Source organism: Paramisgurnus dabryanus, chromosome 15, assembly GCF_030506205.2.
Source record: "Paramisgurnus dabryanus chromosome 15, PD_genome_1.1, whole genome shotgun sequence".
Taxonomy (NCBI): Eukaryota; Metazoa; Chordata; class Actinopteri; order Cypriniformes; family Cobitidae; genus Paramisgurnus; species Paramisgurnus dabryanus.
Window position 1 is genome coordinate 32,708,635 of NC_133351.1, and position 72,089 is coordinate 32,780,723.

The following is a 72,089-nucleotide window of genomic DNA, read 5'->3' on the forward strand; positions in this document are numbered from 1 at the left end:
TTATCAATCCGATAGACCTCTCTAGAGCTTGTGGTAATCGCCTAGTTTCCAGTTTAGCGGACAACCAGATGACGTCGGTTCGAGCGGCCGGTATTCCGCTCGTTTCCTCGAGCAAATCGTCCAAGATAATCGAGTCGTTGAACCCTAACGAACTAAGTGAATTGTTCGGTTCAAAGGAACCGATTCAGACAAGTTACTCAGTGAATCTTCCAGAATCTTTTGAATCGGCGGAAAGATTTGACTCTTTCGAATCATCCAATTTGACTGAGTCTTTAGAACTATTTAAACCTCCTGTGACCACACCTGTGTCCATACCTGTGTCTACTGTTGGTACTGTGTTTTGCTCTTCCGTTCAACAGGAACTCTTACAGGTTTTTGAACCCAAGTCGTCTGATCTGTCTGTTGGGTCTGGAGGAGTCGAACCTGAAACACCTGAACTCCCTAACTCAACTGGATGGCCCGAACTTAAACAACAGGTACTCTCTGAGTCAAGTGAGATTTTTGAGTCAAGTGAGATTTTTGAGTCAAGTGAGATTTTTGAGTCACCTCACCTGATGGCTTTGAAGGAGTCCCAACCCTTGAATCTGAGCCCAGTGAGTCATCTAAGGAATTGCCAGATGAACTGCCAAATGAATCGCACAGTGAATCAAATGATTCAGAAAACTTACCTGAACCCCACAAAGAGGTGGAAAAATTTGATTCTTTTGAATTCTCTGAGACTCTTGACTTAAACAATTCTATTGAACTTTTTGAATCTTCTGTATTTGCACTGGCTGTGTGTTGTGTTTGGGCTGTTTTTTGTTCCTCTGATTCACAGAAGATCTCTCAGACTCATGTGCTCGAGTTCCCTGAACACCCTGTCACGGCTGAGGAGTTCGAACCCCTGTCATCTATTTTCATGACTAGAAGGTCTGAACCGGAATTATTTGCACTACTTGTCACAGTTAAATCACCAGAAGTACAGAGCTCACGAGATTCTTCTGCGCTGTCTGTTTATGCTGGAGAGTATGAACCTGAATCCTCAAGATCTGTTTTGGCTAGGAGGTATGATATTGAATCCCTTGAGCTTTTTGTGTCGACCGGGTTGGCTGGACGTAAGTTTCCTGAGGTTCCTGCCCTAACTATAAAGCCTGTATCTGAACTGTCCGAGATCTCTATTGATGCTGAGATGGTTATTTCCGAGTATCAGATCTCCAGTGTGTTGGCTGACATGGTCCCTTCCGAGCCTCACAGACTCTTTGCCCTGCCTAGTGTGGCTGCTTTTGAACTTTCTGCCTTGTCCACATTGACCACTTATGAACTCTGTGCCTTGTCTATTTTGGCCAATGAGGAACACTCTGTCTGGTCCATGATGGAAACTTCTGGGTTCCATGAACTCTCTGCCTGGCTCAAGTTACGTATACCTGAACTAACCAGTTTTTCTGTGTTGTCTTTGGGTCAGGCTTCCCTGTCTTTGCCAGCTTCTCTCTCACCTGTCCTTGTTTCCAGGTACCGAGCTCCACCAGCACCACCATGGGTTACATCCCGGCTCTGGTCTCTGGTTTGGACTCAACCTCCGCCCGCGGCCCCGCCTTGGACTCAGCCTCCGCCCGCGGCCCCGCCTTGGACTCAGCCTCCGCCCGCGGCCCCGCCTTGGACTCAGCCTCCGCCCGCGGCCCCGCCTTGGACTCAGTTGTGGTCGCTGGCATTATGGTTTTCTTGGCCCTCCATCCCTCCCCCGTTCCGCCTCCGCTCAACCTCCCACCTGGACTATTGTCTTTGTGTCCGTCTGGTAGCCGTCCTTTAAGGGGGGGGTACTGTTAGGGTTGTGTTTTTGTTTGTTTTGTTTGATTTCTTGTATTATTTGCCCGTCTCTCTTGCCTTGTTTATATCTCCACCCCATTATTTGTTACCATGGTTTCATTTAATTGCCTCAGGTGTCTTGTATCTGTTTATTATTGTTTCCGTTCTCCCATTGGTCATCGTCATGTATTTAGTCACTTCCTGTTCACCTGTTTGTTACGGTTCATTGTTGTTGTTACGTGTCACCGTGTGTAGTGTTTTCCAGTGTTTGTTTTTGTGCTACGTCGTTTATTATTAAAAGTATTACTGCAAATGGATTCACTCTTACCTGGGGCCCGTTCTTCGTACGTCGCTTAATACATCCGAGATCAAATGAGACATCCGAGAAGTTTAGATCTGGCTAATTATAATCTCGCTTATTTGGTTCTTTGAACACCACTGCTGTTGATGATTATTATGGCAGGATTGAATTATCTGAGATCACTGCGCGTTCGTGCACTGCAAGAAAAGTCAATACATATCGATAGTAGAAACACTGATCAGCCACGCTGTGATTGGCCAGTTGTTACAATGGCCAAGAACACGCCCAATTTTAACCCCTGCAGTCTGAGAGCTATTGATGGAAGGTTGTGAACTTTTTATGTGACTGAATTTAAAAACCCAGTTAAAGCTACTTTAGTACATAAATCACCATAAATAATGTAAAATTTTCTGTAAAAATATAATCTTGATATCTTTACTATGCTTGTCAAAGATTGAAATTAATGATTGTAATTAAAATTTGATGCTCCTAAAGTACTTTAAGTCTCTTTTAAAAACAGTTAAATGCTATTTTGTCTGTTTGTAACAGCAACTTAAAAAGCAGAATAAAAAACACAGTTGGTGGCCCTCCATCTTCATGTGATGTGCTGGCAGGAGTGATGTCTCTAAACTGGCTGATTGTACAGATCATCTCTGGAGCAGTTGCTCTTTCTTAAACCGACAGCCAATGCAACAATTTAATTCCTGATAAATAAAATTTTAATTGTAGTGTATTATAAGATAGTGTTTTCCTCTCTTTTGTGCAGTTGTAGATAATACACCAACACTTTTAGCATTTTCCAATAATGTGGTTAATAAAGTATGATGTGCAGTATAAGGTAATGGTAATGTTATTCTACATCAAAAGATTATAAAATACAACCGTTTCTGATAGCAATGCACATGACAGTAAAGAAATCCTCTCAGATGGTAGTCCTTTTAGAGAAACTATATGCAAGTGGTTAAATAAGTTTACTTCAATTGCATTATTCTTAACTGATTTCTGACTATATTAGCATAGCAGTATTCCACGTTAACTGAAAGTCCTGCATCTGCTTAGTCTGCACAGAAAAGTGTAGTAAAGAAGATAAAGATATGTGAAAATATGTGCAAAAAACTTATTTGGTTATTTTGGTCATTTTTGTCACAGAACAGGGACAGGGTAACATATTTGTAGACAACGTTTTAAAGATAGAACAGATAGAAATTACTAAACCCTTTCATGCATGACATTGTAAGCTACTTGACAATCTAAAGACAAAACTAAAATAGGAGATTAGTTAATTCAAATGAAAATTATTTCACACTGAGTAATAGTCTTAATTGTACATAACGTCTATTAGTGCCGGGTATGATTAATTGCTGTTTTTATTAAGGAAAATTCAAACAAATTTAAAATGAATGTGATCAGCATGTCATTCGTTTAAGAATAATAATCAAACAACTGTTACACAAAAACAAGTCGCACAAGTACAGAAAAAATATATTTGTTATATTATATATTTTTTAAATAACATCGCTAAAAGATTTAATTAATATATTATTTTTTTATTACGTGTTGAATTTGAAAAGCTCTTTATATTAGTCATGCATCTTACGCAGATTGCGCTCGTATAATGAAGAATACGCGACTGCGTCAGACTTTCCGTATCACATCCGCTTAAAAAGGTACAAACTAATCTTGTTTATATGAAATAAGCCTGCTCCCGAGCAGGTTTGAGCTTACGGACCTGTTGCTATGACACCAAGTTTAGAATGAGCTTCGAAGAACCAAATAATCCAAGATCATGCCAAATCATCAACAATCAAATCCAGCTAACTGAGTTAGCGACGTACGAAGAACGGGCCCCTGGTCTTCACTCCTCTGTCCGCGGTCGTAACAGAGGTGGCCAAGGCTACTTTACGGGGTCATAGTCCATGAAAGAAAACGATGTGCAACCTTTATCAAAAAGCATGTATGAATCTAATGATTGCTGATTACTTCATATTAGCCCACATTAGATAAATTTCTACTGCACTGACTGCATGGATTACTGGCACAGATGTAGCCTAAACATAATGTAAGGCTGAATTTTAAACTTTCTATTTCTCACATCTGGTTTTATGATCCAACTTAAACTTTTGGCAAAAACGATATTTAGCATATTTAAGATAAATATGTATTAATCTTTGTTACAAAGTTACAGTTAGCTAGTCATAGCAGTAAGTGATTTTCTCTTCTTCTTTGCTTATTTAGTTAACTTTAAAGGCACACTGTGGAACTAGGGGCGCTAGAGATGTATTTTTCACGTCAAGTGCCCCTAGAGGCCACAACCGCCGGATCACTGACGCAAAGGAAAAGAAGACATCCACTGAATAAATACATTTCACATAGACCAGGCAACGCTGAAGACGTTAATTGGTTGCTTCAGGTATGTTTGATTAGGGTTGGAGATAAACTGTGAATGAGGTGGTTGTGAATAAAAATACTTTTTGTACTTAAGAAACTCTTGCCCAGCACACAAGTGTTAATTACTTCAGCTATAATGAATGTTGGGTACTAATAAAGCAATGAGCATATTTCTCTCAGTGGACGTCTCTCTCATTATTATGTCTGTCACCAACTGCATCATTTATTTATTAGTGTGGCCTCTTCAGGGGACCTCACCCTTAATCCACCTTTACTTTACCTATGAGTCCCTCAGCTAATGAGGAGCCAGACAGACAGAGAGATAGAGACGGGTCACCGGAGGAAACAGGAGCCGGAAAACCCCTATGAATGACAATTATCATTCAATTCTGAAGAAAGAAGGATCAAGAGAAGAAGTTATTGAGAGAGATGTAGAAGTGTTAGCATTTTAAGTAATTTAGACTAAATTGGAAGTATTTTTTATATTTATTTTTCATTTCTAAAATAGCAAAGAATACATGTTTAGATGTCATGTTTTGGTGTCAGTGAATATATCAACAGTGAATACTGTACACCTGAGACACACTTTGATAGAAATACATTTATTCATTTATCAGATACATTTATCCAACACATTTAACACATAGTCTTAAAGGAATAGTCTACCCTTTGGCCATATTAAACTATGTTATTACCTCAACTTAGAGACAAATTAATATATATCTATTTTTTTCAATGCGTGCACTGTACAGCGCATTGTGAATGTGTTAGCATTTAGCCTAGCCCCATTCATTCCTATGGTACCAAACAGGGAAGCCACCAAACACTTCCGTGTTTTCCCTATTTAAAGACTGTTACATGAGGAGTTATACCAGTAAGTATGGTGCCACAAAATAAAACTTTTTTTGGTACCATAGGAATGAATGGGGCTAGGCTAAATGCTAACACTTTCACAACGCGCTCTACAGTGCACGCATTGAAAAAAGATAGGTATGTATTAATTCGTCTAGGTTGAGGTAATAACATAGTTTAATATGGCAAAAGGGTAGACTATTCCTTTATGAGCCAAATGGAAGGGTGTTTATTGTCATTTTAAACATCACATTGATGGGAGTTGGCTATGTTAAGCCATTATTTAAATCAAATGAGATTTAGGAGTGTTATCCAAACATTACACTGCAAAAATTACTTTTTTCTTAGTATTTTTGTCTTGTTTTCAGTACAAATATAAATAAATCAAGATGTATTTTCTTGATGAGAAAAATGACCTGAGAGAATAATAAAAAAATTTTAGACAACAAATGTAACATAGTGAATTTGTGCTTAAAACAAGCAAAAAAATCTGCAAACGGTGTAAGATACTTTTTTCCCAAAATGTTCTTGAATTGAGTGTAAATTTCAAGATTTTTTCTTACCCCATTGGCAGATTTGTTTGGTTGTTCTAAGCATGGTTTTAATACATATCACGCCATCTTCAAATAATGTTTATATGATTAAAATAAATACACCAGTTGACCTGAAAATGTGAATAAACTGTTTTCATTGCAGTTGTGAAATATACGCTTTCCTTTTTAGCCTGAAAAAACACCTCACACAATCGTAAAAAGTTTTGTACAAATTTACGCAATTTGTAGCGTAATAAAATGCACTTAGTAATGGTTTCTGGAACCTTGCTGCATGGGGCTTTATTGGGAGTATGGGGGCTGACGTACAGGCCAAACCCAGTTGACATCATTCACCCGACACTATTTAAAGAAAAACTGAATCTCAGTTGGGTCAGTCACATTGCTTCGGGTGTGTGTGTGTGTGTTCACGACTTGCAGTGCATGTTTTTATTATTCTTAAATGCAGTGGTCCCATTTTGACCATGGGTTACCATACTTGACAAACATCTCACACACTTTCACACATATTTTCATCAATTTAATCATCACTACAATATGCCAACTTGTGTAAGTACAGGTCTAAACTAAACAAAAAGACAGAAGGAATCCATTCAGTTGCATACGTTGTTAGGATTCCCACATTGTTTTATCATGTAGGCAGAATGATGGGGAGACCCTACCACAATTTCTAAATGTGACTTTTTAGGAAGGTTTAAGGTTTAAAGTGATACACACTCAGAGATCCCACAAATCCTACTGTACCGTTACACAACTTTCAGTTTTAATGTGTTTATGTAAGCTTATTTTAAATGCTTTAAACTCAAGTGGCTACATACAGATACAACGGCTATAAAATGTATATAATGGCAACATTATTTGTTTACTTAAGCGCAGCTAATTCCTACATCCTCGCTGTGGTTACAGTTATGGTTTCCAAATCCTCCGTTTGGACAGTCAAAGATGCTGAGCTCTTGTCCGGTACATTTCAGTTCATCCAGCCAAATGCGTCCGGTTCCTGGAGCAGACACAGCAATTCAAGGTATTGAAAACTAGAATCTAAATGCCCTCAAACCATTCAGAGAAACCCCAGACACGGTATAAGCCATAGAAAGATATATCACCTCCACTGGCAGGGAACACATCGATGTTCCTCTGGAAACCCAGCATCTTGCATGCCACCAATGCATCAAAGCTGTCAAAGCTATCATCACACACTGTTCCCCAGACACTCTGATGAAGCACCTCCAGTCTTCCACGGTTGGATGCTCCCACTAAACGGATAATGGCTATGTAGAAATACAAAGACGTGACAGACGCTATTAATGCACCTCGCTAAAAAAGGAACACTGTTCACTGTTGATGCTTACTGTTGATGCAAATCACATTTGGCATAAATGTGCTCTGCCAAAACATTAAAGCCTGAAATTAAAAGGGAATATTCTAATTCTAACAAATTCTGATATAAAATTTTGTTAAAACCAGATTTAATCATGTCCACATCAATACTGTAATCAATATTCTGTACCCTATATCATCATCTATTTTTTACATTAACAGCATTCTATTTGTGTATATTATATTTTTATGAAATTTGGAGTAGTAAAAGTCAATAGTTTGCTTTCATAAGCCACGAAAGAGCAAGTTGTGAGCAATTAAGAAATTCACAATGGTTTTACTTATTATCAAACTTAACTTAAACATGAACTAAACTGACATATGATTGGCTGAAGTAACTAAAACAAATACTATTTTTTTGTGCTCACAATACATGTTTTTCTACCAAGAAACATTCCGTTACACAAACAATACAACATGTGCAGAGGTACACAAAGCTGAATCAGTTATTATGGAAACTACCTGGTTTTGGGGTTTCACCTGGTATTCCTATATTGCCCTTCTCGCCCTTAGGACCTGTTTAAAACGCAAAATCAATTTAGTTACAAAACGACAAAATAAAAAAACTTTCAAAATGTTTAGAAGATGTGCCCATATGTGCAAAAATACCTGGCTCTCCTTTTTGCCCTTTCAACCCTACAGGAAAGGAAATAAAAAATTGAAGAAATACAAATAGATTTTCTTCCCTCAGCTCCTCTATAGCTCAGTGGTAGAGCATTGTGTTAGCAGCAAAAAAGGTAATGGGTTTAAACCCAGGGAACATACCTACTGATAAAAATGTAAACATTGTAAAGTCGCTTTGGATAATTGTTAAGGTAATATGCTTAATAGCTAAAATTAAAAAGTGACATGTGAGAACAAGTGGGCTCCAAAATCATTCCAACACTTAAGCTACAGTATATAAGCCACATGCTATTCCTGTAGCTCAAATGGTAGAGCATTATGCCAGCAATGCTGCATCATGAAATGGCACTTTGGGGAAAGCTTGTGTAGCTGAATAACTTTGTGAAACTAGTCCATTTTATAGGCAATGGGAGATGACTTTACGAGTGTGACAGATACCAGATGGCATAAAAGGGAAGCGCAGACAGAGCATTACAGCTTCTGAGCACTCTTTGTGAACTTGTCTGTTAATTTTTTTCTGTCTGTCTGTGTATTAGTCAAAAAGCTAGTTTAAATTAGTTTAAATGGGTAGTGAGCAGTTAATGGGAATTATGCTGGTCTATGCTGGTTTGATGCTGGTTTAGCTGGTGTTCACTAACAAACCAGCACCAAAATACAACATATGCTGGTCTTGCTGGTATGCTGTTTTTTCAGCAGGGAAGTGCTGTGTTGTCCCCTGTCCATGTTTCATTGCAACCGGGAGCCCTAAGCAACACTCCAGCTCTGAGGTTGTAAGTTAACATGAATAGACACAGTCATACACACACAGAAAGAGACATGCACACATGGATATCAGGAATTAATAGAGGTTGTCACCCGGGCAGTAGAGATTAAATATTGAATTCCCAACTAAGAAATTAGAATCTAAATCATCCAGCAAACTAAATGAAAGATTTAAAAAAAGGGTCCAGCCTCAGCATCGGGGGCTTCCCTTTTTCCCTGATCTCCACCATGAAATCCCTAAATATTAAAAAAAGACCATTCTCTGCCCTTATTAACACAAGCTCATCATCTGTTTTCTCTAATATTCAGGGATATAAAGAAAATGAGAATGGGGTGATTCCTCAAGTAAAATACTAGCTACTTATTTGTCTCAAAACCCTGTCCTCTTTCAAACTTCCGACATGCCCCTATCACGTCCACTAGCTTATTTGAAAACACTGTCTGCACTGTCGTAGACAGATTTCAAGAAGCAGATAAACAAACAGCAGCTTAAATTTTTTTCCTGCGGCTCTTTCCTTCAGAAGGCTGCGGTGAAAGAGCAGCCTCAGCCTTTGAAATGTTTCTCATGCAGACATAAACATCTTGGTTACGTATGTAACAAGACGTTGTGTCAATGATGTGATACTAGAGGTTCAACATTGGAAGACCAATCACTCTGATACTTTCTGAAAATGGCCAATGAATGATCAATGAACATTGGCAAATGAAATTTGCATACCCTGACTCTGCCCGGGAATCCGGGTATACAGGAGGGCTGGTATGCTCAGGAGTGCTCAGGAGCAGCAACGAATTAGGCCGATTCACGGTCAGTCAGTGACGTACCAGGAGGGACACATTGTCTTGTTCCCTCCCTCAGGGAATCGAGGTAACATACATAACCCAGATGTTTCCCTTCTGTCACTCACTCAGCGTTGTGTTGATGATGTGACACTAGGGGACCGTGTCAGAAACCTTGGCCCAGGCGAAACCCATAAACAGAGTGTACAGGGGAGCCTCCTAAAGTTAATAACCTTTTTAGCACAAAAGAGAAGTTGACCATACCAGAGGGACGAGAAAGGAGATTCCTACTACAGCATAGTAAAAATACTAGGAAAGCATTGGGAAGCCCCTCTAAGAGGTAGACAGAGACCATAACCTACCAGAGAGAGGTATTTGTGAAAAGTCAGAGTATCTGGAGGAAAAATATATATCACAAGAAACGAGGCTTGACTGACCTCAAGTGAAATGGTGAAAGTCCTTCTGGGGAAGACCCAGGGTTTACCTGAGGGAAACCGTAAGAGAATTGAAGGCAGGCTTAGATAAAAGGCTCAAAGCGGGTTATACAAAAAGTAACTAATCAATTAAGATGGGCTTCTCTGCAGAAAAGGAGACAATCCACTAAAAAAAGGGTCCCAGAGAAAAGGAAGGGCACAACCCAGGCCATCAGCCTTCAACCAGGTTGGGTGTCTGGAGCTGACACCAACTGGGATGAGATTGCCTGAAGCCTAAGGTTATAGAACTTTGCAAAAGTATTAGGAGTGGCCTAGCCTGCAGCCTGAGAGATATGCCAGAAAGGTGCCATTAGCCAGCACCCATGAAGTGGCAACACTCTTAGTAGAATAAGCCTGCATCCCCAGAGGACAGGGCAAATTCTGGGACCGGTATGTCAAACAAAAGGCATCAAAGATCCAACAGGTGAGCCTTGCTTGAATAAAGCCTTCCCCTTCTACTGACCTCGAAAGCAAACGAGGAGAGCGTATACTGGACACAATAATGACAAGGCTTGATCACTACCATCAGATAGGGCCTGGAGGTTTACTACCTAGTCTCGAAAGGGAGTGGTAGAAACATTGGGCACATAAACGGGCCGAGGTCTCAGGAAAATGTAAGAGAAGGCCGGACAAAACTTTAGGCATCCACTGACGACAAAGAAAGCTTGCAAAAGGAAGCGCAAACCTCCCTGGTGGTTAATGTATGGTATTGTCATTGTGGTGTCAGAACAAACTAACACATGCTTGTACTGAATCAGAGGACGAAATCTCCTTAGGGCAAGCAAAACTTCCATCAGCTTTAGGCAACTGATATGCCAATGCAGGTGGGGTCCTGTCCAGGAACCCGCAGCCACATGCCCACTGCACACAGTCCTAGGGGCACACCAGCCCACAGGAAATTGAGGTCGACCATGGGCTGAAGAGATGTGACACACAAAGTAGATGAAAATCTGATGCGTGCCACGGCCCAATGCCAAACAGTGACTTGGTCTTGAAGTGCTCGATTGAGAACGCAAAAATCCATGAGAACTGCAGCCGAAGAACTGCAGCCTTCTCCCTACTAATGGAGGAAAAAAGAACTACAGGGACGCTTCTAAGCCCTTGGGGGGTTCCTAACGGTCTGGTGTGACGCTGGCATCCTTGGTTTCGTGAACCTGAAGGATCACCTTGGCATGGAGAGCAAACACAGTCTGTCCAGCAGCAGTTTAGGCTCTTGACACAAAAGTTGAAGAACCCTAACACTAACCCACTAAACCACATCCTACTTGGTAAAATCACGTTCACCTCCCGGGGACACAACACCTTGCAGGCATAAATCCCCTGCAATAGCACAGTCCACTGGGAGACTCTGCTCATATCCCCTGGCTGCACCACCATTAAGGGTAGCGAGGATGTACAAGCTGATAAAAGTTTATTGATCATTCATTGGCCATTTTCAAAAAGTATTATAATGATGGGTCTCCCAAGGTAGAAAACCACTAGTTTTGGGCTTTGGTCATTCTTGGATCTCAGATGTCTCAATTGGTCTCTAGGAGATACAAGTTTTAAATGTTAACTATTCCAGTTATTGTGGCTGGAATCAGTTTAGAGGACATGATTCCACCATGATAGAACTGAGAGATATATACTTTCACATCTACTTCCTTCTACAACATTAGAAGGTTCTGAGGTTTGCTTCAGGGGCAAAGTATACCAATATCGGATGCTTTTGTTTGGTCTTGCTCTTTTCCTCACATGATCACAAAATGCATAGATACAGCCCTTGCTCCACTGAGACTACAGGGGATTCACATACTATATTATACAGATGACTGGTTGGTGTTAGCAGTCTCAAAGTTTGGCAATCCTTTGTCATTGTTGGCCATAAGCAACATCTGGGGTTACTGCTCAATGCCAAAAAGAGCAACTTAACCCTCTGGGGTCTAATGGGTTTATAGAGCCCTGGAGAAGTTTTGACCTGCACTGACATTTGTGCTTTTTCAGTTGCTTAAAAACATAATAATGGAAAAAGTCTCATAACCCCAGAGAGTTAACCACTAAGCAAAGAACAACGTTTCTCTTTGTGAATTGAGATTCATTGACAATGCAGGCACATCTTTCCCCCGCGCACACCAAATCAATTCTGGCAACAATGTCTAGGATCATATTAGGCGGTGTTCTCACTGTGAAGTTTTTCAAAGAGTATTAGGTCTGATGGCGGCAACGTCCAACGGAATTCCTTCTGGGCTGCTGCACATGAGACCTTTTCGGTGGTGGGTCAAAGAGAAATGTGTTGGGAAGCAGTAGTGGAAGGCCATTCAGCCAAAGGTGTGTGGAGAGAGCATCATCTCCACTGGCACATAAACACCCTAGAGATGTTATCTGTGTAACTACCTCAGTTTGTAAAAAATCTGTTTACATTATTATTTGTATATTTACCTGAAAAGCCTCTATCTCCCTTTTGACCGTGTGGTCCTGGGCTTCCTAAAAACAATAAAGTTACAAAAGTTACAAAATGGCATATATCACACTTATTTGCATTTGTCTTAACACTCCCACCTGGTCTGCCATCACCCTGTAGTCCAGTTGAGCCTTTTGGTCCAGGTGGTCCTGGTAGTCCAGTCGGTCCTACTGGACCAGGAGGTCCTAAAAGAACCAACTAAATCATGTCTATGCTAACCAAAACACTCTAAACTATCTACTGAACTTAAAACCAAGATCTCTGGAAAGTTCTTGACAGATTCCACATGCATGCAGAATTTAGATGTTCAAACACACTGGCTGGCTTTACAAAATTCCAGAAGTCAGTTTGCTTAAAAAGAAGTTGTGTTTACATAATGCTGGGCTTAAGTGCTTTTACAAAACAGGTCACTCATTAAAGCTTAGTTAATGAGATTACAGCGTTTATACAGATATTTGTATTTAAACCACACTTCTGTACACATGCATTCTTACCTCCAGGCCCTAGAGGTCCTGGCACTCCACGCTCACCACGGGGCCCGGTGTCTCCTTTAGGCCCTAAGAGAAAGACAGATAAACTGTGTTGAAAATCTACTAAATAATGAAGCAGTGGTTTCCCTTATATTTCACATGGTTTTGTTGTGTTCCACCCATAGAATATGTGATGCAAATTTTGTCAAGAGCAGAGTCTCCTTTTAGACCTGCTCTTAGTATGTGTTAGACAAACTTTGTCTGACTGTGTGTGAGATGTTACGAGGGTTTAACAACTTTTGTAAATTGTAAATGCCAGGAAAATTGGCATAAGTGATCATAACAATAAAATAATTATTTGCATATACAGAGTTGTGGTGTTACAGTTTAAATACAATACAAATAAGATTGACATATAAAGGTGCATGCACACCGCCAGTGACTAGCAATGGCAGAGTGACGCAATCTTGTTCATTTGAATGGACTTCCAGCAGCACGAGTGACAGGAAGTGGGCATGTCAAGCTACGTCAGGAAGTGGGCATATCCAGCTATGCGACAAAGTTGGGAAAAGTTAAACTTTTTGCAAGTAATGAGCGACATTTGAAAGCGACTACCTATAAAACAGTGGAGTTTACATCACTTGTCTTTCATCAGTTCCTGAGAGGACGGTTGCACGTTCATTTATAATTGTTACTAGGACAACCAGAATTACCTCATTGAAAGAGACGAGCCACACACAAAGTAACTGGCAGTGTGCATGCAGCATTAGACACATAAAATTGTTCCACCCTGTGTCATCTAAACTTCAGTTTGACCTAGTCTAAATGTACCTTGACGTCCAGGGGGCCCTGGCATTCCCGGGACACCCGCTGTTCCATTAAATCCTGGAGAACCGTCTAAACCTTTAATGTGCAAAGATTCAACCAGATAAGATTTCATCAGTGCAGAAGTAAGCCAAGTCTTTTACATCTCTCTTATAAAGAATACATATTCTCTGTTGAATTGGGTAAGATTTACCTTGCAATCCTTGCTCCCCCGGATCCCCTTTTAAGCCTGGAATACCTGGAAAGAGAAGGAGACACAAGACAGTAATTAATGTAATGCTGTGGTAGGTTAATCATAAGTTTTGTGATGATAGTTGCAAAAGAGTAATTACCAGGTACACCCATGGTGCCAGGTGGACCCATCAGCCCTGCCGTGCCTTGTTCTCCTCTTTCTCCTTTTTGACCTGATGGTCCAGCTAGACCTACCCCCCCTGAGAGAGAGAGAGATAGAGAGAGAGAGAGAAAGAGAAAGAGAGAGAGAGAGAGAGAGAGAGAGAGAGAGAGAGAGAGAGAGAGAGAGAGAGAGAGAGAGAGAGAGAGAGAGAGAGAGAGAGAGAGAGAGAGAGAGAGAGAGAGAGAGAGAGAGAGAGAGCGATGTCAAAGAGCACTGTACTCAAATGAGTGCTAATGAATACAGATATGCTGTGCTGGTGTTCCGACCAGGCATTTTAACTAATTAAACCAGTTACCCATAAACCATGGTAATAGCATAGTTACATGTCATACACTATTCATGTCCCCGTAAATCACATTTGCAACCCCCCCCCCCCCACACACACACACACACGCACGGACGCATGCACTAACCTGGTGAGCCAGTTTTTCCCTTTTCACCTGGTCGACCTGGAGTACCTGTTAGAGAACAGACAGAGTATTACTACTGACTGTACAAAACAGCCACGCCATAAATATGTTTCTGTCTAGCATTGTGTTAGCTGTGCAATGGTCACTGGGTCCAACCCAGGGAACACACATACTGTAAATGCATAAAATACTTTGTAATGCACTGTAATGCACATTCACGGCTTAACATGTGCAACATTTCCCAGCTCTTATCTTAACCCACATCAGGCAGATGGCAAAGATCAGGATACCAAAACAAAGAAAGAAAACACTGAAAAAGATTAAATGAACATAAATGCTTACCCTGATGTTTATCAACTGAAGTTGTAACACAGTATTTCAAAGTGAGTTTGTTTTCCCATCTAATCTAAGCATTTAAGCTAGAAGCATTGGACTTCAAAAAAGATAGGAAAGCACCAAGCGACAATAACACGAATCATGTGATGTGTATTGAACAGCTTTTCATGAGGAATCCAAAACGTACTTCGTTACAGCAATTCTCTACCAATGAGCTGTGGTCAGTGGCGGATTTAGCAAATTGGGGGCCCAATGCATGTATGGGGCCCCCCTATCTGATCTTTAGAAAAGAACAATTTTTTTTAAATACAGAATGAAGATGGAAATCAGAGAACACACAAAGTGTAGCACATTACAACAGTAAATGAGGGATAACATTTTTTAATCTGATGCTGCACAAAAACTAACATGCATCAAAGCCAATATTGTTACTAATCTTTCACATGTTCAAGACTGTTATAAAAGGTTAAAAAAATCCAGTCCACAATCACTTTTATATTTAAAGTGTGTGGGTCTTCATCCATCTCTGTTCGTGTACTTTCCCAGTCCTCCTGTCACTCTGAGCCCTATTTTAACAATCTGCTAATTTAACAACAGGAAAAATTGTTTATGCGCCAAGTGCATGACCTAAAAGGGTTGTTTCTATTTTCCTAATGAGTAATGGGTGTGTTTTGGGCGTAACGTGCAAAAAACCAAAGAGAATCTCAGTTCTCATCCCTTTAAAAGCAAGTTGCGCCTGGCACCATGCCTAATCGCTATTTAGAAGGCAGAATTTGTAAAATGAAAAAAATAAACGGAGGAAGAAAACCACCAGTTTAAGAATAATGTTAAAAAATTCTGTTGTTTTTATTTGAATTGAAATTATTATTTTTTTATTTAAATTAAAACCTTTAAAAGCCTTTTTCTTTCAGTCATGGAAGTAAAAATAGCATGCTTGTAATAGCTGTAAATGTATGGATATCCTACATTATCATTGTAATCTCATAAAATAATTTGCAAATATGCAAGAAAAGGTTTGTACTCAAAAATACAAAGAAGAGATAAAGAATTTACAAACAGCCGAAGGGTTTCAGCACTCGGACAGTGCCATGGATTTTTTAAAAGCGTTACTTAAAAATGTTTCTCATCTCACCATATCCACAGGTACAAAGTCATCATATTAAATAAATCCGTGGGGAAGCATTTAAAAAACATTTAAAAACAGATGCATTTGTTTAAAGCAAAGCATTTTTTTTACTACCAGGCTACAGGTGAAGCAGCTCTTTACGCCTTCTAACGTCTTATAATCTGTCCTCATTTATGTCCAAGAGACTCAATAATAATCTTTTACAATTTTATCCTTTAATCTTTCATATTCAAAAGCTTTTTTCTGTGGCTGCGCATTCATGTATGTGATAAGCAAACCCTCGTTGTCGTTCCGTTTATAGGCGCATATTTCTAACGCGCTTATTAAATAACAAAAGCACTATTGCGCCAAAGACTTTAGAGACGGTTTTGTTGGTCAATGGCGTAGTCTATTTTAATTGCCTCAAAATAGCAATGCGCCAACAATGCGCCTGAACACACCTCATTTTCAGACCAAGGGCGCAAATGTATTTGCTATTTAAACAACGTGGCGCTAAAGTGAAAATGATAATTGTGCCGGGTTGAAACTAGCAAAAGATCCTTACATTGCGCATTGCGCGTGATGTATGATAGAGCCCGTCTGTGTTTATCTTTTTATGCTGCCCAGCGCGCACCGACTAGTCAATTTCATTGTGAAAGAAGGGGGTGTATGTGTGTAGTAAAAGATAAACATGAACTGGACATTTTAATTACTACTTCAAAGTTTCAACGTATTTCTTAAGACAGTGGTTCTCAACTCCAGTCCTCGGGCCCCCCCTCCCAGAACATTTTAGATGTCTCCATATATAAAACACCTGATTCAGTTCATCAGCTTGTTAGTGTGTTAATTAAGGAAACGTTTCAAACTTTCTTCTGTCTGTTTCTCAATATGCGTTCTTCAGCGATCTTGCGTTCTCGTGTCCTCGCTCTACGTCATCATTAACAGTCGAAGTTCAATTCCAATTCTCAAGAACGCAAGTACAGAGGACGCATGAAAATACCCGGATGTGTTCTTTATATCGAGGATGCTCGAAAATCACTTTACACCCCAAGAAGTCCTTGCGGCAAAACAATGGCGAAGGTCAGGTGACCAACAGGAAAATCGCACACATCTCAATTCTCATAAGTGCGTTCTGTGTTCTTGCGACCTTCTGAGGTACTTCTTTCAAGGTTTCCTGGCAAGTTCGATCTCCACGAGGACGCAAGTCCGTTCTTTGCGTTCTTGGAATTGAGAAACAGCCTCTGGTAGGAGCCTAATGAGTGGATTCAGGTGTTTCATATAAGGAGACATCTGAAAGTTTTCTGGGAGGGGGCCTGAGGACTGAAGTTGAGAACCACTGTCTTAAGAATATTAATACCATTTACAATGCTTTTGAAGTGTTCATGATGATAAGGGTTTTATGTGTTTATTTATTTATTAGGTTGATTGGGGGACCCCCTAATATGACCGCTGGTAGGGGGCCCCAAGCAGCCGTCTACTTTCCTCTATGTTAAGAGACTTCTGTGGTGACAGAAGTCAAATGGAAGCTTTAAAAAACTAGCTTAGTTTGTTGTTTCAATGTACTTAAGTTTTTTGTTATTAAAATGGTGTCAATGTGCAAAAAAAATAGTAAGATGCTAACATAATTAATAAAATACAGTTAATTTAATTTACAGACTGAATTACAGACAGTATATTAAATCTTATTGCGGAACTCCTGGTCTTGTCACACCAACAGAAATCACTATTTAACCTTCATGTTGATAGAAAAGACTAAGAAACAAACAAAGGTTAAAGGATTCAACTTCAGTTAAGTTTTTCTCTTTTTCAACCAGCAGGGAGAGCTGAAAACATACAGACTGTTGAGGACGGATGAGGAGACTTTTACAAGATCTCAATGATTTAGCTGTCATTGACATTACCATTCTTTCATTTGGCAGTAACTGCATTATACAGCCCATTACGTTGTTAATAATACATACAGGCTACCTGTCATATGTCTACCTAGTCAGTCATTTTATTTGCGTTGCCTTCATTTTTATTGTAGTTTTTGAAACTGGGCTGTGTCCAAAATAGCACCATGCACAATTATGTAAAGCACTTTTTGATAGGAGAGTCATTTTATAGTAGTGTCTGAAAAATTGTGGTCATTACCAAGTACACTACTTAAATTCCATGATGCACTGCAATAACAAGTGTATAACCAATGTATAATAATTGGCGAGATGCTATCCATTTACTCCGAGAGTGAAGAAGGCACCCACAGTGCCATCACAACTTTCAGTAGATTATATTAGGGAGCTTCCAGTATGGCAGTTTAGTCAAGTGCTATAATAATTTTTTAGAATTTTCTACAGTATATCTATCTCTTGACCACTATAACGTGTTTCCAATGAACCATTCCAATATTCATAGTGATGCACAACTGCGTTTGTAAAATACTGCACATAATGTCAAAATAGCTGACGTAAAAAATGGCTGACCGAAAACCATTTAGTTTGTTCAACTCAACATGCCTCAATGAATCTAACAAGACTGCTCTCAGGATTTTAATTTGCAGTAATTATAAGCAAAAGTTATATAAACCATTTTTATATCTCAAAACCACTAGGTAACACTGTGAGGAAATGGTGCATGCACCCTCAAATCATGACTGTAATGACATATTCAATTTGTAATGACAGATACGAAGTTACATGTAATTACACAAAAGTTTTATGAAGATACATGAAGATGTCTGCCCAGCGACCACTGACCGCTTCCCGTTTAATCTACTAAATATATATATATTTTTAAATGTTTTTATTCCCATAAAAGGATAAAAAAATAATTTTTCTTCCTGGCCAAGTCAGGGTTTTTTTCCTAGGAATTTTTTCCTACCCCTACACTGTTAGACTTTTTATGGTATATATGCGGTAACTCACTGGCAACAAATAAAATGTATTTCATTTCATAGAGATATTTTATTTTTTCCATTTTATATGCTTCTATAACACTGTTTTATTCAACTGCAGTAGCACTACTGCTGTTGTTTTACAGCAGTCTACCGCAAATTCAAAAAATACATTAAATCAATGTAAATTAAATGTTAATACCACTGATCTATATAAATGACTGGATTGCGCATAGAACGCTTGACGTAACTGCGTGAGGTGAAGCCAGCGCAGAGTTCGAGCCGCCATCTTGGTATACCCAACCGGCAGAGAGCGTCATTGACTTTCATTCAAAATCATGATCAAAATGTACCCCCTTTACAGCATGTCAGTTACACACGGTTAAGTTTTAGGATATGTGTACGTTAATTATTTGTTAATTCTGGTGTTATTTGCAATGTTCATCTTTTAATCGGGCAGGATAATGGATTTATAAAAAAAACGTTAAGGTGAGTGTGTCTGTTGCATTTGTTAATGACACGGGTATAAATAAAGTTTTGTTTGTCATTCAGCTACACTGTGACGGTCAGCGTTATTTCTCTAAATAAGTTTAGGTAACTTGTAAGTTTAGATAACATAATTACAAAACTAGCAAATTATTGCATGCACATACGGTACAAAGCATGATTATTTATTTAGATTTCAGAATGAGCACGTTTATTGTCATTAATACTAAATATGCTGCGGTCTGTCTGCTGATCTGATACTGTTATAGAGATGAATGTATAATAACTGTTTAAAACGCAAAATGTACAACTTTCAGTAAATAACTATTTACATGATTTGGACGTTTGTGTTGTAATAATGTACAGGGTAACTTCACATATAAAAACTAAGACGAGTAAAGTGATGTTTTATCATTAAAATCTGATAACGTCCATTGATTTAATAGAACGTTTGGGTATACCAACATGGCGGCGTGGTGGCTTCACAATTGTGACGTCATGCGCAATCCAGTCATTTATATAGATCAGTGGTTAATACCCATAATGCAATGCATATTACAGTAATGAACTGGAAAAGAAAATGATGGTATTTTACTGGACATTTTGTGGTAAGTAACTGTAGAAATTACAGTTTAGTCTAACAATGTAGGCCTAGGGAGTCAGCTGACATTGGCTTAACTTAGAGCTCTCTTCTATATATTACACCATGCTCGCTAGTATGGTTAAATCTTAGCCGCTGTACTCTACTTTTCTGTGTTGTCTCCTGCTTTTTTAATGTAAAGCTGCTTTGAAACAATTTAACAATTGTGAAAAGCGCTATATAAATAGAATTTAATTGAATACAGCCTCATATCCATTTTGGCAAATTCATTGTCGTGGTAGGCTATATGAAAATGGAATGGCCTGTAAAAAGCTTTTGATAACTTTTTATCTGGAGTGTCTTCAGGTATTTCAGAAAATTCAAGAGCTCCACACTTGCGGCGACCCGAGTTCGATTCCCGGCTCTAATGAGTTTGTCATGAGACTATTTTGTTGGGTTTTTCATTAAAAACAATAATGAACAAATTTCCACCACTTCTTAGTGATTGGATTGCATGAAGTTAGTGGGCATGGCGGAGACTCCACAGGAGAAGGTAAAAATGTACAGTTTCCATCCAGATTGAGAGGTGGAATTCCTCTTAACCTTGATGAAAGACAACTGTACTACATGTGTTGTGCCACCAAACACAAGCACTATCTAAAAGGGCCAATCTGGATTTTTACCACAATACAGTACAGCAGAAATGTAAAGACACCTACCCACCAAAAAGTGCAATCCATGCTTAGAAAGTAAAAGAGCTAAAACTGGAATGAATGTCCAGCAATCAATTTTTATGAAATCTGCTACTCAAAATAAGGCTGCTGCTACTGAAACATCATTTTGGCAGTCATGTTTCAGTTAAAAACAAAAAACATTTACAGATGGAGAATTATTAAAGGAAGCAATGTTTGTCCTGCAACATGTTAATGACACTGGTGGTGAAACTGATAAACTCAATTTGAGAAAAAGCACTTCAACCTCACCGCCAACACCAGGAGGCTAAGGGGCTGTCCACACGGAGACTCGTATCACTGTATACGTATAAATTTTTTATCGTATTGGCGTTTCGTCCACACGGATCCGGCGTTTTGGGAGACTGAAACTGCTATTTTTTTGAAACCGGGTCCTAATGTGAATAAATCTGAAATCGACACTCTTGCGGTTTGGTGTGTACAGCCAATCCATATATTTTGTGAAGCGAAAACGTCATCACATCACGTGTCAGAAGCCTCACATGTAACAGCAACAACAATAATGGCGGACTACATGATTGTGTTCGTGCTACAGAAGCTACTAAGCCTACTAGCTTTATTACAGCAAAATCTATTGCTTCTATGCAATCGTGGTGAGCAACAAGCGATAATGGACAACACCATACGCCACATGCTCTTAGATCCACCACGGAAGACAACCAGGAGAAAGACTTCGCTCTAGCTCTTGAAGTTGTTGCATTCGCCATCACTTCTTCTTCTCTTGGTTCGTATACAGCGCGCAAGGTTATGCGCATGCTCAAAGTCTTCTTCTCCGTGTATAGTGTATATATATGGCAGAATTACAGCGCCCCATACTGATCTGGCATATATACTACACCGCTTTCAGTCGGTTTCAGTGGTTTCGTGTGTGCGCAGATATTTCTTGAGACGACGCCGTGTTTACGGATTTTTTTTTAGAACGAGGAAAAAAAATGATCGTATAGGGAATGCACCGGCTTCGTGTGGACAAAGCTTAAGACACTTTCCCAACCTGGAGAAAATGTCGCAGGCAATTAAAGAAAAGGAGAAGTACTGTGCTCACCTGGACAGAGTGGCAACAGAGTTAAATCAGCGTTTTGGTGAGTTAGACATCATGGAGAAAATCGCTGCATTTGATATTGAAAAAGGTAAAAAGTATTTGCTTTGCCAAGTGGAACTGACATGGAGATGGTTGATATGCAAAATGACATTGAGCTTTACGCCAGATCAAGGGTACATTGGCTTTTGGGTACTTGTTTTGCAGAGAAAAGTTTACTCTCCTAACTGCATGTGGACAACAAGTTGAGCGTCTTCTTTGGATCCACTTACCTCTGGCATTTTCACAAATAAAAACAATCAAAGTGATGGAGAGGACAGTCACCATGCAGACTGCCTCAGACTGTCTGTCTCAATATTCAGTAACAGACAGCACAACAGCAGTTTTGACTTCTTGCATTGCAGAATGTGATTTCATAAAGAGGGAACTAGAACTGCACATAAATTGAGAATGTTGTTAGCAATAATTTATAACTGCGTTTTGTACAGTAGGTTGCATTAATGCATGATGTCAAGGCCTCAAGTTAAAGGTACAGTGTGGGCTGTTTTTGCCCAACTAGGGTTTATCTTAAGAGATAGAGATAAATCTTGCCTTGTACCAATGTCAGGGACAGAGATGTTGGGCTTAAAACCAGTCTTTTATTAAGGGTAGAACATTCTTTGTTCATTTAAACAATGTTTATAGGTTGGCTATCCAATAATTTCCTCCAGCTCAATGGCAAAAAATCTTATTACTGAGAGATCTTATTACTCTGTCCTTCTAAGACCAAAGAGAAGATGTACAACATTCTGGCTTCTTTAAATATGACAGTGAAATACAGTGTGAAAAATCTAGGTGTCATATTAGAATCATCTCTCAGTTTTGATAAACAGATAAATTCCATGGTAAAAAGCAGTTTTTATCAGCTTTAAATTATCTATAAACTTAAACCTTTTTTGAGTTTTAGAAATTTGGAGATTCTTATATTTCCTCGCGACTGGACTATTGTAACTCATGGGATTTCTTAACAGCAACTCCCTAGAATGCAGCTCGTGCAAAATGCCGCAGCTAGGCTTCTGACGAGCACAAAGAAGAGGGAATGCATTACCCCGGTATTATCTTCTCTACATTGGCTTCCAGTCAAGTATAAGATTGATATTAAGATTTTGCTTTGGTTTTTTAAAGCATTTCACAACTTATTTCCAAACTACATTAGGTCTATTAAGAAATCAGTCATTGCAGGCTCCGTTGGTAGAGGTCTTTAAAGGCCCACCGCAGAACTTTTTAGCCACTAGGGGGCGCTAGACATGTATTTTTCACGCCTAGCGCCCCTAGAGGCCACAAGCGCCGCAGCACTGTCGCAAAGGAAAAGAACTGGCCAACCTTGAAACTTAAAACTAAACTAAACCTTTAAAACGCTAAACGATCAACATTTTGAGGCATCAGGGGGAAACGCAGTCATGTTGCAACTTTCTGATGAGAAACTCGTGGCAGAAGCCATTTTTCAATCTGAAGGTTGCAGCCTCCGGATGTCGTATTTCTAAGCTGCATTTCAGAATATTAACAATTATAAAGTTGACTATTATACCTAGTTAATCGTAAATTGTTGCAGTATGCATATGATTTGCGAATGTAATGCTCATTTTACCTTAATAAACCAGGCTTGATGACGTATGCAGCCTGCATATTTGACCTCCGGAGGCTGCAGCCTTCCAATTGAGAAACGACCAGAAGTATTTCCTTTTTGAAATAAATATTGTTGCATCGTCCCTCTCTCCCTCGCCACCAGGATTTTACGCAATGGTGCTCGTTTTTCCTCTCTTTTGTGTGAAAATTGTCACTCCAAATCCAAGTAAACAGATGTGTTTAGGTCTGCCGCTTTGTAATACGTCACGCGAGTGACAGCGGAACGCAGCAAATGAGGAAGAGAGAAACGCTCGGATCTGATTGGTGAATGAATATGGTTTCGTTTTACACTATGTGAGTTTGAGCAAGTTTGACTGCTATAGCATCCTGGATTGTAATGTAAATACCATAGACAGTAAAAGAAAGGTAAATACGTGAACACGTGAATGCAGCATCTGAATACAGGGAACTATATGCAAGATAATTGCTGTCATTTATAAAGAAGATCGCATTAATGTATGAATCAAGATCGTGAGTTTATATAAAAAATTGCCTTAAAGAAGAATCAAACCCAGGTCGCCCGTGTCATATGTCCGTGACATTAACACGGTGCCACAGAGTCACATAATAGAAATTGCTCTCTCATTCCTTAAATAGCCTCTAGCAAAATGCATGTAAAAAAAATTTGTGTCGAGGAATTGGAGCAAGTGACGTATGCCGTAAAGCAGTTGAATTTTGTGCTCTGGTTACTACCCGAAACCCTAAGTTTTAAAGTACGAGTAAAATAAATACAGACCCCGTCAGGCTATGGTAGACATGTCGTTCAACCTATTTAAAGTCGATGTACTATCACAAGGGTCTTGAAAATTTATTATGAAGGTTGAAAAACTACATGGTGTCGCTTTAAGTCCCAGCTGAAGACATATTTCTTCCAACTGTCCTTCGAATTAAGGAAAGTTTGATGTGGGATTTTTTTATTATGTGGTCTTTTGTGTATGCTTGTTATTTGTATATGTTTATGGTAGGTTTTAAGTGCATCTTATTTGTGTACCTATATGGGTTCCCTTTCGAGGAACTCGAGCTGCGTCGCCATAGCAACGCTTTGGGGAACGCCTCGGCGTGACTAATCTGAAGCACGTGTAAAACATAATCAATAATTTGATGATTGGATACTGACCGTGATGCCGTGCGGACCAGGGGTATAAGGAGGCATCTCACACAAACACACTCGCTTTTAGTGCCTCAGCAAGTGACTACGTGTATGTATTTAACACACTCTGAAGTATGTCTAAGAAATTTAAGTTGTGTGTACCTCCCTGTCGGCGTTACATCACGGACACGGACACACACAACCTCTGTGTAAAATGCCTTGGAGCGCAGCATGCACAGTTTGGTCTTGAGGGATCTGACTGTGTGCATTGTGAACGGCTTCCCATGCACGTGCTGCGTTCTCGCCTCGCACTCTTCGAGGAGGGTGCTCAGGCTCGCGCCCCTCACGGCTCTGGTCCCGCTTCTGCTGAGGCAGAACGGCGACTGCACTCGTGAGGGTCGCAAATGGATCTCACCGAGGAGATGGAGTCGGTTTCTCTCCCCTCCTCGGTGGTGTCACTCCCTCCCTCTGGTGCGCCAGGAGCTGTTCCTCCTGCCCCCGAAGGTAGTCCAACGCTCTCTCTGTCTTCTGAGGATGTGGACGTCTTGAGTGTTGATGCAGGAGATATCGGAGTCTTTGACGACGCACCTACGGTCTCCCCCGCGTACGATGAGCTGGTGGAGGCGGTTACTCTTGCTGTGGCTCAGCTCGGCTTGGACTGGCCGGCTGAGCAGGAGTGCGCTCGCCCTCAGAGCCGTCTGGATGAGCGGTATCTGAAGCAACCGGCACAGCCTATTAAGCGGCGCCTCCCCTTCTTCTCCGATCTCCACGGTGAGCTGTCTAGGTCTTGGAGTCATCCCTATTCAGCCCGTACATTTACCCCTCAGTCCAACATTTATTCTAACATCTCGGGGGCAAAGGATCACGGGTATGGATCGCTACCCCAAGTGGAAACGACTCTGGCGAGTTACCTGTCTCCTCCCTCGGCTGCCTCTCTGAAGGCACCCTCGCTGCCAAATAAACCATCCCGCATCACGTCCGTGCTTGTTGGTAAAGCCTTTACATCGGCAAGCCAGGCGGGCGCCTGTCTGCACACCATCGGGCTGTTACAGGCGTCCCAGGCTGAGTCATTACAAAAGCTGGCTAAGGATAAGGAAACGAACCCAGACGTGGTCAGTTCGCTGCGTCTGGCGACAGATGTCTCCCTCCGGGCAACTCGCGAGGCGGCAAAGTCGGTCGGTTGAGAGGCATCTTTGGCTGAATTTGTCCAACATTAAATCAGCTGATAAGGTGTTTCTCATGGACGCCCCGATCGCTCCCTCGGGTCTCTTTGGCAACGCTGTTAATTCCGTGGTCGAGAGATTCCAGGAAACGCAGAGACAGGCGGCGGCTTTCAGAAGATATCTTCCTCGTCGAGATCGCTACGAGCCTGTTGGGCGTGCGCTGCCCCAACCATCTTGTAGTTACTCTCACAGAGATCGTCAGAGACAGAGTGTGGCGTCCCGTGCTCCCCCTCAGAGCTCACGGGGGACCGTACATCGCGCTCAATCACGGAAATCCGAACCGAGGTCGGATCTGAGACACGTCATCCAAGCGAGGAAGGCTTCGGCGAAGAAGAGATCCTAGTATCAGGCGTAGCGGGGGCTCCCCCTGCCGGGGCGGAGTGGTATGCACCTCAGTTTATGGTGCCCGCTGTGCCTCGGTGCCCCCTGCGCATCATGACGCCAGCTCTGCCGCACGTAGCGCGGCAGGGCAGAGCAGTCTTTATCTCACAAAGTTCACAAAGCACACAAAGCACACCAGAGGCCAGTCTCGAGCGATTGGTTCCCTTGGTAAATTACATTGCGGCGTGGGAAAAGCTGCCCAATGTATCAAAATGGGTAATACGCACAATCGAGCACAGGTATGCCATTCAGTTTCAATGTCACCCACCTCGGTTTTCCGGCGTTCTGCCCACAGCGGTGCGACCCGAGCAGGCTCTAATTCTAGAACAGGAAGTAAACTCACTCTTGTGCAAGGGGGCTGTAGAGATTATTCCTCCACACGAGAGAGACACAGGGTTCTACAGCAACTATTTTATTGTCCCAAAGAAGGACGGCGGATTACGTCCCATTCTGGATCTCAGAGAATTAAACCGCTCAGTTATGCGGTTAAAATTCAAAATGTTGACACTAAAGCACATTGTCACACAAATAAGGTCGGGCGACTGGTTTGTCACCATAGACCTCAAGGATGCGTATTTCCACATTTCCATCCTTCCCCAACACAGGAAATTCCTGAGGTTTGCGTATCAGGGCACAGCATACCAATATCGGGTTCTTCCTTTCGGACTGGCATTATCACCTCGCACATTCACGAAATGTGTGGATGCAGCGTTAACCCCTCTGCGCATGAAAGGCATTCGCATATTGAATTATATAGACGATTGGCTCGTTCTGGCGGAGTCAGAACAGATGGCGGTTCAGCATAGAGATGTTGTTCTTGCACATATGAGAGATCTGGGGTTGCGGCTGAATACCAAAAAGAGTGTGCTTTCTCCTGTCCAGAGAACCACTTATTTGGGTGTGATTTGGGATGCCACGGCCTGCACGTATCGATGCCATCATGACAGCCGCGAGAGCGTTGAAGCTGGGCCAGCTACGCACGGTGAAGCAGTTTCAGAGACTGCTAGGTCTTATGGCAGCCGCGTCCAGCGTTATTCCCGCGGGTCTGCTGCACATGAGACCTCTACAGTGGTGGCTAAAGACCAAGGGCTTTTCCCCGAAGAGGAACCCCTTTCATATGATCAAAGTCACGCACCGTTGTCTGTGTGCTCTGGTGATGTGGACAAAGCCAGTGTTTTTGTCCCAAGGTCCTGTGCTGGGAGCGCGTTGTCGGCGTGTGACGCTGACGACAGACGCGTCTCTCACAGGTTGGGGTGCGATTATGGAGGGCCGTCAGGGTCAAAATCGCTGGAAACCGCATCATCGTCTATGGCACATAAATTGCCTGGAAATGATGGCGGTATGGTTTGGACTCAGGCATTTCCTTTCAGACCTGAGGGGCCATCATGTTCTTGTCCGGATGGACAACACATCTGTGGTCTCTTACATAAATCACCAAGGAGGTCTACGGTCGCGGAAACTTTACAAGCTGGTGCGACAAATTCTGGTGAACCACATCTGGACTGTATTTGGACGCGCAGACGTAGATCTGTTTGCATCCCAGGACACCACACATTGCCCCCTGTGGTTCTCCCTGAGGCATCCGGCTCCACTGGGTTTGGATGCCATGGTGCAGACGTGGCCGAGGCTGCGTCTGTATGCCTTCCCCCCGGTCACGTTGATCCCAGGAGTTCTGGAGAGAGTTCGCCAGGACAGGGTTCGGCTCTTGTTAGTAGCCCCCTTCTGGCCAGCCCGAGTATGGTTTTCGGACCTCATGTCCCTTCTGGAAAGCCCCCCGTGGGAGATCCCTATCAGGAGGGACCTTCTGTCTCAGGTAGGGGGTGCAGTCTTCCACCCCCGCCCAGAGATGTGGAAACTGTGGGTCTGGCCACTGAGGGGGCCAGGCTCATAGACTCAGGTCTCCCAACTGAGGTTGTGGAGACCATTCTTAACTCCAGAGCCCCCTCCACAAGGAAACTTTATTCCCTTAAGTGGAAAGCTTTCACCTCTTGGTGCTCGGCTCGTCTGACAGACCCAGTCAACTGCCCCGTCGACGTGGTGCTGAGGTTTCTGCAGGAGCGTTTCTCTGATGGATTAACTCCTTCCACCCTTAAGGTTTATGTGGCAGCAGTTTCTGCCTACCATACTCCTGTGGAAGGCTCGTCAGTGGGTAGACACCCATTGGTGGCTCGCTTTCTTCGTGGGACTCGTAGATTGCGACCTGTTAGTCGCTCTAGGGTGCCCACCTGGGACCTAGCGGTCGTGCTGGAAGGGCTCTCGTTGGCTCCGTTCGAGCCACTTGAGACTTCGCCAGATAGGTTTCTGGCCTTTAAGACTGTGTTCCTTCTGGCTATAACTTCTTTAAAGCGAGTGGGGGACCTTCAGGCCCTGTCGGTATCCCCGACATGTCTTGAGTTTGCACCTGGGATGGCTAAGGCTTTTCTACACCCAAGGCCAGGTTATGTTCCTAAGGTGCTGAACAATGTGCCGAGGCCCATTGTTCTGCAGGCCCTTTGTCCTCCCCCATTCAGGAGTGCGGACCAGGAAAAGCTGAATTTGGTGTGTCCTGTGCGAGCACTGGATACATATGTTCACAGGACTGCTCAGTGGAGGAAGTCCGAGCAGCTATTTGTGTGCTTTGGTTCACCTAGAAAAGGTTTACCGGTGACCAAGCAGACTTTGAGCAGGTGGATAGTGGACGCTATCTCACTGGCTTATGAACATCAGGGTATACGCTCACCCGTCGCTGTGAGGGCCCACTCTACCCGGGGTATGGCTGCCTCTAAGGCCTTAGGGTCAGGCGCCTCACTCCAGGACGTATGTGATGCGGCCGGTTGGTCTTCGCCGCTCACCTTCGTCAGATTTTATAATTTAGACCTGGACCCCTCCTTGGGGTCTCAGGTTCTTTTGCCTTGACTGTGTTCAGTTATACACGCTACAGGCATTTGGTAGTATGGAAGCGTGGGCATCTCGTTCCCCAAAGCGTTGCTATGGCGACGCAGCTCGAGTTCCTCGAAAGGGAACGTCTCAGGTTACGTATGTAACCCTGGTTCCCTGAGAAGGGAACGAGACGCTGCGTCTCCATGCCATACTCCCTGCATCCCTACAGGCACTTGCTTCGGCACTTGGAAGCGAGTGTGTTTGTGTGGGATGCCTCCTTATACCCCTGGTCCGCACGGCATCACGGTCAGTATCCAATCATCAAATTATTGATTATGTTTTACACGTGCTTCAGATTAGTCACGCCGAGGCGTTCCCCAAAGCGTTGCTATGGCGACGCAGCGTCTCGTTCCCTTCTCAGGGAACCAGGGTTACATACGTAACCTGAGACGATTTTAATTTGTGATGCACTTTGGGCAAAATTGTTGCACTTAAATGTGATATATAAATAAATTAATTTGAAGTTAAAATGGTTAATGACCACTGCGCTAGAGGATTAACTTTAGGGACTACAATTATGATATAGTAACTTTTGAGACTGTCCTTTATCTGTGTGCCAAATGATATATGTACGTACAGTATGATTCTATGGGATGCTATAGATGTCCATGGCAGAAGAAGAAGAATATAACACTAACAGATACCATAGAAAACGAATAAAATTTTTCATATTTTACAGACTTTGGAGGATTTTTGTGTTGTGTGAGAGATCAAAGTAATTAAACCAGTGGTCATGAAAATGTTGTTCTTTTGGCACAGTTAGCAGTAAATAAATTAAAGAAACAAGAATGAAATACAGTAGAAGTTGAGTAAGAGTAAGAGATGCTTCCAATTACTGCACCTTTAAATGTGTTCATGTAAAAATATATGGAAACTCACCAGTAGGTCCAGGTGGACCAGGTATTCCAGGTGGACCAGGCGGACAAACCATGGCTATGAAATACAAAGGAATATACAGGACACACATGAGTCTACAGTGCATATGTATGCAACTTCTAACCAATCTTTTAAACCATATCATTTAAGTCAACGTAACTTAGGGTGGGTTGCACCAACAAGGATTAGGAAACAGACACCGTGAGCATGGTGGCGGGATTTAAAGATGCGTTTTTTATAATGCTTCAACAGAGTGAGTTTGGCGGCTGAGTAGCATTGTCGGCTATGAAGCATGAAGTCTTGGATAACCTCCTTATACATTACAGTAGATTTGTTTATCAGTGTTAAAATGTAAGTGGTGCAACACGACTCAAATAAAAAATTAATTGGGATCAACAAACCTACATTTCTCTAAACTCTGCTTAATATAATCCTTGTTGGTGCAACCCACCCAATGTTTTGTCCTACCAGATTGTTTTAAATGTGTGTGTGTGTTGTGTTTACCTGTTTTTGCAGTGACATTGAACTCATGTAGTTGAGTCATTATTTTATTTAAAGTCCCGTTATCTTGACACAGATTAGACAGACACTCCTATCAAACACACACAGAATAAATTATATTATTATTTCCATACTTAACTCAATCCCTGTCCCTTTAACATTCAGTTGTCATTAAAACATGATATAGTATTTCTTAGACCTCTTGAATTAAGGAACAATATTCACAATGGCAACTTTTTCTACAATGTGAAGCCATTTTCTATACATTGTGTGTGTGTGTGTGTGTGTGTGTGTGTGTGTACCTGGTAATTATCACGTTGTGGGGACCAATTGTCCCCACAAATATAGGAATACCAGTGTTTTTGTGACCTTGTGGGGACATTTTGATGTCCCCATGAGGAAACAAGCTTATAAATCAAACAAGATGATGTTTATTGAAAATCTAAGGTACAAGAAAGTTTTTTTTGATGGTTGGGGTTAGGGAATGGGGCAGGTAAGGGGAATAGAATATACAGTTTGTACAGTATAAAATGCATTACGTCTATGGAATGTCCCCAAAAAACATGGAAACCAGAGTGTGTGTGTGTGTGTGTGTGTGTGTCTGTGTGTGTGTGTACCTCATCTGAGTTCAAACTGCCCAGCTTGACTTGTTTCTCTATCTTGACATCATCAGCTGGTGTACAGTGAGTGTGAACCCAAGACTCCAGAGTAAAAACTACATACAAAACATGCACACAAATCATTGAATAATAAATACCAAGGTGATAAAGAAGCAAAACTTCAGAGTTTGCACATTTAAGAACTTCTGTAATAAACACATGAAAATCTCAGATGCAAAACCCTCTAAGTGCCAGTGGCAGCTCGTTACTGCTCTTCCGAGGGGTGCAAATTCAAAAGATGTGTTCGGATTGTCATGTGTGTTGCTCGTGTTTTGTCAAAATAAGTGCCTGCTGCACACTCGTGAAAACTGTTTAAAAAGACGCTCACGTACACAAAATACACTCAAGACACTCCCTTAACAGTAAACTCTGATTACGCATGAGATTAATGCGAGTATCTGGCAAATGCGAGCGTCTTTTTTTTTAAACCCTAGATGCATCTGCAGCAGGCACTTATTTTGACAAGACACGTGTTGCACATAGGTTCCACGAGTTGCACATAGGTTCACTCGACGCGCCGAACACATATTTTGAAATTACGAACCACACACATGACAGACTACATACATGTTGTGACGAACTTCGCATCGAGCGCCTTCGAAAAAAGAATTCTTTTATAAACATAATTTTAAAAGTATTTCAAAATATACAAAAAATAGCCAAAAAATATATGAACTAAAATTTATTTTGCAATATGTTTACAAAAATGTATTTTCACCAATATATTTTTGGCCTTTTTTGCATATTTTGAAATATATTAAAAAAATACTAGTGCTGGGCAAAGATTTTTGGGTATAAATAAATACACGTACATGCATGTATTTATTTAAGAAATATTTACATGTGTTTATATATTTTATTTTAAATATTATTTATATATTCTATATTCTATATGATTTAAAAAATATATATATAAATAATAAAATAAAAAATGAATATATGTGTCTGTGGTTAAATATACATAATAATTACACACAATACACACACATCTTATGCAAAAAATCACTTTTATTTTGTATGAGATTAATTGCGATTAATCTTTGCCCAGCACTAAAAAATATAACAGTGGGAAAGTGGAAAATGTGGGAAAGTGGAAAATGAACAATCTTGAAAGGCCCTGTTGCATTGCCTTGAAAAGAGTAATTTTTGCTTTCCAAAAATGTTCTACAGCTCATTGGAAAACAACAACATGATCTCACGGCAAGTCGTGCTATAGTCACAAAATTTTTATCAATTTATTGTTGTGTCCATGGCACAAAATTCAGCACAAATGTCTTTTTCGTGTAACTCAGCACGAATTTATATAAATTGTTTTTTCGGTCCGTTGCACGATTTTCTTTTCGTGTCATTTTATTTATTGTTTTGTCATTTTTTTCTATTTTTAAATCATTGTCGCTTGGGGTCAAATTTTAAAGGTTGGGTTAGGATGTACTTTTATGTATTGGTTTCTACATGTTTTTCTTCCGCTTTTAAAACTATTCTCGTCTGGAGTTGGGGTTTGGGTTAGGATGTCTAAAAATGTAAGAGAGAGTGACACCAAGTGACAATGGTAAGAAAATAGGAAAACACAATGAGAAAATAATAAATAAAATGAAACGAAAAGGTCGTGCCATGGATACGAAAAACTATTTATAGAAATAGACATTTGTGCTCAAGGCACGGAAAAAGCTGAATTTCATGCCATGGACACAAATAAAAGAATCCATTTGTTTTGCTGTATGGTGCATTCAAAGAAATACAGTTATAGACTAGACACAATTGTGTAGTACATTTGCACTTTCTTCAAAATTACTGGGTTTGTTTACCAGATAAACAAAAAAAGAACACAAATGCATCTACAGTTTCTGTAGCCAATGTATGTATTTTTATTCTATCTCACCTTTATAGACCAGCAGAGAGTTCAGTGCTATCAGCAGCAGTAAGATGACTATTACTACAGGAACACATCGTTGTTTTCCTGCTGGTTTATCAGACCTCACCTCTGCAACACACACACACACACAGGCGTTAAACTGCTGTCAGCTTTCACTTATTTCAATGCAGATATGTGCAGAACTGTGAAACCTCACCACCGTGCTGGAAGTCATAGCGGTCAGCGTCTAAAAGCTTCATCGAGTTGTCATAGAGAGGGTTGTACACTGTGGTCTGTCCTTGAACTTTATCCACTTCTGTCTCCATCTGCCTCCAGCAGCAAACACTGATCAATACATGGCCAACACAACAGCTAATACTTAAGAAAAAGAGGAATAAAAACAAATGCTGGCTCATCAGATCATCTGACAGAAACTCTTCAGAAGAGTTACGAAGAAAAGGAAGCTCCTAGGAGTCCGTGAATATATACTGCAAATCAGCAAGTATTGTTTTTTAAAAGTCATATTCATTTTAATATTTCACATGGTCCTTTTTAGATTTTCCAGGTGATTTCTACTTGTATAAAACTGGTACATTTAAAAGTAAACTATATGATTAAACTTGTATTTAACTATTCAACTGCTTTACACTTTTTTTACGATTGCTATGTCAGTTTTTTCAATACTTGAAACAAATTTCCCAAACTCTTAATGCACCAACATACATACAACACACAATTGGCAAATCAGTTCATTTTTATGCTCAAAATCACACATTGTAAACTAAACTCCAACACCAATTTTCAAAACACATTAAAACAATAAAATACTGCAAACATGTGTCAAAATCATCCCAAAAGTAACAACACATAAATTGAATGACCCATCTCAGAGTAGCTTCATTGAACGTACAAAGAGACAAAGACAGAATTTCTGCTTATTTGCAATGGGCCATTACTGCGGGATAACAAAAATATGCAATATACTGCAGTACCATTTACAGTATTACAGTAAAATTACTGTAACCATGTTTTTTTGGTGTATTGATTACTATCAGCAAAACCATGGTTCAGTAACCATAGTGTAACTATGGTTTTCGAAAACCGTGGTTGTCAAAACCATGGTTATTTTGTGCTAAGCATGGTTTTACTACAGTAACCATGTTTTTTTAGTTTTAACTGTAGTAAAACCATGGTTAATTTTGGGAAGGGTAAAAAAGAAGTACAGAGAAGTAAAAAAAGGAGAATAAGAAAAACAGAAGAATTAAAAAAGAAATATAATCTGCATATTCTTCTGGATTTGGCCACATTAGGCCTGGCAAACTCGATTCCTTTTAAGGATCCGGGTTATTGTGAGTCACTCACTAAAGTGATCCGGGTTGTGTGATTCACTTGAGTCATTTGAGTCAGTATTGCTAAATTGCCAAGGAAACTCAGTACAGACCCACTTGTAACCGGCTGATCCACGCGACTCGAGATTCTCAGAGCCGGAAACATTGCAGACTCGCAGACCATGGACATGAGACTCGCTCTACAGATCCCACTAACCGGCTGATTCGCGTGGATCAGCCGGAGCCGGTTAGTGGATCTATAGAGCGATTGAAGTCTCCTCAAAAGCAAATCCATAACAAAAGCCTTTCACTTCTGAAATAACATGCTTATAGGTTTTAGGTTTGGTGTGTATGGTCGACCATTTAAAAAAGAAGCCTAATAACAATAGCATAATAATAAGAGAAAATATAGAAAAGAACTGTCCTGCTTATGTAGCCCCCAGAGTCGGAGAGACAGTTCGCGCAGATCAGCCGGTTACGGATCAGCCGGCGGATTAGCTGGTTACGGATCAGTCGGTTACGGATCAGCCGTTTACGAGTTGAGAGACTCTCGAGTCAGAGCAGATTCGCATGTCTCTCGAGTCCGCATTGTTTCCGGCTCTGAGTGAGAATCTCGGGTCAGTTCGTGGCTCGCGCGGATCCACAGGTCTCTCGAGTTTGCAATGTTTCCGGCTCTGAGTAAGAATCTCTGGTCAATTCGCGGCTCGCACGGATCCGCAGGTCTCTTGAGTTTGCAATGTTTCCGGCTCTGAGTGAGAATCTCGGGTCAGTTCTCGCGCAGATCAGCCGGTTACGAGTGGATCTGTAGTGCGAGCGAAGTCTCATCAATAATGTTGAAAGAGGTTTGCGTGTGTGGTGGCGCTGTTTATGGTTTTACATTGAATTGTAGTAGGACTCAACTGATCCGGGTTAATGACACTAGAGACTCGCGACTCATGAGTTAATTTAAAGATCCGGGTTAAAGATCCGAGGGATTCGCGACTCGAACAGGTCTAGGCCACATGTTTTCCTCTTTTGGCATGCCTTATCCACCCCTGGCAATGTTCACACCACTGTAAAACAAAATGCAGCATAAAGTTAAAACAACTAGGTTTTGCAAGTCATTTCAATCCACTATTTTAAGTGTTGACCTCTGAATAGTTGGCATAACCTTTCACACAGAGATTACGGAAAATACACGGAAAATGCAAATGATTTCTGTTTTATTCACACTGCCAATGATTTTCCGGAATATGTATTCACACACATATCATAAAGATCAACAGCTCACCCGACTCTCGTGCTCTCTTTAAGACCTTCTCTACTATTTTCTGTCTGACCGCCCCTACCTTCATCTGACTTAACAGCTGACGATTCCACCGCCTCTTGCGCATGCTCAAACCCTGATGGATGCCTGCTTCCCTCCTTCTCTCTCCTATCTGAAGCAGATGTTTCCAAGGTCTTTACTTCTAACCTTCTTGACTACCTGCCCGTTAGATCCCATACCCACCCTTCTCCCTCAGGCCATCTCTCTATCGATTATCCCTGCTCAACTCATCTCTTTCCACTGATACATTCCCTGCAGCTTTTAAAGAGGCCCAGATTACCACACTGCTGAAGAAACCCACACTTAACCCTACAACATTAGAAAACTACAGACTCGTATCTCTCCTTCCCTTCATTGCCAAGACTTCTAAGCGTGTGGTTTTCGACCAGCTCTCCTCCTTCACACAAAATAACCTTCTGGATGAAAAACAGTCTGGTTTCAAGAGCAGTCACTCCACTGAGACTGCCCTGCTCTCAGTCATTGAAGCCCTAAGGCAGGCAGGAGGAGCCTCCAAATAATCTGTGCTGATCCTACTGGATCTGTCGGCTGCTTTTGATATTGTCAATCACCACACCCTCATGTCGACCCTCGAGGCTATTGGTGTCTCTGACACAGCACTTCTATGGTTCAAGTCTTACCTCTCAGGCAGGTTATTTAGTATCCTAGAGAGGTGACATCTCTCAACGTTTCAATACCGGGGTACCTCAAGGCTCAGTGCTTGGACCACTGCTCTTTTTGATATTCACAACATCCCTGGATTCTGTCATTCAAAAACATGGCTTGTCCTACCACTGCTATGCGGATGACACACAACTCCACTTGCCGTTCACCCTGATGATCTCACGGTTTCTGCCCGCATCTCAGCATGCCTGAGGAACATCTCACTTTGTATGAAGGATCACCATCTTCAACTGAATTTTACAAAGACGGAACTGCTTGTCATATTGTCTGACACTAAGATTCATCACAACCTTTCTATTCAGCTAGGTTCTTCGACAATTACACCTTCCAGGACAGCCAGAAACCTATGAGTGGTCATTGATTATCAGCTTTGCTTCTCGGAGCATGTTGCCAGCACCGCCCACTTTTGTAGATTTATCCTCAACAATATTAGAAAAATTAGACCTTTTCTAAGTGCGCATGCTATCCAAGTCCCAAGTCCTAGTCTAGGCTTTTGTCCTGTCCAGACTGGGCTACTGCAATGCATTACTCCCGCCCTGCACAACCAAACCCCTACAGATGATTCAGAATCACTCCTCTCTTTGACAAGTTACACTAGCTTCCTATAGCAGCTCGCATCAAATTCAAAGCTCTGCTCCTGCCCTTTAAAACCACCTCTGGGTCAGCACCCCCTTACTTTCACTCACTTATACAGACCTACATACCCTCTCGATCCCTGCGCTCTGTCATTGAGTGACAGCTTGTGATGCAATCTCAAAAAGGGGAAAAAATCATTATCGCATACCTTCTCAGGAGCTGTTCCACATCTGGAAATTAAAATAAATTTTTTGATCTCAGCACACAATCAGAAAATCAGAAAACCGGTCGTTATTATTTTTTTATTTTAGTACAGGAATAAAAAATTGAAAAAAATTTTAATAAAAAAAAAACAATTGAACGAATGATACACAGACCCATCATATTCCATTATTATAGGGGTATTGCGGGCGCAAACAGACACAGCAGAACAACCATCTTTTTAACAATTTTGATGCCGTCTTTCGTCTTTTAAATAGGACATAAAAACAATGTTGCTTGACAAAAGATCAGATCAAAATAAGAAAAAAAATAAGTGTGGCAACAGCAGCTGGCCCGCCATCTACTGGCTAAAAAAATATTGGCCCGCGGCCAAAGTTACTTGCCGACCCCCGTCCTTTAGGGATGTAACCAATCGCTCGCTTGTTCCTCCATCAGCCAATGACTTCATGGAAAATATTGATAGACAAAACATGTAGCCAATTAGATAACAAATTCAACGATTTCTGTGTAATTTATGTGTGTTTGTTCGACTTTGTGCTGTGCTGCAAGAACTGACAGGCGGATGACGTCAAAGTACCGCGAGAGCGAGTCGAAATTAGAGTACTCCGTAAGAATTCTTGAATAGCTCTTGTGGTATTTGACGTCATCTGACTGCGGCGCCGCATAAAGTAGAACAAGCCAGTGACGCGGTTGACGTACGATGCGGCTGACTGTTATCTGTTGCGCCCAGGGACGGACTGGGGCTAAAAAACAGCCCTGGACTTTCTCCCAAATAGGCCCATCATCCGGCCAGAATTCGCCCCTAGCCGTGCGCAACAGACACAAGGATGTCCTGATATTATGACACAATACTGTCAGACTATCAGACAAGTTTATTTAATATTTTGTGAATGTCATATTACACTTTGATGTATAATAAGTTTGTGAAATAATGAAAATGGCGAGGCCCTATACATTTTGTCTGTAAAGCTTTCACAAACAACCACCAGGTCTTTGCCAATTTCACAATACTAAACACAAATATGAAAGACAAAGAAAAACTGCACTCTGATGGAAGACAGACAGAAAGTGTAAGCTAGGATTTTTTTGTTTAAACTAAAATTTGGTCATTTATTTAGCCCTCTTTCTTATATATTAGCACGTTTAGAGTGGTAGCAATGCATGCCTGATATTTTCCCATTTAATTCAAAAGTCTTCATTGTAACAGAATATGTGAGCTCACTACAACCTCTCATATACAATAAAGTCAATGAAAGAAATGAAAACCAATGCAATACGATGAATGTCCACCCATGTTTTTAAATGGGGTTGGATAAATATTTTTTGCTTTGGTGTGTGTGATTTTGGTTAAGATGACAGTTGTAGATAATACAGTTTGACAAGAGTTTACACTTTGACAAAAGCACAATGTTTTGTTTTATTTCGACTGTATACAAATGAATGATGTCCCATATGAACAAAATGACGGAGTATGCATTGTTTTTAAGTTTCTACTGTTCAAACGCGTCCGCGCCTCTCTCTCTAACACACGCGCGCGGGCACACTCTCATCACGTCTCTCTCTAACAGTAGTTTCGCATTACGTTAATTTTCACGCGAGTTTTATTTATTTTTATATCGTGTATATTATATTATAATGTCACGTGTCCTGCTACTACTGGCACTTACTCTTGCTGATGTGAAGTTAACTCTGTCAGTCCCTCATCATGACCAGGCTGTGGATGCTCAGGCTCGCGAATTCCAAGAATCCGTGGACCAATCACGGCTAGCTAGTAGGCAGACTCTTCTTCCTCGTTTTTTTTTACACGTAGCATCATATAAGTGATCGTATTAGTGCCCCTGCTGTTGGCTGTTCATATTGTGTTATTAGACTTTTTTTGCCGACGGCCGGGCGACGGCCCTCCTTTGAACGGCCGTTCTGGACTTTTCCAAAACGCACAGATTACCAATCCGTCCCTGGTTGCGCCCCAGCTTTTTTTATGTGCGCCTGAGCTTCGTTTACAGTCTGGGGAGACGCACGCTGTAAGTTTGAAAAAAAAACGTAGCAAACATGTCTAAGGGACAGGTCAGCTGCGTCACTACAGTTGCGTAACTTCACGCGGTTCACAACAGAACCGGAAGAGAAGACATTGCTGAATAAAGTCGTAATTCTTGCTATTTTTGGACCAAAATGTATTTTCAAAGCTTCAACACAATCAAGCTGACCCACTGATGTCACATGGACTACTTTGATGATGTTTTTATTACCTTTCTGGACATGGAAAACATACATAGATTTTCAATGGAGGGACAGAAAGCTAAACATTAAAACATCTTAAACTGTGTTCCGAAGATAAACGGAGGTCTTCCGAGTTTAGAACGACATAAGGGTAAGTCATTAATGACATTGTTTTAATTTCTGGCCGAATTATCCCTTTTAAGGAGCCACGGTGTTCCCTTTGGGGGCAGGGGCAAAAACAAGGCCGCTTATCAGGTATGTAAATACACACAGACAATGACGCCCCCCCCCCACTATACGCTAGAATCTCCGGAAAAACAAGCCGATTTCAACCGCAAAATGTACGCTTTTAAATATGCAAAAACTGCTATCTCAAACACTGAGAGGCTTCTTTGGGATCTCAACTAACAGTTTCTGCAAAAAAATGAAAATCACCAAATTTTGAAAAAAACTTTGTTTCTCATTTTCTCGAAAGTTGTGCTGCCAACTTGTGTCACTGGTTTCTGTGACGGGTCACAAATAAGCTTACAGCTTCCCTGTTTTTGTTTTGTAATAGTTGTGTATGAGTCAATCTGTTGTCAGAAAGGGTTCCAATATGCAGAAGATGCTGAAAAGCAAAGAATGTGCTGAAACCTTACTTTCTAAAGACCAGTGGGCAGTTTAATGCTTCAGATAAAACAAAAGACTCATGAACAACTATCACAAAACATAATAAGAGTTGTTGGTCATCCAGGTAACAACACCAAGGTAGTCATTTACAAAGTGCACTTTTTGCCTCACTGTGAATGTTGATGTGTTCATTAAAAACATGAATTATTATAATTGTTTATTGTTAGCTTAAAGTTGCAGTGTGTAATTTTTAGAAGGATCTCTTGACAGAAATGCAAAATAATATACACAACTATATTATCAGGGGTGTATAAAGACGTTTCATAATAAACCGTTAATTGTTTTTTACCTTAGAACGAGGCCTTTTTATCTACATACACCGAGGGTCCCCTTACATGGAAGTTGCCATTTTGTGCCCCCATTTTTCTACAGAAAAGAATAATGACAATAACCCCCAGTTTAACATTGACTATGTACTTACTGTGTAACTGTGTACCAGTACTGAACCTAAACCTAACCCATGTTAGGTACATTAACACTACCGTCAAACCGTTTTTCCACATTTTAGAATAACAGTAAACTCATACAAACTATAGAATAACACAAATATATCTAGGGCAAGTATGTTGAAACCTAAAGCAATATCAATAAAAATTTCATCATCTTCAGTGTAGTCACCCTTTGTCTAGAGTTTGCAGAAATGAACTTTTGACATTTTATTAAAACTGCTTTTAGGTTTCACACAAATTTTTTTTTAAACCATATTGAAGAAGTTCAACTTTATTCTGACCTCTTAGTGGCTGTTTTTTAGTATTCAGCCCAAGTAATCCATTTTAAAACAAATCTAATGAATGAAAATGAATATGTTTTGCAAAAGTATATTTTTGTCTACAAAAGTATTTTTCAAACAAGATCATGAGAAACATTTCAGTCAAGTGTTATAAGACTGTATTGCAGTTAGCAGTATTCTGTGAATGTACTGCAAAATAAAGTGCAAACTTATTTTTTTTTAAAATAATCATATTATTGTAATGGAGTGAGATTAAAACTCCAATTTAAAGCAATGCATCTGTGTAAGGCCTCAGTTTAATGCAATCTGTCAATGTAAGAAGCTGCTGTCACATTGATTTGATCAGGTTTTCAAAACAGAAAATAAGATTAAAGAACATCGAGGAGTTAGATCACACTGTGTGTGTGTGTGTGTGTGTGTGTGTGTGTGTGTATTGTCTCCAAAAGTTATCTAAATGTTATCTTTAGGGGATGTCAATATAAAAAAATCTAATATAACAAACATAAAGTTTATTAAATTATACAGGTCTAGGGTTGAGTTTAGTCTGTATTATAAGCAATTAATTAGCTTATAATAATATTTTAATATTAAATATATTAGTCATTACTTGTTAATTAATAATTTGTTTTTATAATAACATAAAAACTAGGAATGCACAAATTCAAAACTTCTGATGGATTTTCCCCACGATTGCCAGGAAACAATCGGTCAGGGGTGGTTTCCCAAAAGCATTGTTTGCCAACTATATGGTCGCAAGTTTCATTGTTTCAGCATAGTTTAAAGATTTGAGTGCGTCACAAATTTGTGTGGCTGTGACTACAGCTGTTGAGCTGTGGTTAGAAGCATAGTTCCTTGTTATTATGACATGTAGACAGGCATGGGTCATGCTTTTGAACAAAATAAGCAAGCAACATGCAGTGCATGCTATATTAATCATTCTATATTAAAATTGTTATGTGGTGTGAAGGACGAACCCAAGTGCAGACAGCAGTAGATGAACACAACACTTTATTTGTACTATAAACAGAAAACAAAACCCACGAGGGGGCAAAACAACATAACAAGATACTAAATGAACACTTAACTAGACTAGACTATGACACTAAACACACAATAAACTAGACTTGACTTGACTTGACTTGACTTGACTTGACTTGACTTGACTTGACTTTATCAGACAGAGTACTCACAAGAATCTGGAACACAAATGCACAAGCACAGGACAACAAACACAAGGATCTTAAATAGAGGACAACTAATGAGGGCAACAGGTGGCAGGAGTTAAACAATGATGAGCAGGATGACAAGGGAGCGGGGTAAAAGAGACAAGACACTGGGAACACGTGGTCTAGTAAATCAATACTAAGACCACGTGAACCCACACAAAACATGGGTCTGTCATGATTCTGCCACAAGACTAGATTAAACAAAGGACAAGATGGCAGAACCATGACAAAAATACCTATTTAATAAAATACATTTTCTTCAACTATGCATTGTACTATGGTGTTACATCGTTACGCCGTTGTTCGGGTAACGTACTCTTGATCATTGGTTATCCAATGTCTGATAGTGGGAAAAATTGCTTTTATTGGCCAATATAGGCTGATACATTAGTGCATCTCTAATTAAATACATTTTTTTAAGTTAATGAACTACAGATAAATTTTTTGTAAATGATCGTGTGTTTAAAGTTTGAGTACAGTACGTCTTTGTCCTGCCTTTAAGAAAGATAAATAGTTCCTCTCTTGCTCTGAATAAGTTTGTATCGTTTGTGTGCAACAAACAGGTTGTGATTATACCATCTGTTTAGACAGACAGCTTTGAACAGAACTGACCTCAGATCAGCACACACTTAACCTTTGCTGACAGAATGACATTGTTTACTGTCCGGCTTGTAGTGTGTCTGTGATTTGTTTATTTGTTGTTTGACGACTTTACTACTCGCTGGCTGATGTGTCTGTTTTACCATGAATGATGACCTTGGTTTGTGTGGATTAACACACACATCCTCTCTCTCTCTTTCAGTCTCTTTCACTTCTCTCTTGTGACTTGTCCTCTTTACAGATCCATAATTATAAACTCACAAACAGATCTCTTTAATATATCAATTGTTTATTTTGTTTTTATTTCATACTGCTCTTCATGTATTCCTCATGTAAATAAAAATATCCAGTAATCTCGCAAGTGTCTTCTCTAGAGTTACAACCTACATCGCAGCAATGTCTTAAACTGTGTTCAAATTTGCCAAGATTAAAGTTCTGTGACAATACACAAAGTTATGGAGAATCTGAGAAAAAGTGGAGACGTAAAATAAATGTATAATATGTAAATCCCCTGAGCTATTAGAGCAACTTTTGGGAAGTAAATGAAACATTTAATTCCCGTCTTTAGCTCTTTATAAATTTTTAAACACTCCGTGTGTCTCATTAGTTCACTAGCTCTTGAATCAGTCTGTGAATCCCAATCGGAAGTGATTATCCCATCGAAGATCATTGCTCTTGATCAACGGCTCATACATTGAGGTGTTTACCGTGTCTGCGCGGTTCGTGACTTGTGCCAGGGCTTGCATTGCTAATCATATCTTGCGTCAACTTTTACTAGCAGTGATTTTAAATCGATTTCTCCAAATAGCATGACAAACTTTACCTGTTGAGTAGAAACTTCGCAACTGAGGCATCAGTGGGAAGCCCAACCTGTGTGAAATATTCCCCTCAAAAACACTCTGGTCTTGTTTCTTTCTTCAAGGGCCTTTTTCTTCTTGTCATACAAATCGTAAAGAATGCAAGCTTCAATGAATGGGTGAAACCGTAGCCCACCACACATATATTATACACCTGAAAGTGCGCATGCGCAGAAAGCAAACCTAGGGTCGAGCATGTACAACGGCCTTACGTAAACATATCTTCAGAATGATTGACAACTGGGATGACCAATAGTCTTGATGATCCACCCGAAAAAAAAAAAAAAATCTTCCGCTATACTGCACTTTAAGTTAATATACATATCTGATTACACATGAGATTAAACAAATATATGGCAGGCGCAGTATCTGCAGTTCTCTGTAATGAGTTGCTGTAATGAATTTCTCAGAAATGAATGTAGTGAAGCAAGAATATTTGTTTCATTTCTGTGTTTCTCTTTTCTACATTTAAATTCCGAATTTGTATGTATTTGTTGTGTTATTTTGGACTTAGTTTTGTAATGTACTGTTATGGAAAACATTATTAACATTATAAAAGGTGTACGCCACAGAATTTACCATCAGTCAACTAAATCAACAGCACTGAGTGTTATGACTCATTTGTTTATATTCAGCTTAGGATTTGTCTGTAAAGGTAAATAATCATCACACAAACACCTGGAGAAAATAAAGTTTGCCTAGAAGATAATAAAGATTAATCAGGCCTAGATACACACTGTGATCTTCAGTGTCCTCAATCTCCCACATTACCGCCTACACTAAACTAAAACAATATGCACAAAACTTCACATAGACAGTAGTGTAGCCTTGTTCAGTTTTAATGGACTTTGGGAAAACAACAATTCATTTAAACAAAACACACACACTGCTGATATGACAAAATCATACAGGAAGTTTAATTTGATGTGTAATGAATTGAGTACAGAGTTGATGGGAGGTCATACTGTGGTTTATTATCAGTGATGACTTTTAAAACCACCCGTCTTCTGTTTTAGAAGAGTTTAGAGGCAAAAGCAGTATTTCTGAATGACCTGATTTGACACAAAAGTATTTGATGAATGTTTATATCATTTTCTCATTGGCGTTTGCATCTGAACACTTCACATGATCTTACACTACATTGGTAACACTAAGATGAAAAACAGGTTTCTATGTTAGGGGAGAGCAGGGACAAAGTACCATTTTTTGAAAAACTTAATTTTAAAAGATAATGTTTAGACAGAGATATATTTTTGCTGTGGTCAGTAACTCACAATTTTGGTCTACCAGGTGGAATTTTATACTTTAGTATAATTTTAATTTGAACATAAGTAGTGCATTGTTATTTTTGACCCTGTCAGCTGGGACGAAGGTAACAAACAGGTGGGTCACAATAGAACAAGATAGATTTTTGTGTTAAACTTGTTTTTAGTAAATATACATGACTATGACCTTGTTAATATGCAACTGCAAACATATTTTGCCATTTATATTTGCAAAATACCTTTTTCAACAGAATGAAAACAATGAAAAATAAATTTAATCAAATTATACATTCTGAACATAATGCAACAGTATTACCAGTGAGACAAAAAGTAATAATTGTTACTTTCATCCCGACAGGAACTCCTGCCTAAAATCTGATCTACTTTTATTCTGATAAAAGCAAACTTCAGGATGTGTTACAGCACTTAATATCCTGAAGATTGATCAGTCACTGTAAAAAAGAGGCATGAAGTTAAAGTGACTTTTGCAAGGTTTTTGCAAGTCATTTCAACATACTATTTTAAGCTTTGACTTGTGAATAGCTGTCATAGCTTTTAAAAACAATTTTTAGTAGCATAAAAATATATATGTTGATTTGATAAAAATGCTGAATTAGTTTTACAGTGTTTAACACTAAAAATCACGACATGTTATTAGAAAATATGACCGCTTTAGGAATTTACTTACCATGGTCGAAAACAGCTTTTCAGACCCACATGTGGAAATGATAAAAATTTAAAGTGATATTTGTCAGCTCTGTCAATGGTTGGGTACAAAACATGCTATATATAGTTTGGAATGCAAATGTAGTCAAGGCTCTGAGAAAATCACTTTGTTACTTTTGTCACTTTTCACCCCGGTTCTGCCCACTTGACTACGGTCAAGAAATATTAGGATATTATTTATTTGGGATCTGGGATGGAGATATTTTGAAAATTACTGCTTTGCATTTCACCTTGCTCTTTTTTTCTGCTAGAGTGCAAGTTTGTGCCATTCAGATTGTTTCATTTATGGCCAACTTTTAAATATGAAGAATTTGGTTCCAAAATGCAATAATCCATTTTGATAAATTTCTGTAAAAAATGTGTTTTCTATACCAAGAAAGTGACAAGATGAAAACCACAATTTTTTGTTACAAACTTTCACATAGCATCTTTAGGTTATAAAACATAAAAAACTTCATTACGCTACTGCAGAGGATGGTATTACCAGGCTAAGATTAAAAATAAACATTAATGGCATTAACCAAAACACTTACCTTGTCATATAGTGATTGCTGCGGTTATACTTGGAACGTCATCGCTTAACATTTTTGATAAGATCCCCTGGGGTCAATGTGTTAGCATGAGAGAAGCTTGATGCTGTCGGGAGAAAAAGCAACCGGCTCCCGAATGCCTCTCGCATAAATGATCAGATGTTGATATCTTACGTTTATTTCCCATCACAGAAAACCACCACAGGTATTACACTAGAATTCTGTGTACTTGGAATAACTCTTTTTTTATGGCGTTTATTGCGATTTGGAACCAAACTCTTCATATTTTTATTTATTTATACCCTATACCCCAGAGAGAGAGAGAGAGAGAGAGAGAGAGAGAGAGAGAGAGAGAGAGAGAGAGAGACAGACAGACAGACAAAGCCGTCTCTGTTTGTCAAGGTAATTGGAATGACCTGTCTTACTCATGAAAAACAAATCAAACATCATCAGGGGAGAGTGTGGTTAAAAGTCTGAAAGTCAAAATCAAAAACGTAAAGCAGTGGCCCTATTTTCTTTTGTTTTTCACTCTTTAAATAAACAGCCAAAGTGTCTAGAAAGCCATTTAGTTTTGTCTCTTCAGATCAAGTTGTTCAGGTGTCAGGCAGGTGCTTACCATAGCTCAAGTGAACATGCGACATTGTTTTATTGGCTGTGGCAGCAGCCGAATGTAGCATCTGGCTCAGACATCATGCCAGACTTCAATCACAGAAATAAAAGACACAACTCTATATCACACACCGCCTTTGTCCCTCACTTCTTCACTGTCTTTGAGGTAATCTCGTGTTATTGAATGGTTATGAGGAGAGTAGGAGTAGAATGAAAGGAGAGGTGTATTCTAATATTGTCCACTTTATTCAGCTCGAAAATCTTTGGAGCCTCCTGTTGACCAAACGTCTCAGTTGAATGTGTTCAATCCAAACAGATCTGATCTGTGTGTGTGTGTATATTGGGCTCTTTACATTCTGCTTAGCTGGGACTCTGACTGTGACCTTGTCCTATATCAAGATCTTCTCCTGCTGGTCGTCTCAAATCTGACCAACGCAGCAGCATTTTTAATAATGAAGGGGGTGGGGGAGAAAGAAAACAAAGAGAATGAGATATCCTATAGGAACATAGAGAGGAAATTAAATCAGTTTAAAGCTGCATTGGCAAAAAGGTAAGAAGTGAAGTCAGTTCAGGTCGAACTCTACTGTTGAACAGTAGATGGCACAGCTTTATCCAGTTTTTTTCTTATTTCAGACATGTGTATTGATCCTAAACAATGTGATGTAGCACAATACATTATGAACATTAGGAACGAGAAGGTTTGTTGCTTGTGTATCTTGTCATTTGTAAAGTGGGTCTACAGAAAGACTTCCGCTTATGAACTTTCATAGGACACAGTTTAACATTGATTGCAGAATGTCACACCTCAACGTTTTAAACATTGTCCTCTATCTGCAGAACCTTTGCAGATGTAAATGGACAATGGGAAACTAGTCAAGGTAATATTTATTGTCTCCCTTGGGAGAAATTTTTCTAGGATAAGATAACTGCTGCAACGTCCACACACAATACAGAAACATACAACACATTACTATTCTAATAATAATACATTATCTAAGAAAAAACGCATAAGGAAAAAACAATAGATGTGTGGTGAATGCAGGAATGTTTATTGGAATATTGAAAGTCAATTTTCACCAGAAAGAAAAGCTACCTTTCTCAGAAAATATTTTTTAATATTTATTTAAAAATATTATTTGGTCTGATTTGGTAAAGAGATGAGAAACAACATTAACAGAACAAATTGCTGATTAACAATAACTGGGTTCACATATGTCTTAGATTCATTTACAGTAAATTAATATCTTATGATTTATTCTGTAATGTTGGCAGGCAAAGGCAGTGGATCCAAGTGCAGTGTTTTATTAAATACATTCTTGGTTAATACAGTAACAAAGTATAATCTTCAGATGGTGAAGACATGAAACAAACACAGGAACCAACACTTAAATCCAACAAAATCTGACAAAGGACAACTAAAAAACTATGGCTGATTATTTGTATAGCATTCTCCTGCACTGAAAAAAAATGTGTCTTTGGATTTAAATAAAATTTTTTTTACTTCAGTATAAAGTCAACTTTACTTTATATCTAACTATTTTCAATGTAAACTTTTTAAGTTGACAACATTTTAATTACAGTTTTCTTACAGCAAAATCAAACAATTCCTTCAAAATCATTTCACCTGTACTCCTTATCAAACTAAGCTTTTATATCATACACACATATACACACACACACACACAAGTCTATAATATTAAACACTACAGCTTCTACTGCTCATCCTGCTGTTCACGCTCAAACAAAACATTTCTTAGTCATCTAGAAATGTGAAAAGATGATCAGTATTGTATGGCCCCAGTGTTGCATGTGCATGGAGAATCCCATAATTGCTAATGGCTGCACAAGTATTGCCACACGTTGACCAGGGACTTCCACTATTGCACGTTGGCCAATAATGTTTCTGCCTCTCCATCTTTGCAAGATTGAATCCTGCTTCATCTACAAAAATAAATTCATGTGGCAATTCCATGGAATCCAATTCCAACACTCTCTGTAAATAGAAATAAAGGTATTTACTGTAGTAAGTGATACTGAAAGACTTTTACAATAGTGTCTTTGTATGCACTCCTGATTTACACAGTGCACTTTGCAGTACGTGTAGCTAGCAGCACATACATAAGTATGTGCATCACTGTATATACTGCATTTGTGCTGAAAACTGTCCAGTGTTCACTTACTTGTGATGTCGTACGTCTTTGACCCTTTCGGAGTTGCACTCAAAGGGTAGGGATACGCAAGGAAAAACGAATGCAGGGTTAGTTGTAACATGGACTGTTTACACTGTTGCACAAGGTTTGAGAGTTTTTTTTCGATATTGTTATGAACCAGTGTTTTGGTGGCATGTAAGTACATCATTATCATATGCTTTTTCAGTTTCTAAACTGGGTGTGTAAGATACCAAATCCAATGCTCTGTCATATTAATCAGTGTCTTGTTGACTAAAACATAGCATCATTTTGAAATATGTTTGCAGCTCTTAGCAACTTTTTTGGTGGGCTTGAAAATATTTTGACTCAGTGGCGGCGTTTCACGAAAACCTAGGGTATGGCAAAATTTCTTCGTACAAGAAGGCCATTCAAATAACGAATCTATGAAAACACATTATATCCATGTGTGTACAAAATTCCACCAACTTGTATAAAATCATACTTTGATTGCACGGATCCACTTACTGACAACAATACGGAAGCAATACAAATGAAAAACAAAAATAGCATAATAATATATGATAATAATAATAATAATAATTCTTAACTGTGCAACTCCAGTAACAGATAAACTAAAACAAGATAATATCAAAACTGTAACATCCCTTCACAAATCTTGTCATGACAGCCGCCAATAAACACTTATAAAACACAATAAAGACTTTTAATGATGTGATAGAGCACACGTAGTTAACCCAGCCAGCTAACCAACTAAGACTTAAACACTATAAAACTCTTAGTAAAACAGGGCTAAATGCAGAAACAAGTCTTACCTTTTGTCGTCGTGCAGTTTTAATTCCACAAGTCGCCATATTCAAAAACGCGCGCAAATAATACAATTCACTTCGACTGCTACAATTTCAAGAGAACATGTAAGAGAACATGTTTATTTATCCACAGAGAACAAATCATTTAACTTCTGGAATAATGTATGCAATATGCATTGCGCGAGTGTGTGGGAGAACCGTGAGTCTGTTTGAATGTTAAAACAAAAAAGGAGTTTACTTGCGAAAATAAAGATTATAACAACAGCGGTCATCATGAAACCTTCTGCACAATTCAAGCTGCGCTGCAAGAACGATAGGTTGATGACATCAAAGTACCGCGAGGGTGAGGCGAGAAATCATCGGAAGAGTTTGGTTTCAGACCGCTCTCGCGGCATGTTGATGTCATCCACATGTCGGTTCCTGTATTATAGCATGAAGTCGAGCACACGCGTAAATTATCCATATTAGTGATGTACCAATGTTCAGATATGTTCTACTGAAAATATTAAACATTATTTTTAATAAGCTTCATTATAGCCTGTTGATTTCTGGTGTTTTGTCTGAATGCAACTGCCATACCCTGCCATACGCAAACGCCGCCCTTGTTTTGACCCAGCGGGGTTAATTGTAACGCTGTGTTACAACTAATCCCTCAGCATTTACGATATGAAATCAGCTAATGTTAGGGTAATTCTTGCAGTTGTTTTAAATAGGCTACACACGAATAAGCCCATGAAACTGGTAAAGAAAATAAATGTGCTGTCTTATCAAAAATCATGGGTCAAATTTATTTTTGTTCATATCTTTAACTCTTTCACCGCCATTGACGAGATATCTCGTCAATTAAGAGAAAACGCTTTCCCCGCCAATGACGAGATTTTCCGTTTTCCGCAATACCGCTATTATCCACCAGGTGGCCACTTCCACAACTTATACAACCCGGAAGTAGCGCCTCAGGTGAAAGAGAAAGAACTCCGTGTCTGTTTTAAAGATCGCTCTGCATCTGATCTCTATCAAAAGTCCTTCAAAAAAATTGAATTATCTCAGCTTTTTGCTCAAAATTGGGTGTTTTTGAAGACACCTACCCATGTTTGAGAGGTGATTACAAGAGAACTAATGAAGGTAGGATGAAACGTTTTTTTTTTGTTTGAAAGCAGAGGGTCTGTTCTTTCATCTGATATATTGTTTGTTTATATATTTAAAGAAGAACGTTTTCTGGAAGGCATTAAACTTTTGTGAAAATCACGAAAAATGCTGGCGCTGGCTGGCAACTTTTTTTAAAAACGATGGCGGGGAAAGAGTTAATATTGATTGAATAAGGTCAGGTCAAAGATTGAAATCATAATGAAATGAATGTCTAAAATCAGACTTTGATGCTCATTATCTCAGAATTTGATTTTGAAACTGTAGTATGGTTATTACAGACTGGGTCACATATAAAAAAAGAGTTTTGTCATAATTGTGCTGCTTTTTCTCACATATTTAGACATTTGTATCCATTTATAATTTATCTATGGTTAGATGAGGGATGAATAGTTTAGATGCTTGTCTATTAAAGACAGATATATAAACAATATCCACTTCAAGTATATAGACAAAATAGTATTGAAATATTTGCCTGCAAACTTCATTTTTAGCAAGTGTTACAACTAACCCCCTGCCTGTTACAATTAACCCCACCTATGGGGTAAGTTATAAAGTTTGCACTTTTGTCACGTTTGGTGTAATTGTCCAAGAATGGTAAGTAATAGAAACAAACTTCAAATGTTCATTTGTAGCAGAGATGTGTGTGTTGCTTGTGTAAAAATATAATTAATCAAACTCAAATATTTTTTGAACGATTGAGCCCAAACCAAAAAGCGTTAGGTTGTGCCCCCCTCTCCCATACTTTGTATATTTGTTTCATCCTAACGTGGTTGCGTTGGAGGACACGATCAATGGTAGAAAGGCTAAGATTGTTGATTCCATCAACATGTACATTATCTTCAATACCTCTTTGCTGAATTTCACGGAGTCTAATGGCATTGTTTTGACAGACCATATCAACAATTATTATTACCTTCTTGCTCTTAAGAGAATATAGCAGTTTTTCCCACTGACATGGCAGTCTTGCTATTCTACAAAAATAAACATATTAAAAGATATTTTTATACTTATTTTAGGAATGTTTTTCTTTATTGTATTTTCTCAGTACAGTGTCAAAAGAAATCCTGTAAATGCCTGTTCACTTTTCTGAATGTTCTGATTATGGTGGCCACAGAGAATCTACTCAAATTTGGTTGAACTTTTTGTCCTGCCTCCCTCATTGTCATTCCATGCACAAGAACATGATCTATAACAGTAGCTCTAATTTCATCTGAAATTACTGTTCTTGTTCTTGGTCTTACTTTTCCTCATCCTCCTCTTCCTCCACCTTGTATACGCTCTCTTCATTTACATCCTATATTGTTTTCCATTGTTGATAGATGCACCTGCCTTCTGTGCACTTTGAAGTGCCTTATATTTGGTTAATTCTGATTACATGTTTAGAAACAAGTGTGATCAATTTTGAATTGTTGTGTTTAAATGGTGACAGTTGTGTTGCAGTTGTTTATCACAGTGCAAATTACGTTTTAATAGCGAGAATGTGTTTAGAGTTTTGCAAAAAGAGTGCTTGAGATTTGCGCACAGTGTCTAACTGCCTGAACTTGATTAAGGTTTTGCGAGTGATTTATTCGATAAATTGGTTTAGGCTATTGAGAATTTGGTTCAGAGAATGGGGTTTAGTGTTTAAGCAATTCAGAAAAACTGTAATTAATTAGATAGATAACAAGTTGATGCATTTTTTTTTACTTCGTGCAAGCTCACAAGCAGCAACAACTCAGAGACTTTTAGTCATGTTCTAGCAACCAACCCCCATCTACTTACATGAAAAACAATGACATGCATTACTAGACAATAAATAAGATTTTCTCTATAGTTACTAAGGAGTTTAAACACACGCACGCACGCACGCACGCACACACACGCACACACACGCACACACACTTACATGTGTGTTCATGTGTATGTACTGTCCTTGTACTGTACAGACACTTACAAACTCTCTTTGGCCACATATACGGCAGGTAAATGACACTTCTCCTCTGAAAGCTTAATTCTGTACTAAACACATGTAACCGGTCCTACTCGCACCCTCCCTGATCAAGACTCGAACCGGCAAATGGTTGAGAATGGGAGTTTTGTGCTCTTACCAGCAGGCTAAAGGCCATGATGACCTCTAGTGTCTATCTCTAGAGCACATCTTGAGGTCGGGAAGTGAGGTTGAGGTTAACTAGCTCTTACACACTAGCTGGCCTCTGTTACACACAGAAAATAAAAAAAAAAGTTTTTGATATGTACATAACAAATAAATACAAATAGTTTGTAATAGTTTACAATTAGGTATACAATTATTAATGCAATAGCTAAAATTAAATAACAATTAACCATATTTTGATAGCATTTTGTGTTGTTTTATGATCTATTTCACAATGTCTTCTTTCATTTCTGTGAAATTAGATGTGCTTTATATATAGATTTTGTGCTTTCATTGTTTCAGATCTTAAAATATCCATGTATCCCATAAATCTTTAGGAGCCATTCTAATATATTAGTAGATTGTAAAACTATGGTCATCTAAAAAAGTTTTGTCTTGTCTGCTCCCTGCAAGACCTGCGAGGGCATTACTGTGTGTACACTAGGAAGATGCCGGTCCTCGTAAATGATCCGTCCGGCCTCAATGAAGGAGAAACGCAGCATGCTGGATTTATGGCTACTGTGATGAGGTACCAAAAATGTCAGGAGCTCCTCATCATGTGCTCCCATTAGTCCTGTTTCCACGCCCAATTTTGACAATTAAACCTATCATGATCCTGGATTTGAGCTGGTTATAGGAAAGGCGGAGTGAGGATGATAGAGGAGGTAGAGACCTTGTTTCAATATGTATGAGTCAGTTAAAGTGTACACAGTAAAGATTTGTGTGTGTGTGGATGGGGGGTTGTGAAAGAGAGGTTTTCGGGGGCATGCTGTCAATCAAGATAAAGAAAGAGCTATATGAATTATACATATGAACCTTACAGACCCCTTTACATCACACACACACACACAATTTCCTTCTTTATGTGTGTGTGTGTGTGTTGGGGGGGGTTGATCTGTCTCCTGATGTCTCCTCTGTCTCTGTCATTAGCTAAAGGCCACTAACAGCTGACCTCTCTTAAAGCTTAATAAGAGTTTCATTATGGTAATTATACCCACCAGTTCTGAGAGTGTGTGTGTGTACCTGGTAATTATCACGTTGTGGGGACCAATGAGGAAACAAGCTTATAAATCAAACGAAATGATGTTTCTTGAAAATGTGAAGTTGTAGAAGGGTTTCTGTGATGGTTGGGGTTAGGGAATGGGGTAGGTAAGGGGAACAGAATATACAGTTTGTACAGTATAAAATGCAGTACGTCTATGGAATGTCCCAACAAAACATGGAAACCAGAATGTGTGTGTGTGTGTGTGTGTGTGTGTGTGTGTGTGTGTGTGTGTGTGTGTGTGTGTGTGTGTGTGTGTGTGTGTGTTTGACAGGCAGTGAGCTCAGGGAAATGCAGCTGCTACCAGAATCTCTGTCAGCCTATGGGCAACATTTATTTTTATTCTTTCCCTCACTCACACCACACACACACACACACACACACACACACACACACACACACACACACACACACACACACACACACACACACACACACACACACACACACACACACACACACACACACACACACACACACACACACACACGCACACAGTTTTGCATATCCTCAAAAATGACTTTTGACTCCTTATCCATCCAAACAATAACTGATCTGTTATATCACTTTCCTGTTCAGCTGTGTCATTCATTGGTTGTGTCTAAATTATTGGTAACGCTTTACAATAAGGTTGTATTTGTTAACAATTAGTTCATGCATTAGCTAACATGAAATAACATTGAACAATACTTCTACAGCATTTATTAATCTTAGTTGATGTTAATTTCGCATTTACTAATACATTTATAAACTAAAGCTCTGTAACTGTTTACATTACTTACAGTGGTGGATGATGACTTCTCTTCCAAGCGGCAGGAATTCGGTGCATCATTTGTGTGGCTCGTCATGTCAAAATATGTGTTCGCTCCATTATGTGAACATATGTGCATCATGCATTATGTCTGCTGCACTTGCGTCAAAAGGATTTATGATAAAAGAGACGCTCACGTTCACAAAATACTCACAAGACTTAACACTAAAATCTAATTACATGAGATTAAACAACAATCTAGGAAAAACTGTTTTATCATAAACCCCTTCAAAGCATCTGCAGCAGGCACTTATTATGGCATGATGCACATAGGTTCACAACACACCAGACACATTTTTTGACATGACGAGCCACACACAACGGGCTAAATACATGTTTTGATGAGCTTTGCATCGTGCGCCCTCAAAAAAAAAGAAATCACCGTCCCCCACTGTTAATAAAATATTATGTTATTATAATGTTTATGTGTGTACTGTATGGTCTTCACTGAACTGTTCTGTAACTAGAATCATGTTTGTATTGATCTTGATTTTGTTCAGTACAGCACTAAACGTGCAGTGTAGGAATATCCTAGGTTTATTTCTACCTGTCAAATACAATTTCGCAGACATTTTTTTTTTAAACCTCATACGTACTGTAAATTACAAAACTAAGACTCATTGGTTCCAGTCATAGGCTCCCTAGTTTTCTAAAATCAGACTAAATTTTTTGGTTTGTCATATAAATGTAAGACTACGGCTGTGGACACACTGTACAGAATCATAAATCTACAGTATATAAAGTATATACTTAGTATATATGTGAGGTCTTATGGGATTGTTTCCCACCACATAGCACCAGTGTTGTGGACAGTAAGTATCTGAATTAAAAACCACATCAGTCATCATCTGTGAACTCTTCCAGGAGATAAAACATGATGAAGATTTGTGTTGATAAGACTGATGATGATATAACACACTACACTAGAGGATATTATGTGATACACTTGCCCTGCTGAAGTGTAACATCATAGCCAAGTGTAAAGCAGTGTTTCTTCTGAATACACCTGAACACGTCCCCTACACATACTTCATGTTTTTAACTTTCTGAGCAATCAGAGGTCTTTCACTTTTATGTCCTTAAGACCTAAATCTTGTCTGTTTTACATTTAATAGCTGAGACAGAGCATCATGAAACGCTGCAGAAGAGAGCCTTCATATTTGAGAAGATCTGATGAGAAACTGACAGTTAAAGTAAGAGCTCTAACAGATTTATGCAATAAGCATCAGTTGCATTTGAAAAGACTTGGAAACACATTTGTATACTTTACATTACTCTGAAATTATTCACAGAAGCAGGTAACAGAGAAGCTTAAAAGAGAAAGAGAGTTGGTTGGAGATGGCCATGCCTTGAAATCACACACACACACTTATGCACCATGTGAAGTGTGAAGTTGTGAGTCCTGTAAGAGCCCTGCGGGTCTGTGGCTCTTGATGACGGATCGTCCTGAACTCTGTAACAGCTCTTCTGAATAGAGATGTGATGGGCAGGAGAAAGCCCGCAACACACAGAGGCAAAGAGGACAGAAGATGAGCGCCTCGATTTATTTCAGCATTATCAGCCATAATTCAGTGTCTGTGATGGCCTGTCTCAGGCTGAACCGCCTCACGCTGGACAGCAGATATTAAGCGGCACACAAATCACATGATCTACGGTTATGACCAAACAAATCATACGATGGGTGGAATTAAATACCAAGAAAGTGACAGGGATGGAAAAGACAAGATTCCCTGGAACAGTGAGGAGACTGCCCTCCCCCCAAAAAATTCAACTTGGCAGTCAAAATGATTTCAATGGGCTATTCAAATAAACAAGATAAGCAATTATTTTATATTGTAATACAATTATCTGGAATACTTGATTCTGATTGGTCAGTGGTGACATTCTGAGGTTTGTTATTTCCAGATAACAATAACTGACTGCTTATCCGTGTACTGCGAGTCATCTTGACCACTCTAGGTTAAACATATAAAGAAATATAAATACAGATACTATACCCTTAAAGCCGTAAGAGCTCTTCTAAGGGAGCCGAGCCAGAAGAGCCGAATCTATGAAAAGAGCCGAATCTATGAAAAGAGCCGGACTGCCCATCACTGGTGTAGTTTGAGTTACGGCCCTGGACACGCCTATAGGGGAATGGGGGAGTACTATCGCAATCCTCGTCTCTTCTCCAGCCCTTTCATATATTCATCCGCATCTTTACATCTTACTACAACCTACTCATCACAGAAAACATACAATTTCATAAACCATCATTCTATGTGATGAATATGCTGCTTCCCTAATGGAGACCTAAAAATGTCCACAGAAATTCATAATTTGTTGATATTACTATATTTATTTTGTGTCCTATATGTATTGAGATGTTTTGGTCCATATTAAAATAAAGGCCAATCTATATTTAATACTTTATTCAGTCCACACAAAGACAAATAATATGCCCACTCTTCCAGTCTACAATGAAATCATTAGCCTATGTAAATTTGCATTGTATTTCAATATTCTCTTAATATTTGTTTTAAACAATGCAGGTAGAAATAAACATGCTGATTAACAGGAAGTGAATTACTAGGGAGTGAAAGTATTGCATTAAATTTGGATCAGATATCAGAGAGGTCAGTGCCACACCGGACACCCAAACCGGCTCAGCCACTGCAGTAATACAATGACTGTGATTGTTTCATATCATAAAACAGCTGTATAATGACAAAGTTTGATTACTTACATCTTTCTTGCACTTTCACTAACTGAGGTATCGCGCACATGTCCTCCTTTGAGTTGCACCTCTGCATGCCTGGTTTAATTTGATTGGTCATCTCGGAATCATTTTTACCTTATCTGACTTAATGTGGCGCAGCACAGACCTGTTGGCTTGTGACGTCACACTATCACCAGATCAATTTAAAGGCATACTGAGTCATTTATTCTTAAATCGCTCTCGCAGTGCTAAGACGTCACATGCTGCTTGGTCTGTGCGGCGCTGCAAGAAGCCAAACACATGCTAAGCGTTAAAGGAATAGTCTACTCAATATTAAAATATGTTATTACCTTAACTAAGAAGAGTTGATACATCCCTCATCGTAAGCGCTGGGGCGCGCTGCGACACTTCGATAGCATTTAGCTTAGCCCCATTCATTCAATGGTACCACTCAGAGATAAAGTTAGAAGTGACCTTGGGGACCTCAATGGTAGGTATGGCAATCGACAAGGCGTTTCCTTTCAGCCATGATGCTGGAATTATTTATGTATGCACGCGCGTGTTAAATGGCACGTAACTCACGCTGCACAGTCGCAGAATGTTTGCCGTTATCCGTTGTCCTCCTCGTTTCTCGTTTCACACTAGTGTGCCGTGACAGCTTGTTTGGTGTGCCGTGAAAAAATAACACTGCAACAGTGTTTGAAAAAGTTGAGTTGAGTTGGTAACAGCTGTGTGTGTCACTGTCATCAATTCCAGCCAGGATATCATCTTTGTGTTCATTAAAACAAGATTAAGTTTCACATTAAATGTGAGTACTGAATTTAATACAGTATAATATTCCAGTTTAACAAGTGATTTTTTAGCATTGCAATACAGGTTTGTTCTGTTGATGCTTATTGTGATAGTGGTGTGCCATGACTTTTTACTTATTAAAACGCAGTGGCAGAAAAAAGGTTGGGAAACACTGATATAAGACACACACACACACACACACACACACACACACACAGAGAGAGAGAGAGAGAGAGAGAGAGAGAGAGAGAGAGAGAGAGAGAGAGAGAGAGAGACCTAAAAAGAACCTAAATACACAGAGCTGTAACTGCTCATAAAAATTACATGAGATGATTTTAAAAAGGTAAATGTCAGTCTGAACTAAAGAAACAGTCACACACACACACACACATACTTCTCAGATAAGCTCAAATGGCAGGTGGTCTCTCACAGTCTCCGGTCTTTTTTTATCTGTTTTGCTTGTTGACACTTCTGAAGATGAAGCTGGAGATGTTGGTCCTGTTGATTGACAGCTGTCATCTTCTAGCAGATAAAAGGCCTCAGCAATGTTCATTCATCACAGACCTCATTAACTCTGATAATGACATATGATCAGCTGTTTAGTGGATGAGCAGTGATATTTTTATTTTTAGCGATACTTGTGAGAGCCAGATTTTAAAATATGTGACCCTGCCTTTGAAAATCCATCTAAAGTCTTTGTTATTGTTTTCTCATCCTACATAATGAACATTCTGTAAAAAATATAATCTTGATATCTTTAATACTGATTCATATACTGCTCATATAAAAGATTAAAAAAGATGATAAACAAACTTTGATGCTCTTAAATTAATCATTGGATTATGAGACTTTAGACTGGATTTCACATATACTGAAACTGATGAAAGAGCTGTGGCTTTGGAAGAGACTAAATTTAAAATAACAAGGCAATATAGAGGGCGATTCTCTTTAGCATGCGTTAGAAGCCAGCGCTTGCTCTTTAACCTCTGATTGGCTGAGGCGTGCACAGCATTAAAGACGAATGCATAATGAGTGATGGACAGCAGGCACTTGCTTGTGTCCGTCTTTGACTGCAATGCAAATGTATTAAGTTTAGATTAATGTTTCTTTTGACATATAGTGAAAGCAGCCTGAAACAGGCACCCTTCCTAAAAATGTATTGTCTGTAGTGACCCAACAGTTACTGTAGTATTTTGGTGGAGTATTAAGAAAAGTTTCAGTAAAATGATTCAAAGTTATGTTTGTAATTAGGCTGCAGATTTCATAACAAATATTGATTTATTTTAGATGACTACTGTCAGAACAAATGGTCAGAAATACACCAAATCTGCAACGCTACCTTTTAAAAAGGTCCTAATATGTTTCATTTAGATAGAGGTACTAACATGCACTCTTTGGTACCTATACCTCTGATGTACTATTATGACCTCTTTATGTACAAATGTGTACTTTTTGAAAAAACTGCTCCAGTGACAGCAGGGCTGGACTGGGACAAAAATTCGGCCCTGGCATTTTGGCCCAAACTGGCCCACACTACATACTGTCACGGTTTATGAATACATTGTTTCCTTCTGATTCACATGGCTGTGTTGTGTAGTGGTGTCTGTGTGTGTGGGTGTGTTTGGCACTTACCTCCAGCGCACCTGATGATCATCACTCGCTCCAGCTGCAGCTCATCAACTCACCTATTTATACTCATTCAGTTCTCGTGTTCTTTGTCAGATCGTTCCGGATGTCTAGCTGTTGGTGAGGTCTCGTGCTGTGTGTTCCTGTCTTCCGTGTTCCTGCTCTCGTGTTCGTGATCGTGTTTTGGATTTGGATTTGGATATCACACTGGAGTTTCACTGTCTTCACGCTGGCCACCTCAACTGCCTGTGTCACCCGCTCAGCTGCTCGCATTATTCATTTCACTCTGTTTTCAATAAAACTCTTAACTTGCATTTGCTTCCTCTCATGTTTCGTGACAGAACGATCTGACCACATCATGGAAGCAGCGAGTTCAAATATTACATCCATGGAGGAGTTCTTCAATCGCAGCAATAGACGAATGGAGTCTCAAGAACGTAATCTTTGTGAGACTGGTCGTGCTGTTCAGGCGTTGGTGGCACAGGTATCGGAGCTCACCCAACAATTTCAACAACTTCAGATGCCCACTGCGCCGCCCACACCGCCTGTTCAACCCATACCACCGGATAACAACACGTCCTCGGAGCCCCGCCTACCGATTCCCGAATCTTACGCTGGTGAGCCGAATTTTTGTAGAGCATTTCTAACACGTTGCTCAATGCATTTCTCTTTGCAACCTAGAACCTTCAACAACGAACAGACCAAGGTGGCGTTTGTGTTAACCCTTTTGACGGGTAAGGCGGCGCTCTGGGGAACGGCGGTGTGGGAGAACCAGGATCCATGCTGCGCCTCATTCCAGACACTATCAGAAGAGATGAAGCGAGTCTTCGATCGGGCTCTCGCTGGTAGGGAAGCGGCTCGTCTACTGGCGGAGTTGAAGCAAGGAGAGAGGTCAGTTTCTGATTATTCGATTGAGTTCAGAACTCTTGCTGCTGAGTGTCATTGGAATGAGGAGGCGCAGTGGGACATGTTCCTGCATGGGTTGGCTGACCGCGTCCATCGGGAGATCTACACCACGGAGTTACCAACTACACTCAACGGACTCATTGAACTGGCCTTAAGAGTCGACTCCCGGTTGACTCGTATGAATCGCAGAGTCAAACCCAGCTCCGGTATCAGCAGAACGGAGGAAGTTCGAGTCACTGGTGGAGACGTGGTCAGCCCTGTCTACGATCCCGAGCCCATGCAGGTGGGTCGAGCCCGACTCTCCCGGGAGGAAAAGGAGCGGCGGAGGTCCCAGGGCCTTTGTTTATATTGCGGTGGAACTGGTCACTTTGCCTACAACTGTCCCGTAAAAGGTCCAGCCCGGTAGTAAATTCGAGGCTACTATCGGGCGGGGTCTCAGCCGAAAAGTCCTCATCTACATCTACGTTCCTCCCGGTGAGACTGAGGTGGTCAGCACGTCATCACGATTGTCGAGCACTGGTGGATTCAGGGGCAGAAGGTAATTTCATGGACCGTTCATTTGCTGTCAAACACCAGATTCCCTTCAGACCTCTCTCACGTCAGATTTCAGTTCATGCACTCAACGGACAAGATCTTCCCACCATTATTTCTGTCACTGAGGAAATCACACTCATCACCTCGGGCAATCACACTGAAGCTATCTCATTTTACATTCTGGATACACCTTTGGCTCCTGTTGTACTCGGACATCCCTGGCTAACATTACACAACCCCAAAGTGGACTGGCAGACTAATTCAGTGTGTGCTTGGAGTGTTAAGTGTCATGAGTCTTGTCTTGTTTCTGCTTGTTCGTCTGTGCCTCTGTCTGTGTTTCAGGAGGAGGCAGTGGATTTATCTAACGTGCCCGCGGAGTACCACGACCTGAAGGAAGTGTTCAGTAAGTCTCGTGCTGCTTCTCTCCCTCCGCACCGTCCCTATGACTGTGCTATTGAGTTAATGTCAGGTAAGTCTCCGCCTAAAGGCAAGTTATATTCACTTTCGATTCCCGAAAGGGAGGCTATGGAGAAATACATTTCTGATTCTCTAGCAAACGGGTTCATCCGCCCTTCCTCTTCTCCGGCGGGGGCGGGGTTCTTTTTTGTGGGGAAGAAGGATGGTACCCTGCGACCTTGTATTGACTACCGAGGGTTGAACAACATCACGGTCAAGAATACTTATCCTGGAGTCAACAGCTCTCTATGGTGGAGTACGCCCACAATTCTTTACCGGTATCATCTACGGGCCTATCGCCGTTTCAGTGTAGTGTAGGTTACCAACCACCTGTTTTTCCCAGTCTGGAGTCCGAAGTTACGGTCCCCTCTGCTCACGCGTTTGTTCAGAGGTGTCGTCGTACCTGGACTAGAACCCGTGAGGTTTTACTCCAGGTGCGGGAGCGCACCAAGGCCAAAGCCGATCGCCACCGGTCTAGGCCTCCGAGATACGTCGTTGGTCAAAGAGTGTGGCTTTCTACCAAGAATATTCCTCTCCGATCCGTTTCTAATAAGTTAGCTCCCAAATTCATTGGCCCGTTCAAGGTCACTAAAATCATTAATCCAGTGACTGTCCGCCTTAGTCTTCCTCCTGCGTACAGGAGAGTTCATCCCGCCTTCCATATTTCCAAAATTAAACCTGTGTTTTTGTCACGCCTTAATCCGCCTGCCCCGGTTCCCCCCCCGCCTCGTCTCGTAGATGGGGAGACCACGTATTCGGTAAATCGTATTCTGGACTCTAGGCGGAGGGGACGCGGATTTCAGTACTTGGTGGATTGGGAAGGTTACGGTCCGGAGGAGAGAAGTTGGGTTCCTGCTCGGGACATATTGGATCACTCTCTTATCGAGGAATTCAATCGACAGGTAAAGGAGTCTGGGAACGCCAGGCGGCGTTCCTAAGAGGAGGGGTACTGTCACGGTTTATGAATACATTGTTTCCTTCTGATTCACATGGCTGTGTTGTGTAGTGGTGTCTGTGTGTGTGGGTGTGTTTGGCACTTACCTCCAGCGCACCTGATGATCATCACTCGCTCCAGCTGCAGCTCATCAACTCACCTATTTATACTCATTCAGTTCTCGTGTTCTTTGTCAGATCGTTTCGGATGTCTAGCTGTTGGTGAGGTCTCGTGCTGTGTGTTCCTGCTCTCGTGTTCGTGATCGTGTTTTGGATTTGGATTTGGATATCACACTGGAGTTTCACTGTCTTCACGCTGGCCACCTCAACTGCCTGTGTCACCCGCTCAGCTGCTCGCATTATTCATTTCACTCTGTTTTCAATAAAACTCTTAACTTGCATTTGCTTCCTCTCATGTTTCGTGACACATACACTGCAAAAATTGATTTTCAAGAAAAATGTTTCTTAGTATTTTTGTCTTGTTTTCAGTAAAAATATCTAAAAATTCTAAAATTAAGATGCTTTTTCTTGATGAACAAAACGACCCAAGAAAATAAGTCTAGTTTTTAGACCAAAAATATCAAATTTAATTGATTTTGTGCATTAAACACTACATGCAAGAAAAATGTGCTTACCCCATTGGCAGATTTGTTTTTGCTTGTTTTATGCACAAAATCACTTAAATTTAAAATGTTTGGTCTAAAAACTAGACTTATTTTCTTGGGTCATTTTGCTAGTCAAGAAAAACCATCTTATTTTAAGAATGTTTAGATATTTTTACTGAAAACAAGAATATTAAGAATTTTTTTTCTTGAAAATCATTTTTTGCAGTGTATAATTACAAATACCACCCATCTTTGCACGCCTTTAAATATGTATAGCAATAGCAACTCCAATTCCATAAAAGCACTAAACCCATTTAATAGCAGGTAGAAAAGAGTGAGAGTTGACACAACAAACACTTCTAGAACGTGTTATTTATTAATGCAATAAAACTGTATAATCCACCCTTATGAATCATAAAACAAGCTTCATGCAATTGGCAAAATTTGCCATTGGATTGCTGACTTATTACAAAATACAAGTGCTGCTTACAGTTATATTGAAAACTGATTATTACTTGCATTACTTACAGGAAAGTATTCACTACATTCACTGAAGAAAACTTGTGTGATTACAGTAATAGAGATTTTTAACATTATCTGTCAAGTGTGTTGTTATACAATAAACATATCTTTTCTGTAAGCAGATCTCCCGGATTGTTTGATTTTGCTTGAAGAGAAATTATACGTTTTGAAACAGACAATCAACGAAAAATCTACAAATCAGATACACTCTCGTAGTCACAGAGCAAAGAGTGCAATTATTTTATTGCAGCTTTATCACCATATTTTGTGTTCTTGACTCAGTTTTATCAAGGGGTATCCATCTAAACTTGTGTTTTGAAAGCAGTTCTGCTTACCGCAGTCACTACACTCACTTCTCCCTCGTCTCTCTCCCTCTCCTCACTGAGACTTTGCGTGCTGGTGCTGCCAGTGCCACCACCGCCACCATCATCGTCATCATCATCACCAGCGACGCGAGTTGAAGGTCCTGCTGCCGCAGAAAAGATTTGTGTCTGTCTAGAAAAAAAGACGCTAACTGGGCTGCTCAGACAAATATAGTATGAGATGTAACGGCCCAAAAAGTACGTCGGCCCACCAGGAAACTGCCCGGTTTGCCAGATGGCCAGTCCGCCCCTGAGTGACAGCTATATGGACCATTTTTGTAACCTTTTTTTTTCTTTTTGAGAGTGTACTGTTTATTTACATGAGAAAAAGCATTTAATACATTGTACCTATTGTAGTGTTATTCAGGGTAGGGTTAGAGATGGCTCAAGAAATGACATGCAAATACTTTAAATATTAGTAGGTGGACAGGGGCAAAAGGTATGCGGGGTTATTGTAACACGGACTGTTTACATTGTTGCACAAGGTTGAGCGTTTTGTTTTTCTGGTATTTTTGCACGCTGCCAAAAGGCGATCTCCCACAAATTATTGGAAAGGTATGTTTTTCCAGAGAGTTATTGATGAACCAGTGTTTTGGTGGCATGTAAGTAGATTTTTTCATCATATGTTTTGGGTGTGTAAGATACCAAATCTAATGCTTTGTCATATTAATCAGTGTCTTGTTAACTAAAACATAGCATTGTTTTGAAATATGTCTGCAGCTTTTAGCAACTTTTTTGGTGGGCTTGAAAATATTTTGACCCAGCGGGGTTAATTGTAATGCTGTGTTAACCCCTCAGCACTTACGATATGAAAACCGCTAACGTTAGTGTAATTCTTGCCGTTGTTATAAATAGGCTACACACGAATGATTGCTGGCTGCCAACAAAATAAATGTGCCTGTCTTACCAAAAATCATGTGTATGTATTTTTGTTCATATCTTTAATATTGATTGAATAAGGTCAAGTCAAAGATTGAAATCATAATGAAATAAATTGCTGGATGAATAAATACAGTGTGGATCCTTGTCTATTATAGACAGATATATAAATAATATCCACTTCAAGTATATAGACAAAATAGTATTGAAATATTTGCCTGCAAACTTAATTTTTAGCGAGTGTTACAACTAACCCCCTGCCTGTTACAATTAACCCCACCTATGGTGTAAGTTGTAACGTTTGCACTTCTGTCACGTTTGGTGTAATTGTCCAAGAATGGTACTAGAAACAAACTTCAAATGTTCATTTGTAGCAGAGATGTGTGTGTTGCTTGTGTAAACAAATAATGAATCAAACTCAATTTTTTTTTAACAATGAGCTAAAACCAAAAAGCGTTAGGTTGTGCCCCGCTCTCCCCTAATATATTTATATACACAATCTACACACTGAATAAATTTTCTGTCTAAGTGCATAGTAGTTGAAAATAGCTAATATAAAGTGAGACCTTTTGACAAAGATGCTTTAACAGCTGCAAAAATATAATGACTTCTTGAATGTTATGTTACATGTTTGAAATCTCAGATGCACCAGCGTTAAAAACCAATGATTGGGGATATAATAAATACTGTGCATTTCCTCATGTTACGTTTTTCTTTCTGCTATTTCGTTTTTCCTGGAGTCCTGATACTAAACAGAAAAAAACATCACTTTTCTGAAAGTGTCCCTGAGAAAAGCAACCCAGGCCAAAGCTTCAATATCTGTCTGCTGGTTAACAGAATTGAGTCTGAAAAACACACGTGACTTCAGTAAGCTGTGTTTTTTACAGATGAGTTGTGATCATAAGACACTGTGATCTAATGATGAAATAAAGTCACTGTGACGGAAAGGCTTAAATGATGTCATATAATAACTGGAGCACTGACTGTCCAGCTGCTCCTGTGTGTTTACTTTAAAGAGTAACAAGGGAACTGAGAAAGTGATGCGAGCCCTTGGCTTTTTGTCTTTCACCCCATAACGAACAGCTGTGTCTCTTCACACCATCACAGGGATCAGATCATCAAAGATTTTTGAAGGTTTATCATGTTCAAACACACCGTCAGTCATGCTCTTTAATATTTTAGATGGGGATCCTAAAATAATTCTGCTGTTATCTTCTTCATTATCAAAGACTTCTTCATCAGTTTTTAAAGGGCTAGTAGAGAGCAACGTATAAAACACCCCACAGTGTCATTTTTTTACGTGTGTTGGCTAAACATGTTTGAGAGATTATTATTGATGTTTTGACCTTTATGAATTTGTTATAGCAAAACAAAACTTCAAAAATGTCTTACAACTCATTTGACTGTTCATTTATTTGCATACTATCAGGTGAGTAAAGTGTGTATAGCCAAATGTCTGATGGATTAACAGACTACTTCATTTTGTTTGACTATGTTTATTTATCTGTCGTAAGCGTAATTGAAACCGTCTGAATAATTTAATTTCACCTGCAAAAACTTTTTCATTTATGATTAACAAGCACACCAGTATAGTGTCAGGTTTATATTATTTAAGATTAACACTTCATATAGACGATTGCTCTAAAACATCATTTTCTGTTTATAAATTCTCTCTGGTGGTGCTTGTGATGTTTGGTATGCACAGTCTATTATCTGTATTGGTGCTGCTGGATGTCTCAGAAGAACCTGAATAAGGTCAAAAGTGAAGTCCCATGCTGAGTGACAACACTTCATTAAAATACACACACACTTGTTATTGGATTAGAAAATGAAAACACATTATTATTCTCTTCATTTAACCCATATGTTTAAAACAAAGAGTTTTGACAGTATATATGACCACTGTATTTATGAAAATAACATTTAAACAAGCTTAAACAGTGCAGGGATTTATCCAAGGTGCTCAAATGTTTAAAAATATATTTTGTTCACATAACTTAATGACCCCAGTGACAGACCAAAGTAATAATATCCCTACTTATATATGAAACGACTTCAGAACAGCATATAGCATATAATGACAAGAAAATTATTTAATTTGTGCAAACACAGCTAAAACAATAAATAATGGCTAATAATGTTTACGTCTGATATCCTGATGCAAGTCTTTAAAAAGAAAGGGATAATTTGTCACAAAGGCGCAGAGTACAGATAATTCTTATACTCCCAACCTAGTACAGACAGCAACGACAATAAAGTCCCGGAAAATCAAGTCATTGGAGCATTTCTGAGGTCAGTCTGGATAGAGAATGAAGCCGGAGAAAGTGCTGTATTTGTTGTTGTTTCCTCCGTGCGCTTTTCCTCCGTCCAGTTTGACATATATCTCATCGCCAGAGTCCAGATGCAGGACGACGCTGTTACTCGCGTAATCGTAGTTCTGATCTGCGTCCTGCGCGATTGCGCTCGCGCGCACCTGTTCAAATAAACGCACAATATTAAGTCTTGTTTGATTCATAAAATGTGGTTTAAAATGAGTGCATGTTCACTTATAAAATTATAATATTTGTTCATAAAGATCAATAGGCTACTTCGGGCATTTTTGTGCGGTGATATTTAATCAGAAACAGAAAAAGTCGTGCGTTTTACAATGCTTATTATATGTTTTACACACAGAACGTATATGCAAGTACAATCACATCACAGAAGATGTTCCTTAGCGCACAATTACGTTTAAGCCAGCCGACGCGCTTACAGTTGTAAAGTTCGAGTTTGCTGTTCAGCATATTTCGTTAAAACACGAGTAAAAGAGACAGGCAGCAGACAGCTTACTACTATAAGAATTGAATACCTGTCCGTTTTTGCAGAGGTCTGCCCACATGCTCGTGCCGTCCCCTCCGCGCATCAGCACATGATAGGTAAAGTAGTAAATCCCGGACACTTGGCACGTGAACTTCCCGGTGGTGGGGTCGTAGTGACTTCCTACATTTGTCACTACATCGTCAAACCGGAGCACCTCGTAGCCCTCGTGAGGGTTTTTAAGACCGACATAAAACGCAATCTTGACGTTCCCTAATGCTGCGGCAACGTCTCCCGTCTCGGTCCGCGCCGTCCCCGTTGTGCTTCCGGTAAATCCAGGTCTCCCGGAGTCTCCAGGCGGTCCCCTGGGACCAGGTGGGCCAGGTTCCCCAGGTGGACCCCTCGGCCCAGGTTTGCCCGGCCGCCCAGGTTCGCCTCTAGTCCCTTGAGCAAAAGCTGGTGGTATGACGCTAAGGTCCTGCATCACCTCCAGCGCGGTGGCGCTCGGTTTGGCGTTGTATGGATCACAGATCATCCGGCAGGTGCCCATCATCTCATAGTGTGCTGAAATCACAGAGGTCTTGAGCAGAAGCGGGATCGCGACGATCAGCGCCACGACCATGACGATGCCCACGACAGCACCGATCACTCGCTTGGTTTGGAGCACCCGAGAAACTCGCGCGAAAAGGTCCGGTTCGTTTTTGGAGTTAATGGTGACACGCGCTGTAAAGTAATGCGTAACAGAAAGAAAACTATTCTATAAATAAATATATACTGTAAATAATACACACACCAACAACACAGAAATGTGTCAAAACTCTGAACCCTGGCAAAATAGCAGCGTGCCAGAAATGTGCATACCGGCGTTTGCACGCGCACTAGAGAGATGGAGGGAGGCAGTGCCAGTTTAGAGCGCACGGGAGAGAAAACGCACTGACATCACCCACCTATTTTTAGGGAGAGCGTGTATTATTTTTAATATACTTAAAAATATAATGTATAATATTGTTACCAAAACATTTTTTAAGTACTTTTAAAGGGTTACCTCTTTAATGGAATCTTCCTGATTTTAACAGTTTTTTTTATTTTCTTTATATATTTATTACATGCAACATGATGCGCAAGTAAAAAGAGACTGGTCTCAGTACTAGCATTTGCATAGTTTGCTCATTGATTTTCATCGTGTCACCTATTGTCTAAATAGAAGCACCACTCTTCTGAATGATGGTAACAACAAAACTCAAAGAAACAGAAACTCTACTAAATCTAAAAGATAAATGAACATTAAGCAGTAACAAGTCTTTCTTTTTAGTTAAAAACACATAAAAAGCGTTTAATTTAAAATTTCACAAATAGCAGAAAGTCCACTTAGTTATATCTACTAAAATCATTCACAGTATAGTTTCAATGAAAGTTAATTTCCTTCTTAATTAAAGTGAATTATACATGATAAAAATAAGTAGAAATTTCACAATACTGTGTTCATATAATTACTTTATAATTTTTCTTTATGCAAAGTTTGGTTAAAAAACAATAATAATTTTTTTTTTAAATAGAATTTTCCTAATTTTATTTAGTTCAATTTACTAAGACACATAATAATTCTTTACTGTAGATTGATCAGTAACACATGAAACAGAAAAAAATACTGCTTTGGGAATTTACGTAGTACATGGTCGAAAATAGCTTTTGGAAAAGGATGAAGAAATAGCCCAGTATTTGTTAGCTTGGTTAATGGTTGAATGCTAGAGATGCTGTCTGGAATGCCAATGTAGTCAGGGCTCTGAGAAAATTGCTGTGTTACTTTCGACCCAGCTTTTTCTACATGAGAGATTGTAAGATGATTGAAACCATTTTCTGTAGATAAATGGTGATTTATCATGAATACTTAATGAAGTTTTATTTTAACAAAGTTCGGGAGGCGCACGTTCAGGGAATCAACCAATCAATGAAGAGAAGGCCGGTATATAAAGCCGTCTCTCACCTCTATCCGGCAACAAGTTCAACAGCATCCCTCCACCACCCCCTCACCTCACTATAGCCTGGGTTCTTCTCTCAGTGATTGGGGGGGGGGGGGTTCTCTGGGTTCAGGCCATATTCCGAGCTCGGAGCCCTCCCCGGACAGCACGCCAAATACGCATAAATTAATATATACAAATTACCCATATTACGATTTCATGTACGTGTAAACTCGTTAATACCACAACATATATCATTGCCATTACACATACTATCACCAGAGGCATACGAGTGGGCCCTGGGGGGTATGGGTTGGGCAAATCATGGAACATCCTCAGGATGCCTATGGGTTTTGTGCATGCTGCTGTTAGCTGTTTACCTGGTTCAGATGCTTTTGTGGACATAGACACTCATGGAAATATTGGATTACTGGGATGAAAACATCTTTTCATATGTAAAAAAAAAGTGTGTTGAAAAACTGTTCTCCACCATAAAGCGGATATAAAACATGTATACCATGGGTCACCAAACTAAGGCCCGCGGGCGAATCAGGCCCGCCACCCCCCTTTGACCGGCCCCCCAGCCCCTCTGCCCCCCACTACTTGAACCGGTAATGTAATTGTAATTGTTTTTTTTTTTTTGAAAGTAATAACATGTTCACATCTGGTATTTTGTTGATTTTTTTAAGTTGAAAAATGATATTTAGTTATAAAATTAACTATATGCTCGTGATCAAGCGGCGACAGACAACCCACATGCAGATAACTGTCACAGAACTGGAAGTGTTCAGGACGGCAAAATAGCTAGCTTTTAACGAAAAGTTGATAAGAGAGTTTTCAGAGAACAGCTGACCAACGATTATTTTTTTGTTCATTGTAAGAACCGTGCAGTTTGTATTATAGTTTGTAAAAACGTGTTTTCTATACCAAGAAAGTCACAAGATGAAAACCACTATTTTTTGTGACAAACTTTCACATAGCATCTTTAGGTTATAATAACATTAATCAATTTGTTTTCAAAAATGTATAAATAAATACATACCAAAACAACATGACATCACATTAGATCACAGAATGCCCAAAATGACATTTCCCTTACATTAAACTTCCAAATGTGCATTCATCTTTTCCATGTTATATTCATTTAGTTGACTAGTGGAATACACTGATTAAAAAATAAACATTAATGGCATTAATCAAAACACTTAATTTGTCATATTAAGAACACTGTCATTTCTGCTGTCATCCTTGGGAAGTCGTCGCTGAACTTTTTTGACAGCGATATTTTGGTCCTGCATAGTTTTCGTTGATTTCCGAGTAAAATAATGTAAAGTTTGTCACCCCCTGGGGTCAATGTGTTAACATGACAGAAGCCAGCATTTTTTCTTCTCCTCAGTGCCTCTCACATAAATTATTAGATTTTGATGGCTTATCCGCCACAGAAAACCACCACAGGTTTATCAATGTCATCAAAATTATCATTTTGTTTGTTTGTTGATCACAAAGTACAAGGTAAATGAGGAAAACTAGGATTCCCTTTCAATACGGTTCACTTCGCATTGCGTCAGTTAGCTGACGCTATGGGGGAAACTCCTGTTTACTCCGTGACTGAAGCCTATTGGTTAACGTCTGTACAAAGTACAGACCAATGACGTTTGAACCCGCGCGCGGGAGGAACGCGTCCCTATATAAGCGCGGTTCAATCGTCAGCAGCTCATTATTTTCTCCTTCAGCGCGAACCTCTCGCTGCTCCGAAGAAAAGAAGAAGCCTTACCTCGCCGTTGACAAAAGCCCTGCAGCGGAGTCCAGGCCTAGCGTCTTCCCCTGCCGTTTTCCGGCTGATAACCGAAGATAGCAGAGTCCAGGTCTAGCGTCTTCCCCTGCCGCTTTCCGGCCGAGAACCGAAGATAGCCTTCGCTTGCCGTGGTACGAGCCCTGTGCAGCGGACACGCCTGACGAGGTCTCCCCTGCGGCCGCCCGGTAAGATCAATATTTTTAATATAAAGCTATAAGCTAAAAGAGCAGGCGCTGTTGTAATAGCGTCCAGCACAGCGGCTCGGTGAGCCTCTCTGCTATGAATTTCCTCCGAGCGCGTTACCGGTCTGGCACCTCCCACGCCGGGACCGCGCTTATGCTTTGGTTGTCTTATCCATGTTTCGTGCTCCCCCTGCTGTTCCTCTCTCGCCGGGATGAACACACGGCGAGCCATGAGACTAGATGGATGCATAGACAAGCACACACGGACTAACCCCCCCTGTGTTCTGTCACACCGCAACCGTTGATGCTTACAGAGTCCCTTCGCTCCTCTCAAATTCAGTGGCGAGATCTCTGGCACATATATTAATCCCCCGAGTGCATCGGGTGATACCGTCACGACGCATGGCTGTTCTGTCTGTGTTGCTGCTCCCCTCTGCCGTTCCTCTCTTGTTGAGATGAACAAGCGGGGAACCGTAGACCTGGATAGATGCATACGACAAGCAAACACGGGCGGTCTGCCCCTGTCTCTGTCATAGCACAGCCACTCGTGCTCCACGCTCGCGGAGTCCCTCGCTCCTTTCCCCACAGTGGTGAGGTCTCTTAACGGCTTAGCTAGCACGCGGTATTACGGCTCGCT

General features: G+C 40.0%; 2 protein-coding genes across 2 annotated transcripts; both read right to left on the reverse strand.

Annotated features, from left to right (window-relative positions):
- Window positions 1-6,130: 6,130 nt before the first annotated feature.
- Window positions 6,131-33,134, reverse strand: marco (macrophage receptor with collagenous structure). Its single transcript, XM_065293155.2, has 16 exons — window positions 32,977-33,134; window positions 32,787-32,888; window positions 30,866-30,963; window positions 30,252-30,339; window positions 29,751-29,804; window positions 14,430-14,474; window positions 13,955-14,053; window positions 13,816-13,860; window positions 13,629-13,700; window positions 12,822-12,884; window positions 12,426-12,512; window positions 12,306-12,350; window positions 7,861-7,887; window positions 7,714-7,767; window positions 6,978-7,142; window positions 6,131-6,871 (listed from the first exon to the last, which is right to left on the reverse strand). Exons 1-16 carry the CDS (start codon window positions 33,083-33,085, stop codon window positions 6,741-6,743), a joined length of 1,284 nt encoding a protein of 427 aa, XP_065149227.1. The 5' UTR covers window positions 33,086-33,134; the 3' UTR covers window positions 6,131-6,740.
- A 33,204-nt stretch (window positions 33,135-66,338) lies between these two features.
- c1ql2 (complement component 1, q subcomponent-like 2) lies at window positions 66,339-68,375 on the reverse strand. The gene is made up of 2 exons (XM_065293358.1): window positions 67,570-68,375; window positions 66,339-67,194 (listed from the first exon to the last, which is right to left on the reverse strand). Exons 1-2 carry the CDS (start codon window positions 68,137-68,139, stop codon window positions 67,015-67,017), a joined length of 750 nt encoding a protein of 249 aa, XP_065149430.1. The 5' UTR covers window positions 68,140-68,375; the 3' UTR covers window positions 66,339-67,014.
- Window positions 68,376-72,089: the final 3,714 nt, after the last annotated feature.

Excerpts from the sequence above, each read along its gene's own strand:
- marco (XM_065293155.2), bottom strand. The coding sequence starts at position 33,085 with ATGGAGACAGAAGTGGATAAAGTTCAAGGACAGACCACAGTGTACAAC. Across the intron at positions 30,340-30,865 it reads GCAGTTTGAACTCAGATGAG|GAGTGTCTGTCTAATCTGTG; the intron begins GTACACACACAC and ends TGTGTTTGATAG. Across the intron at positions 14,475-29,750 it reads TGGTCCACCTGGACCTACTG|GTACTCCAGGTCGACCAGGT; the intron begins GTGAGTTTCCAT and ends GTTCTCTAACAG.
- c1ql2 (XM_065293358.1), bottom strand. The coding sequence starts at position 68,139 with ATGGTCGTGGCGCTGATCGTCGCGATCCCGCTTCTGCTCAAGACCTCT. Across the intron at positions 67,195-67,569 it reads ACCTCTGCAAAAACGGACAG|GTGCGCGCGAGCGCAATCGC; the intron begins GTATTCAATTCT and ends TTATTTGAACAG.